Here is a 71,764-nt window from a genome sequence, read left to right as displayed (position 1 = left end):
ACCCCAAAGCAATTGCATGTTAAATCGTATCTCAGAGTGAGTTTTTTGTTTTAATGGAAGCAGTTATCCAACTAGCAGGCTTCAAATAGAAATAGCAGCTCTCTCTACATAATGGGTGAGGGGTACTTTAATTAATAGCACTCTTGGATATTAACGATGGTGGCTTTGGTTTCTGGCCATATGATGACTACTTGAGCTATTGTTTTGGGGATGCAGGGACATGCAAACCCGCTTCAGTCAGGTTGGACACAATGGGCATCTCAGAGGTGTTGTAATTCGTGGATTTGCTAAGCCTCGCGCCTGTGCCTCACTTCCATCTGAGGGCAAGTGCTCTACCCTGCGGGGTTGGGGGGAATAAAAACCTCTCCATTGTCTCTTTTATTATGGTGCAAGCTCAGGGTAGAATTTCCAGCTGCCGACGGAGCTGCAGCACAGCTTCTGTTTATGGACGGACGCTGCTTTGTGGCGACGTGGCCATGCCCGCAGCAGCTGGTGTGGTCTTCACTGGCCTCCCAGCCTCCGTGGCTGCCTATTGGCCTGGCTCAGACGGGCCCAGTAGCCATTTTTCTAAGACTGGGGGCTGATCCTGCAGCTGATGGGGAGAAAGCCCTCGCCTCCCACCCCAAAGCAGCAGTGATTGGAGGTGGCAGGGGACAGGGCTGCCACTTAAAAGATGACGTTCACGTTGCCCACCAGGTCCTGTGTTGAGGGCTAAGGGTGTGCGGTGAGGGAGACCCTCAAGGCGCTCGCTCTCTGGGGAGGGGGCAGGCATGGAAGCACACAGTGATGACATGGGCGTGGCATATGCGCTACAGGGAGGCCGGGTCTGGGTTCTCCTGCACGAGCCTCTGGCACCAGCCAGTGTCATCCGGGTCCAGAGGCCAGAGAAGGCAGCCTCTCCAGCAGCCAGGAGAGGCCCTGGTCCTCCCAGCAGGCCTCCCCGTGGAGCCTCTGCTCTTCCGCTGCTGTGACAGGGCCAGGGACAATGGTGCCCTCCCAGCAGGGTCTCCACAAGAGGAGTTCCAAACCTTCCCATGGCTGGGCTCCTGCCACCCCACCTGCCACGCCGCCAGCCGTAACGGGACGGGATGGGAGAAGGGCGTGCTGCTTCAAGTGCATCCTTCTTCCTAGCTGGGCCAGGGCCTCTGCCTTGGATTTGGACTTGGGTCCTGTCGAGACCTTGCAAATCCGACCGGGTTACTTGCCCATCCCACCTGACACACACTTGTGTAAACCCTCCAGTGCTTTTCTCATGGGGGCGGGGTAAATCCAGGAGTGGGTTCTCTCGGGGCCTCCCCAGCCTTTCTCCCCCCCCACCCCCTCCACTCCAGTGCTGGGTCTCCTTTCTCTTGTGAGTTCCCTCATGCTGTCCCCTCTGTTGGGAACGCCTTTGACTCCCCTAAGTGCTGGGCCCTGCCAGTCCTACGCTTCAGATCTCAGCTCCTCACTCCATCAGGGAGCCTCCGATTTCCCTGCCGGGGCCATTTCCCGCACAGCGAGGTCTGTGCATGTCCCCTTCTCAGAGACCATCCTTATTTCCCTACTGAGTCCTTCTCCAGGGAGAGGAGACACGAGATGCTCCCCCTTAGATGCACGTATTTGGGATTTGGGAAATGCGGAGAACTGGAATTTCCTGTCCTTTGCTCTCTGCTTCTGGGAAGCTGGATCAGGCCGTGACGACTTCATCTCTCCGTGATACTGGACAAACCGTGAGCCCTGTGAGGTTTTGATCCCTGTCGGACTGTCCAGGACGCACATTCATTGTTGAATGAGCAGATAAACGCAGAGTGCGTGTATGTGGGGTGGGGTTGGAGCGCCCAGGCTCAGGGGTAGGACCTCAGCCCTTCCTGTGCCCCACAGTGCTGCCTGGAGGACCAGTCCCTGTGGCACTGTGTTTTCTCTGCCACCTGCTCTCCCGGATGCACACGGGAGGCTGACTCCATCTCCTACCGAGAGCAGGTAATTAACACTCTCCGGTACTCTAGCTTCTCACCCGGGTATTTCAACCCCTGGACAGAGCTGTCTGTTTAAATAATTAATTATAATCTAACTACCTGAAGCAGAAGAGGAAGCTGTGGGCTCCCAGCGGGGCAAGTCCTTTAACCCTGGAACTTTGATCTCTGCTCCAAAGGTCAGCCATCAACCCCTCATCCTGCAGCCTGCCTGGTGCTTAATTACCCAATTAAAGCATCGTTTTATAGCCGGGTGGTTTAAGGGACTGTGCAAGCAGAGTGTGGGCTGCCAGGGCCTCAGCCTTTGGTCATGGCCCGGTGGTTCTAATGCACGAATTAAATATCTGTCTCTTCTAAAAGTCAGTGCGTGATTTATTGCAAAATTGGTGGAAACAGCCCTTGGGGGGTTGTGTTCAAAATCTGGTTTAAAAGAGTGGCTGCTGGCTGTGACTCTTTGATTTCCTCTATCCTATTGAATGTCATTAGGCCTCTTTCATGTAAAATAAATGTTTGAATCCAGCTCATAGGGGGCTTATTTATTCATTTTGCTCCCTTCACTGCACACTGTCGTTATTTCTCTGTTGATTCTCTTCTCTGGGAGAATAGAAGCTAAACCCTTCCCTTCGAGGCACATATTTGGAATTCAGACACTATGGAGGCCCCGCCTGTGTTTGCTCCCCTGTCCCCTCCCCCGCCCCATTCGGAAGCTGTTAGGTTGTGAATTTCAGTCCTGGTAAATCACGTGTAACCCCAGGATAGGAAGGACCGGGGTGTTACTTTGTTTGTGATTTGCTGTTATTTATATATTGGGAAGCAGCCTTTCCCCAAAAGGAGCAGAGTATCCAGAAAAACATGAAAGGGGCACTTGATCCATCTTATAGCCAACATGAAGGAAGCCCCTGCTACCATTTTCAAACGAGGAGGGAAGCACAGGTTTCATCGTAATTCATACCCTTATTAAAATATCCTGGTCTCCATCTGGGACATGTGGAGGACCTAGATTTTAACTTCTCCTCGGCTACCTGACCCTCCTCTGACCTTTAATTTTTAGTAAGAGGTACCAGAGAAGGCCATTCATCTAACAGGTTACTGTGGGTGTGGGGAATGGACCCACTTAAGACAGAGCATGAGAAAGAGAGCTTGCAAAAGGACGGCTAAGAAGGTGCTGCCTTGTAGGCAGTGAGGTTCCTAACACTGGGGGGTAATCAAGTTGATTTCGCTTGGAGGAAATGGGGTGGATCAGAGATTCAAGTTATGGAAGGAAATTTGGGTGGGCTGAAATGAGCCTTCCACCTACCTCTCCTCTGTGCATCTAAGCGCCTAAGACCCAAATATTTAACGTTTATAAACTGCAAAACTTTTGTCAGCTTTGTTTTCCCAAAGGACTAAAAAGCCAAACTGGATCCAGAGACTTCTCCCCCGGCGCCTCAACTATTCCAGTCATGTGCGCTTGGCAGAATGAAATCCACTCAACAATCCAGGATTCTACCGCTTACGTGCTGCTCTCACATTCAGTTCTTTTTTCTTCTTTTTGAAGTCCCCAGCACACCCCTTGCCATGTCTGTTTTAGAGTTAGAAAACCAAGGCTCAGAGAAGTTAAACAAGCAGCCCATGGTCACAACACATGCAAGGGGCAGAACAGGACTTGGATGGGACTCTAGCACCTGTGCTTTGGTCTGCAAGTAGGACTTCGTAAACAGTAGGTGCTTCGTGAATGTGGAACAGATAAATGAGCCGTCGCATGTTACCCAGTGAGGAACGCCGAGAAGGATCACTTTGTCTTGGGTCACGGCTCTTCTCTGACAGCTTCGCTTCTGTACCAGGCAACAGGTGGCCAGCTCTCCCAGGGTAGGACCCCGGGTGCCCAGTAGAGGGTTTGCAGGCAGTGAGATCTCAGCAGCTCTGCGTTTGTGGGCTGGGTTAGAATGTGTGTGGCCAGCAGCTCTGCACAGCAGACCGTGCCCCCTGGAGCCAGGCTGCCTGGATTCTGGTGCAGGCTCCTCTGCATACTGCCTGGATGACCTCACCGTCCCAAGCCCCGGCTGCCTCCTCTGTAACAGGGGCTGATACTGCTGTCTACCTCACGAGGCCCTTGTGGGGATTAAGTGAGTTACTGCACGCAGAGTGCTGGGAACAGGCACAGGGAGTGCCATGGGAGTGGATCTGCTTCTGTGAGCATCCACCTGGCTCACCTCCCTTCAGCACTGGAGTGAATTTTCTGGAGAAGATAAGCCACTGTGCTTGGAGCCGGCCCTTTGGAGCAGCGATGCGCAAACCCAGCCTTGGGGAACTGTCCAAGGTCAAGGAAGTGCTGCTCCCAGGCATCGGATGGCACCTCTGGAACGCTTCGGTCCTGCACGGAGTGGCCCCTTCCAATGACTTTAGTTCTCGGTCTGCTTTTCAGGTTTACGTGACTTCCTTAGTTTCTTCCAGCAAACTTACTTGGGGACTCACCCTGGAGTTCCCCTCCTGGTCCTTTTAAAATCACTTTTCTTGTGCTCTGGACAAGGAGCCAGGATGACCATGGTGTTAGAATAGAGTGTAACTTACCAGTAAGTCACCTTTGGGTGAAGGGTGGAAGGGTTCCTTTATGAATAAAGTATGGTGATTTTCCCTCCCACCTGGATTCTGTCCACGGCCTTCCATAACTTCCTCCTCCCTCTCCTTCAATTCTTTCCTGCTCAGAAGACATTGTGGTCATTTGGATTTATATATCAGAGCACATCCCTTTCCTGCTTTAAAACCTTCAGTGGCTCCCCACTACCCCCAAGGATAAAGCCCCAAACCCTGCCGGTAGCCTTCCCATGAGTTGACCCTCTGCCCATCTTCCCAACCTCCTGTCCGACTATTCTTTTCCTTTTGCTCAGACACCCTTTGACCACATCAGGCATCCTTCAGCTCCTCAAACATCATTGGTCTTTCCTGCCCCAGGGCCTTTGCACAGGCTACTTCCTGAGCCCAGAACACCCTTTGCCCTACCGTGAGTCTAGCTAGTTCCTTCACATCTTTTAGTTCTAAGCTTAAAAGCCACCTCCTCAAAGAGACCTTTCCTGACTCTCCTACTAAGGTGGCCCCTCCCATCCTCTCCTTTTTCTACTGCTGCCCTTGTTTTTATTCTTAGTACATATCCAATTTGGGGACTGCTCTTTCCTCATAAAATGTTAACTCCTCAAAGGCGAGGCCAATTTGCCTTGTTCCCCACTGCGCCTCTAGTGTGTAACACCTGGCACATGGTGTGCAGTCACAAACCTGTTGAGTGAACTTCAGCACATGAATTCTGTGACTCCTATATATTTTCACTTTTTAGGCTGCTTTCTAAAGTTTTCTTAACATTAAAGCTTCTGGGAAGATGCTCTCTGGGTAGACAAGGCATCCGCATAGTAATGAGAAGGTGTTGACTCTAAGGTTGTCATGTGTGCAGGAGTACTTGGTGCGGTAGACACCACTGGGGGCCGGGCCTGTGTCTCCTGGGGCTACTTCTGAGTTCTCTGCAGCAGCAAAGGACACCTGCCAGCTCACCGACAGCCTCCCACTTCCACGTCTGCTCCAGTCTCTCTGCTTCTCGGTTTGAAAGATTTCTCGGGTGCTGGGGGTGTGTTTGGCCCACATTTGGGCAGCCCTTCACGCCAGGAATGTAACCCCCTCAGGCAACACCTTCAACCGACGAAGGCTGGGATTTGGTGCGTAATTATCCAACTGGCCTGCCTCTTGGTAGGATAACTCAGGGGTGTACTGTCTACAATTCCTCAGCCTTGACCCAGCCTCACCGACGGATACAGGCAGGGGGCTTCTGTGCCCCACGCACCCCGCCCACAAACTTCCATCCTGCAAACTGGATCAATGACCTGCACATGAAGAAAAATGCCCACAGCCGAGCATAACAGCTACTTGGGAACCGTGATGGTCTATCAAAGCCCCCATCTCATTGCCAGGATTGCTCCCTGCACCTGCAGGTGACGCCAGAAACTCGGCCTCTGTGCACCGGTGCTGAAGCAAATCTCAGCGACAGAGTTGTGGGTGAAGTAGGAAAGAATAACTTTGTTGCTTTGCCAGGCAAAGGGGGACAGAGCGGGCTCCTGCCCTCGAAAACTGTGTCCCCCTTTGCTGGCAAAGCAACAAAGTTATTCTTTTCTACTTCACCCAAAACTCTGTCTCTGAGGTTTGCTTCAGCACCGGCGCACAGAGGCCAAGTTTTCGGTATCACCTGCAGGTGCAGCCAGACCCGCCTTGCGAGCCAGAGACATTCACCGGATGGATGGCAAACCCAGAGCCTGGGAAGGTGTCCCCAAGAAGAGTGTGATATTGCTGGCCAGGCCCTCTTGCACCCTTTCAGTCAGAGATGGCAGAGGCATCTGGGATCTGCCGGAACCCGCGCAGCTCTCTGTAATTGAGGTTGTACTTGACAAAACTTTTAAAGGTGGGGCATTTCCTTTAGCTTTTAGAGAAAAATGTACGGAAGATCTCAAGGCACAAAATAAAAATTACTCCAAGTGTGTGACAAGCAGATGAGAAGAGGAAAGGGACAGTGATGGGGGAGGCGTTCTGTTGAGACCTGAGGCATCGTGTGAGGTGCTTTAGCACAGCGAGCTGGCACTCAGTCAGTCAGCTAGTATGGGCATGAGTCAGGCAAGGGACACACTATGACAGGCAGGCCCCGGTCCCTACCCCGTGGAGCTCATGGTCCCACATGAGAGGCAGGTGAATAAAGCAACTGAGACCAGAATGAAAAATGCCAAGAAGAGCGCCAGCATGGGGCCTTTCAAACCCATTCTGGGCGCTGGGGGGCAGAGAGGTGTCCTAGGAGATGGGACATGGAAGGTAAGGTTCTGTAGGGAGAGTAGGAGTTAGCCAGACAAAGAAGGAGGTACAATGTACAGGCATGAGCATTCTGATTTAACCCTCACTACAATCTTGGGCAACAGATTCTACTACCATCCCCATTTTGAGACAATAGCATGGAAAAACCCAGTAACTTCTTGGCCTAAGATGCCAAGCTGGGAATTGATGAAACTGCAACTGGAACCCAGTTCATGTGAACTTAAAGCCCATGTTTTCTCCTCTCCTTAGTCCCTTATGCTCAGGTCTCTCAAAAGCCTTGTTGAATTTGGTAGGGGGCAGAATCAGTCTTTTCCTCTTGTTAGTAGAAGAGTCCCAGCTTCTTCCATTTGGAAATTGACAGAGCTGATTGAAGTTGAAAGACTAGTGTGACATCCACGCCCCAGAGCCCTTCTTCAGGCACCCCTAGCCCCGACCCATCGCTCAGAGATGGAGTTCATGGAGATGCTTGGAATCCTGGGTTTGAATCTTCCTGATTTTGAAGCTTTGGGCATGACGCATGTGGGAAACTTCTGGAATGACTGGAGACTTGTGAGAGAGATAGTAGGGCTGGCTGGCACTTGGCTCTGAAGACAACAGAAAGTTTTTGCAGTTATCAGACAAGGGAGTGACCCCGCGCAATCTTATCGCTGGAGTGGGCAGCCCCACTCACAGGGCTGCTTTCAAACGTTGTCTTTGAGTTGCATATTTCATTCAAAATAGTCCTGATTTACTATTTGAGAATCGCATTTTAAGCCCACTGTCTTGAGAAGCATTGATTGCAAGAGGTAAGAACTAGAGGCAGGAAAACCAGCTAGGAGGATTTACATCAGTACAGTCAGATTCAAGAGCCTGTACCAGGGCAGTGGCCATGGGGCTGGACTTGAAAATGTTGAGGAGCTGGAAATGGCAGGGCGCTTGCCAACCAACCAATGGAGCGCGTGATATTCGGGAAAAGGAGGTGTGGAGTCTGCCCCCAGGCTTTGGACTTGGCTGGCTGGGGAGATGGTGAGGCCATTCATCGAGGAGCAAACTGAGGGCGAGGGATGGAGGTTCAGAGATGAGAGTTGAATTGTGGATGGCTGAGTTTGAGGTGTCAGTGAAACACAAGGAGGGATGTGGTGGCCAGTGGACCATTAGGTACTGAGTTAGGAGCTCAGACAGAGATCGTTCCACAGGCAGCTGTTGAAGCCATGCTGCTGTGGCTTAAAAAAGAGCTGTAAATGAGGCTGACAACCTCCAGTGGGTGATGGGTACCAGATGGGCAGGTGAGTCAGCACAGAGCCCAGCCACTGACTCTACTCTTGGGGATGATGTCTTTTGTGCCTGGTCCAGATGGGAGAGAGTGTCAGCCCAGGGTCTTCTCACCGTCATCCTAGGACCCTTGGCCAGATGCCAGGCATCAAGGACGGTCCCTCCACCCCCCTTTGGATTTCCCGGGCTTTGTTGGGTCTGTGTCACTGTGTTAATGTTATTTAAAACTGGGGTTTGAATGGAACATTATTAAATGCCTCCTCAACCGCAATGCTTGTGATGGGCCATAGTGAATGGGGGATTAGGCAGATAAATTGCTATTGTGACTCTAGCACTATCACCAGGTTTGCTGAGGACAATAATTATGTAGCTTCCAGTGTTTGGAAATATTACCTAAATCTCCTCCCCACGTGTTGTTTGTGATGGAAAACAAGTAGACAAAAGGTCCTTTTGGTAAGCCGCCTGGGATTCAGATTGACTTGATCAATGGGCTTGCTCTTGGACCACGAGCATTTGTTAGAGGTAAATTATATGTCATTTCAAATCCAAAACCTCTGCCCCCCCATGTTTATCGGGATAAATTAAATCTTCTAAGGAGGGTAAACAGCAGGCCCTGATAATTATTTGCTTCTGTATAATTTGAGCTGAAAAGGATGCTGCCAAGAGGAGGGGGCGGGGGGAGTAACACCCTGCATTGTGCCCACCACAGAGAAGGTACAATGGGGAAATTTAATTTGATACTGATCTACACGCATGGCATCAAGTCGTGGTGGGCAGCCCCACCCACTCACCAGGGCTGTTTTCAAATGCTGCCTTTGAGTTGCAAATTTCAACCCATGTCATCTTGATTTGCTATTTGAGAATTAACCTTTGTAATTTTAAGGAGATTCCTGGCAGAGTGGGTGATGCTCCTCTGATCAGGCGGGCCTCCAGGCCTCATGAGACTAGAATAGGACCTTCTCCTGGTCTAGGCTCAGCCCAGACCTGAAGGCTCTGTCTGCCTTGGTAGAATTCCAGCAACTCATCCATCCTCCCATCCATCCATCTACCCATATATCCATCCTTTCATCCATCCCCCTACCTATTCATGTATCGTCCCCACATTTAACTATCAGTTTGTCCACCCATCCATAGTCATTCATTCACCCTTTCTTCCATCCTCTCACATTAAACCATCCACCCATCCATTCATCCATCCATCCATCCATCCATCCACCCATCTACCCATCTACTCACCATTCCAAAAATCCTTATTGAATGTTTCTGTTGAATGCTGGCTCCCAAAATACCACTAACACAACTTGTCGACAAGATAAAGCAGTGTCTGTTGATCACAGTGGTAAGGGAGAACCCCACCTCTATAGAGCTTTGTGAGGGAGGGCAAGGTCAGAATTTATTGACAATTGGGAATTTGGTTCAGTGCAGAGGTGTGGGAAGGCTGGTTTAGGGTTAGACGGGGACTGTGATCCAGCAGTGTAGGAATGGTGGAAACAGCAGGCGAGGATTGTTGAGGGAAGGGATTCAGAGATCTTAGGGTACAAACCTAGGGTGCATCTGTTGACGCTTCTCATTGAAGAATTGCTGTGTCTTTGGGGGAAGTTCCTCTAATGAGCAGTCAAGCCACTTTCCTGGAGGAGAGGCTTCCAGGTAAACAAAGTCGTGCTGACGAAGGAAGGGGATACATGGTGTTGGTCACGTAGACAAGTGTGGTTTGGGGTCTTGGTGTCCAGGCTCGGTTCGGGGAACACGGGCTTCATTCTTGCTTCTAGGAGGAAGTGACTGGAGGGAAGTGTGGCCAAGTGGCGGCTCTGGAGGCATTTCTGAGCCCAGCCAGGGTGCTCAGTGGGGTGGGAGCCTCCCTGTGGGGATTCAGTCCCTCTGCCTGGTCTCTGCGTTTCTGTCCCATGTACCTGCAAACACAAGACCAACGGTAGTCCCCGAGGGTCACCCGGCTGCCACCTGGCCACTTCTCCGGTTCACGTGCTGGAGGAGGAGTACCAACCGAGGGAGGAGAGCGCAGGGATGGGGAAGGAGAGAGAAGTGATCGGCGGCCCTCCGTTGGCGTCCCCTGCACCCGAGCCAGGAACAGCTCCTGGCCTTGATGGCAGCCCGGCGCCTGCCCCAGGATGTCATCTGCCGTGTGGGCGTCCAGGCTCAGGTTTCGCTGGTCGAGTCTGTGATAACATCTGGCTCTCGGGGTCCTAGGCCAGTGACCTCTTAGGCTCCCTGGTGCCTCGCAGTCTGCGGGGAAAGTTTCCTCCGCTCCTGGGCTGACAAGTCTCCTTTACTGATCTTCGGGGATGCGGAGTTAGTCCAGCTTCCCGGCCCCTCCCTGAGCTGACTGTCTCCTTCACACATGGTCCTGGAGTGTCCTGCCCTGGGGCTCTGCCTGGCTCGGCGGCGCTGAAGGAAAATTCCATCCAGCCATCACTGCTGCCCAAACACCTAACTACGCCCTTGGCCTGAATCTGCAAGAACAGACCTGTAAAATCCCAAATGTAAAAAAGCCCGTTTCAGCTTCAGCAACCTTAATCATGGCTGTGTAGAACTAATAGTCATTAACCAGTGCCTGTTAGTAAGTGCTGACATTAAAGGATGATGCCTCCCCACACAGAGCGGCTTTACCGCAGGAGCTGATTCACTTCTCAGACTCGGTGAGACTAGCCTCCATTTAACGGAGGATGCTGAAGAGGCTGGCGGCCAAGTCCTTTCCCCAAAGACAAACCCCTGGAAGCGGGGACTTCACGAGTCCCCCGGCCACCCCCCTGGCCCCCACCCAACTGAGAGGCAACTGGAGTGGGGACAGAGCTGCTGGTGACAGACCTGGGTCTGAATCCAGGCCCTGCCTCTGGCTCTCCATGTCTCCAAGAGCAGTGTCAGCCTTCCCTCAACTGTAGCATCGCTTGGATTATTCTGCAAGTCAGAGCCAGACAACTAACTGTCATACTTAGAACACACATGTCAGAAATGTGACGTTGAGCCAAACAGAACAGGTCTCTCTCAAACAGAACAGCCAAACAGGAAGAGTGATGGGCACATCGCCTTCACGGACCAAACCCCTCTCCCTCCTCGCCCCTGCATCCCAGCTCTGTCCCCCGAGCTTGCTGGCTGCTTCTCCCCTGGTTTTTGTTTTTTTTTTTTTTTTTTTTTGCGGCACGCGGGCCCCTCACTGTTGTGGCCTCTCCCATTGCGGAGCACAGGCTCCGGACGCGCAGGTTCAGCGGCCATGGCTCACAGGCCCAGCCGCTCCGCGGCATGTGGGATCTTCCCGGACCGGGGCACGAACCCGTGTCCCCTGCATCGGCAGGCGGACTCCCAACCACTGCGCCACCAGGGAAGCCCTCTCCCCTGGTTTTTACCTTCCTTTTGCTGCTGGGCTTGTCTGTGATCTGCGCACATCCTGCCTTCTGGGACACTGTCCACTCGAGGTTGGACACTACCGCCTCTTCCTGGACCATCCTGTCTGTTCCCTTGAAGGCCACCTTCCTGCCCCAACCCTGCAGGGATGTTCCTGTCCTTGGTGGGGCTCCTGTCCCGGGTGGGACCTCCTGTCCTCTTCATATTCTTATTCTGCCCCCTTATTCTCCTCTGCTGTTCCACACCAGAAGACCTCCAAGTGTGGTCCTCAGACTAGCGGCATCAGCCTCACCTGGGGACCTGTTAGAAACCAGACCCACCAGATCAGAACCTCTGGGGATGGGCTCCGCACTGTGTTTCAATCAGCCTTCCAGGTGCTTCTGGGAGCTCTGGTCTATACTCTGCTGGATCATCCCTGTAACTTTTCTAACCTTTCATGAGTGAAAGATCCCCACGTCTCTGTCTCCAGCCTGACCCTCTCCTTGGTGCCCGGTGGTTCTATGAAAGCTTGATGCTTTCTCAAGACAGTGAATGAGATTCACAGAAAGAGCTGGAAGAAGCCCCAGAGATAGGTCAATTGGAACAACACTTTCACTTTAACGATGAGAATCCTGGGCTTCGGAAAGGTGAAGGGGCCCATGAAGTCCAAAGAGGCCTTTCTTTTTCAGCAGGTGGACCCTTCCTCAAAATCATCTATAGGTTTGGGGGTGTGGACGCTCATTTCATGGGTACTGGCGCCCGAAGCACGGCCCCAGGAAGACTCGGGTCAAAAGCTCTTTCTCTGGAGCCTCTGCAAGTCTGGACCTTCCCTTCATTCTTGGGCTGAGAGCTGTTCCCTGGCTGAGGGCCACTCATTGATTTCCGTTAGAAGACACAGTGTTAACGACTGTGGATCACTATTCCTCCATACATTCCTGCACTAATAAGATTCTGATTAGATACTAATTAGTCTCATCGTTAGGAGCTGTTAAAAATCTCCAGGTTGTCCTGTGCTCTGTACACCTGGCCCAACAGCCCTCCTCAAAAGGCACAAGCTGTTGGGTGTCAAGGCTTTGCCTGGGCCTCCCTGGGAAAGCTGCTTTCCTGGAAGGTCTGTGCCGCTATCAGCATGACCATGGGATTAGGCACGGGTCAGAGCCGGGGTCGGAGGATGAAGATCGAATGTCAGCACTTGAGGGCACGGCTGGGTCCTCGCCACAAGTGAGGGTATCTTCCTAAGTGGCTCATCTTCCAGTCCAAGCCCAGATTCAGGGCAGGGCGGCAGGGCCAGGCGTTTGGTGGCTGGGATCTGGGCCGGCAAAGTGACCCCCCATCTCCGATTCTCCAGGATCTGCAGACACCTCTCTGGGAGGCCACTCCCATGAGCCAGAGGTGTTCCCCCAAGTTCAGAGCCCCCGGAAGGCGGGGTCCTCCAGGAAGCTCAGCATCCTTGTAGTAGCTGTTCACCGAGGTTTGCTCTGCCCCAGGGGCTGTGCCTCTCGCCTTATCAGCTTTCTTGTTTCCTCCTGACACCAAGGAGGGAAACGCTGTATTTTTTGATTGAGGTGAAATTCCCATGATAAAAAATTAATCATTTTAAAGTGTGCAGTTTAGTGGCATTTGGTACAATGTTCTGCAGCCACCGCCTCTATCTAGTTGCAAAACACCTTCAACACCCCAAAATAAAACCCTGTACCCATTTAAACAGCTTTCCCCAATGCACTCTTCCTCCAGCACGAGGTAAGCGCAAATCTACTTTCTATCCCTGTGGATTTAGTTATTCTGAACATTTCATATAAATGGAATCATGTAACATGTGGCCTTTTGTGACTCACCCCTTTTCCTTAGCACGTTTTCAAAGCTCATCCATGTTGTATCAGTATTTTGTTCTTTTTTATGGCTCAATAATATTCTATTGTACGGGTAAACCACAATTTGTTTACCCATTTATCCATTGATGGACATTTGGGTTGTTTCACCTTCAGAAGTGCTATTTTTAGCACCATTTCATAGAAAAGGAACAGAGTTTGATGGTTTTCGCTGGTCCTCCCAGTTGACTGGCTGAGGTGGGCATTAAATTCAGGTTTTAAAATCCCCACTCTTAAGTTCTGAGGCCACTGCCTCTCAGCCTGCCGGAGCAGCTGATCTTGGGCTAAAAAGATGGTGGATTAGTGTTCTCTGCCACTCCTCTCCTATGACTCTTTGAGGAGTGGGTTTCTTGGCTGGTCTGTGTTTTTTGGGTTTTTTTTTGCGGTACGCGGGCCTCTCACTGCTGTGGCCTCTCCCGTTGCGGAGCACAGGCTCCGGACGCGCAGGCTCAGCGGCCATGGCTCCGCGGCCAGCCGCTCTGCGGCATGTGGGATCTTCCCGGACCGGGGCACGAACCCGTGTCCCCTGCATCGGCAGGCGGACCCTCAACCACTGCACCACCAGGGAAGCCCCTTGGTCTGTGTTTTGAATACCATTTTTCAGGCAGAAAAATGAGACTCCTTAAAGAAGATTAATCTCTAATTCAACATAATTTATCATGATATTTCTTTTTTTTAAAAAAGTCATAAGTTACATGCAATAAAATTCACCAATGTCAAGTGAATAATCTGATAAACTCTGACACAGGTGCACAGTTGTACAACACCTCTGCAATCAAGGCATAAAACATTTCCGTCTCCTCACAGTCTCCCGAACCCTTTTACAGAAGCCTCCTCTGCCCTGGGTCCTGTCTTCTTCCATTCAGTACAATGCATTGAAATTCACCCATGTTGGCGCCCTTGGTAGTTTATCCCTCTATTGCTGAGTGGTATTATGTTATTTGGATATGCCCACAATTTGTTTATCCATTTCCCAGTGGATGGACACTTAGGACCTTTCCAGTTTGGGGCTATTATGAGCAGTTATGAACATTCGTGTACAAGTCCTTGCCTGGACCTAGAAGTGGAATTGCTGGGTCACGCAGTAAGTGTATTGTCATATTTATGCCTGGGAGGTGGCTCTCTGAGTCTGGCCTACTCCAGGATCCACGAGAGTCCAGCCCAAAAATGCTAAGATGATGTCCTGAGCCTGATCTTCCTGGGATGGGGAAGGCCCATGCTTCACCCACAGACGGTCCCTTCCCTGGGAGGTGTCATGGGGCTCAGAGGGCAGCCCTCAGGCCTTCCCAAGGCAGGTTGGAACTGGGCATAAAGCTTGTATTTTAAAAACTCTCAATACGCTGAGCTGATGTCTCAGAACCTGACAACCTCTTGGTTTGCAGTGATGCTTTTCGATAGCCTTCCTCAAAGTGCTTCCCCACAGGTGCCCTTTGGTCCCTGTTGGTGGCAAATGCATAAGATGGGGCTCCTGCTAGACTGAGGATTCCTGGGTGCTGAGGCTAGGCCCCTTCTCATGGCCTGGCTGGAAGACAGGTAAGCTCTCCCCAGTCAGTAGACCTATATCTACCTGCTGTTAGAATTTTATTAGGCAGGGCAGTTATGGTTATCTCTGCATTGTTTGGAGTGGAAAAGGAAAATGAGCTAGGGAAATGTCCAGGCAAATGTCTGTGTGTTTTGAAACAGAGCTATTCTCTTCCAGGTCTTTTCTCAGGGAGTCATTTGCATGTGCATCTGATAGCAGGGGCCTAAGCCGGCCCAGCAGATAAAACCCATCTGGGACCTTTGAATGAAAAAATAAACATTTGCTTCTTTTAGGCTCCTAGAAGGTCATTTGCATGAAAGCTTGCAGCGTTTCCAAGGCCTTGGAGGTGGGGTGGGGGGTGGGAGGTGGAGAGTTGAGAGGAGTTTGCATGATCCTGGGAAAGCAGAACTGAGGGGTTCAGCTTAACGCTTATTGCTTCCTTATTATTTGCAAAGATCTGGAATCAGAGAAGTCCAGGCTGGGTCCCTGATGCTCGCTCTGGCTTCACTTCCGGTTTCCTACCTGACCTCTAAGGACATCAGTTTCCTCTTCTATAAAATGAGTGATCAGGGCTTCCCTGGTGGCGCAGTGGTTGAGAGTCCACCTGCCGATGCAGGGGACACGGGTTCGTGCCCCAGTCCGGGAGGATCCCACATGCCACGGAGCGGCTGGGCCCATGAGCCATGGCCGCTGAGCCTGCGCGTCCGGAGCCTGTGCTCCGCAATGGGAGAGGCCACAGCAGTGAGAGGCCCGCGTACTGCAAAATAAATAAATAAATAAATAAATAAATAAATAAATAAAACAAATGAGTGAACGGGGCCAGACCTCTCGTTTCAGCCATCTGCATTTATTGAGAATGCATGATTTGCAGGGCACTCGCTAGGACATTAAGATACAACAGGGTAGATAAGGTCCTTGCTTTCAAAGATGTCCCTGCCCAGTGGGGCAGCAAGCAGGTCCGCAGACAACAGCTTGGCCTGTGCAATTTAGGAAGAGAGATAAACCTGGTGTTGGGAAGACAGGACAAACATAGGATGAGGTGGGATGGGAGGGAAGGGGCTTCCGGGGGAGGTAATACCATCTTCCAGTTCTGACCCTCAGATATGACTCTCTTGCCCGTCCTCATGGGGGCCCTTGGCTCGAGATGACCTGGGTTCGTCTCTGGATGACAGCCAGAATTTCTCCGATGTTGACAGAGTCCTCTTAGAGACGCAAATATCAAGTTCTGATGACGTCCACGTCCGGATTACGGCTGCCCTCTCCTCTCTGCCATCCCTGCGTCCTCTGGAGGCCCCAGTAAGTGTGTCCTAGAAGACACACCCGGCAGTGGAATTAATATCACACCAGCCTCAAGCTTGGGGTCTATGAGGCTGCATCTCTGCTCAGGTGCACAAAAGGAGAAAAATATGATGTAATTCTGGAAGAAAATACCTAAGTTCATTCACAATTTTGTTCCATGCAAGAGAGGAAGTCTAAAAGTAAAGAAAATAATTGGACATCGTGAAAGGAATACCAGCTGACACCTTCCCAGCCAAAAAGCAGCTCCAGGCAGCAGAAAGAGCCCTGAGCGGGGTCAGGAGACTGGACCCTTCCTGGCTTGTGGCTCACAGGCAAAGCCTGTGGGACTCAGTTTTCCCAGCTGTAAAATGAGGAGATTGGACTAGGCCGGCTATAGGTGTCTTGGACGCCTGACTCTGGGGTTGGGTCAACCAATAGGAGAACACGTTCCTCCGTGTAACTGATTAGGAAAGCCCGATTCAGAGAAGCCCAGGGATGTGCTCTGGGCCAGTCAGTGCCAATCAGATGACGGAGGGGGGCCGTGTGAAAACGGAGGCTATTTCTGGCTGCTGAATTGGTTTTTGTCCTTTTTGAAGGATCACATCACATGGAGACCCTCAAAGCCGAGCTGCTTTGGTGTATGCCACCGCACGTATGTTCTGGTGTACGCAACCGGCCACTTCTCAGAATGCCTGCTGTGGACGAGCCCCGTAAGAGAATTGACTTCAACCCAGACCCTCAGCGTCACTAGCTTTATCAAAGAAACCGAAGCTTTGCAGCCCCAAACCATTATCCCTCCTCTGGTCCCCTTTGCCTTTAAGCATCTTCACTGTGACTGAATATACTCTTCGGGCACAATTAATTAAATCAATGACCCTCTCGTAAATTTAAAAATACATCTCCCATGTCTTTAAATCTCTGAATACCAGCTGGGAAACTGGAAGGCGTGAAATACACATCATCATGTCACAGCCACAGAAGCGGGATTCTGGAGCTGTGGTTCTGTGATGAATGTCCCCAAGACACACACCCACAATTTGGTTAAGCCCCAGAGGCATCTGGAGAACCCAGGAAGGAGGGGGAGGGTCCGGGAAGGAGAGACTGGCTGCCCTGCGGAGTGCTGTGGAGATCATTGTAGACCAGAGGCTCAGACAACAATGTCGGGCAAGGCCAGGGCTTTCCAGAAGGTTCATAATGTAGTTGTCTCCAACCATGGATTTGGAGAGAAATCCCAGAAATTCCACTAAGACAGCTAGGAGGCCACATGGACTGTGCCCTGCCTGTTCCTCTGAGTGGGGAGAGGCCAAAAGTGACAGTCAGTGATTGCACGACATCTCCTGCCAGAAGGCGAGACTGCTCAGACCCGGCCTTGCAAACTGCTCTCTATAAACGCCTCTTTGTTGAGGACCTACTAAGTACCCGGCACTGACCTAGGCATTCGATTGCTGTGGGGTGGGCCGGGCCCTGCCCTTAGTGATGGGCGGCCTAGAGGGGACGCAGACACACAGAGCAGTGTGACAGCAGGACAGGTGCCACTGGAAGGCACCCGTGGGCAACCTGCCTGCGGGGATGCAGGTGTCTGGGGGAGGGGACTTCAAACTGACGAAGCAATGGAGGGTTACTCAGGGTCTCCCAGGTGAAAGGTAGGGATGGAGGGTGTGTTGGAAAAAGAAAGAGTGGTCCCTGCAAGAAAATGGAGGTGGGGGAGAGTGCAGCCCAGAGTTTGTGGAACTGGAGATCATTCAATGTGACCCAGACTCAGGGAGTGCTAGGGGTGGGGGGCATGAGGGGAGGGGGGACGAAACAGCTGAGATCTGGGCATGGTGCTAGGTTCCTGGCAACCTAGAAGGGTGCCGTCTCGGTGACCTTGGAACATGGCGGGAGTGACTCAGGGAGGCGGGGGAGGGGGCTGATGGGAAGTGAGTTCTGGGCAGCCAGCAAGTACCCTTTGGTGCGTTTTGGGAATTCACTTTATTACTCAACTTGACACAATATTGAGGTTGAGACTTTTCTGTCCCCTCTGGTTTCAGTAGATTCTATTCATTTTTCTTTTTGTTTTGTTTTGGTTTTGGTTCGTGTTGTTCCCAATTCACTGAGCATTATATTTCAGAAAATACTGTTTCCTGAACTCCTTGACTTTTCATCACAGCAATTATTTTATTTAGGACAAATAAGGGAAAGCCCTATTTCACATGTGCTAATAAGCCTGCAAGGCCTCTCACTCCTGATCTCCCTTCCAGGAAGGGGAGGCTGAGTCCGCAGCTTCGAGATGGGCCACGGGGTTGGGTGGGACTTTGCAAGCTCTGTCATTTCTCTCAATACCAACCGCATCACATATCCTGGGTTCCTGAGAGGATTTCAGGGTCTGACCAAAGCATCTCACTGAATTCTGCAAAGTGGGTATTGTTTTCTTGATACTGATCTCACGGATGAGGAAACGGGGACTCTGAGAGACCCCATGGCCACCCAAGTGAGAGAGCACGGCCACGGCACCTACACAATGGGGAGAGAGTTACTGTGTAACTCCAGCAAGGATCACCCCAAACCCCTCCTTCTGATGGAGCTGGTGAGACTCCGGCTCCCACAGAGAAACGAACATGGACTCTGCATGTTCGTGGGTCTGAAAGAGCACCCCTTGTTCATGCCAGCTGGAGGCTCCGAGCAGGAAAGCGAGACCTTTCTTTCTGTTTGTCTATCCAAGTACCCCAGCATTCCTGGATCCACCTGGTAAAAATGATTGACCAAAACTGTTTATTTAAAACTTATTTTTTTCAGTACTGTAATTTGAAGGCAATTTTGGGTGAAAGGCATACATATTGCTCGGGGCCTGTGAGAGGCAGGAAGGAGGCCCTGCTGCCCCCCACTCCCCAGCCTCCCCGCGATGCTGCTGTGTCCTTACCCCTTCCCCATCCCTCTCCACCCAGCCCCGGGTCTGCATGGGCGCCATTTGAAAACCACAGCTTGAAAATTGTCTTGAATGGACATCTATTTTCAGCTTACTCTTGGTTGTTAGCATCAAAATAAACCCTAGCACCTCATTACACACTGTATGAAGCAGAACCTTCTTTCATTTTTAAAACTGTCTCCTTCAAGCTCCAAAAGGTGCTTTCTAGTTTGTGCAGGAAGCCCCATGATTTCTTGGGAACAGTGTAGGTCTGGAACCCAGGCGTCCTGGGTTTAACCCCAGCTGGGTTGTGCTGGAATACCTAATGACTATTTCCTCTCTGAGTGTCAATCCTTTCATGGGTTAATATCCACCTTGCCAGGATTCATGATAGTTAAATCAGACGTCGCGTGAGGTGTTTTTCTTCTCCTGGCGTCCTGGGTTTACATCCTGGGTCACATGTCCGCATCCCTCATGACGGTTGACCATTGACCGTGTCCTCCCTGCTGCACCTCCCTGCTAATCTTTCCTCTTTACAACCTGGATTTTGGTAAACACAGGAGGAATGAATGCACTTTGCTTATTCTGGACTGTGCGGATCTCATAAAGCTGGTCCTTTTCTTTCCTTTCCTTTTCTTTTTTTTTTATCTCTTAAGGCTAATCCCAGCACGGATCTTTCATCCAAGTAAGCAGAGACTCATTCAGCTCGAACGCAGGCCCTTCAGACCCCGCTCGATGGGTCTCGGGTGGGCGGATCCAGGAGCTTTTATCTGAGAGGAGCTGCCTGGGGCTCGGAGGCCCCTCCCCATGGGTTTCTGCTCAGCGCAGTGCCCTGTAACGTCATCCATCAACACCCGCGGCCAGCACTTCTCTCTGTCGGTTACCCATCCCCCATCTCGGTCCCCGCCCGAAAGACGCGCAGTGCCTGATGGGTCTTGGACCACTGACTTGGGGCCCTTCTGCTTCCTTTGATTTGGTCTTTGGCACAGTTCCAGGAACAGGAATCCTTGATGACACCTGGCCCTTTCTAGTCACCGACAAGGGAAACCTGAGAAACCATTCTCAGAAATGGAACTAAATTGTCAGTGAATCTGTCCCCATCTGGAGAAGAGAGGAAGGTTTGGAGTGGCAACAAAGGCTCCTTTGATTTCTGTTAATTAACTACTTTGGACTCGGGGGGTCTGGAGAGGCCTTCGTTTGACACACAAAGAATCCGGGGCAAGGATGATACCCACGCACGGGGTGTCTGCGCTGGAAAGGGCTCCGTGTATTTACCTGTAGGGCAACTCAATTAAAAATAAAGAAAGGGGTAAATCTATGAGATTAGCTCCGGGAACAATGCTACCAATTGTGGGCAGGCCTGACAATCCTGACTAAAGCAGATGTTAAACAAATATTCTGATGGCTCCAATCAACCCCAGTGTGAATTTCCTATTTTTCTTCTTCATTATCTCCAGGCAGGGAAATTCTAAATTCTTCAACGGTCAGACACTTTGGTGGTTTACTGAAACAATCATATAGAGGGAGCTTGGTTGCAAATACCCATAGGAAGGGGCACCATTTATTAATATGGGGACAGTCTGGTGTTGTCTACTTACCTTTCTGTCCTCTCCTGTCCTTCTTGGAAGGTCCTTCCATTACTACAGAGGTTTCTTGGGCTTTTGTGATAGACTCAGGAGGAGGAGGAAGGGGAGAGGGGCTCGGGACAGGGGCAGCGTTGATGGGAGGGCCATAGTGGAGGCTACTGGAGTTTTCTAGATATTTGGAAGAGAAGAGTAGCTGAGAAGCTGCAGCGTGTGAGCAAAAATGATGTGAGGGAAAAGGCAGAATTTAAGAAGTGCTGCCTGGACCATGTGCCCCGTGATGAGTGTACTTATGCCTATGTGAGTAAATGAACCCATGTGGAGATGCCTTCATGTTGAAATGACTTTGGTTGCCAGATCATGTTCATTTGACCACAGTGCCACTCCGAGACTGGACCACTTGGGGCAGGGCTTCACCAGGGTGATAGACACTTGCCGGTCGGTTGACTCAAGTGATTTTTGTTAGATCGTTATTTGGTTTTAATGAAGCAAGTTTAACCCCTGGAACACTTTTAACATACGGAAGCAGAAATATTAAAAAATGAATAAAACTTTGGTATTTGAACAGCTTTCCAACCGTCTGTTAAATGGAATAGTCACCTCTCCTCTTCCTGCTTTTCCTTTCTGTCGGCTCCATGAGGACACACCCATCTTGTTCATGGGGTGTGTGAGGAGCTCCAGGGCCATTGCTTGGCCCCCAGTAGACCTTCAATATGTATTTGTTGAATGAAGGTAGGAATCAGTGAAAAGTCAGGTTCTCAATGGCCAAGATTCCATGACAATTTACGGTAGAACAAAGCCCATCCTGTTTCCACCCCAGGGTCTCTGAACACACGTTTTAAGAGTAGCTCAGATCTGAAATCTGGTCTTGTGGGCCAGATGCTCTGGAGACTTCCTCCCCTCTCCAGTGCTTGCCACGGCTCTTGACTCTGTCTTTACAAAGCAATAAGACCGCATTTATTATAATGTTGGTCACACTGAGGCAAGTAATAAAATTTGAGAGGTAGATATGGAATCATTTCATTTGAACATTTTTAGCTTCACATTTTTCAAATGGCCATTTGGCATTGTATAGACACAATGAAAGAATTACGACCTTTGGCCAACTTTACTGAACAAGGCAATAAAATACAGTTGAAGTATATAGTGCCTTTTGATTCTTTTTTTGAGGGTGGGGGTGTCATTACAGCTTGAATTATTCTATTTCATCGACATGGACAGGAGCATTCTACAGAGATGGAAGAGTCCTTTGTATCAGCCTATGAGCCTTCTGGAGGGGAAAGATAAGCTGTCTCGGGAATGTTCATCTACTTAAATATTTCTGAGAAAAGGAATTTCACATCTGCTTAGCTGAGTCCCTTAGCTTCTCTGAGACTCAATCTTCCCTGTAAAACATGGACAAGACATTACCTGTTCTGCCTTCTTTATGTCATAATCGTGTGAACCAGTTAGGAAAATATATCTTAAAGTACTTTCCAGACTTTGAAGTGGCATATAAATCTATCTCATGTTCTATTAGCTTAAAGTGGCCCTACCTTGGATGCCTGGAATATATATCATGGGTGGCCATATGAAAAGATAAATCTTAATATTTGTTTTAAGAGTCAATAATGCAACGTTTGTCAGCCACATAATCATTATTTACCTACAATTGCAGATTACTTTATGAGGATAATGCTTTGTCATAGCAGGATATCCACACACTCATAGACCACCGTGTAAATGATAGCTTTTTAATCTCACAATTACAGAGCAGTGTGAAGGCCACCGAAGAGGTTGAGATATAATCGCTAATTGCCAAACAGTGCACTGGGACTTTATTTATTTCCTATCATGACAGTTTAACGGCAGGATGCAAAGCAAGTAGTGTAATTTGGGAATGGTTTGCATATGTCTGAGGCGAAGACTTAGCCCCAGACTTTTCAGAGTTGCATTGTTTTGGTTCGTGTTTTAATATGCCACTCCCCAACTTGAGAAGCAAACATAGAAATCGGAAGGCTTGCCTTCAACTCTTTCAAGTAATGACCTAAGATGGCAGGTAGCGTGGCCTGGATGTTACCTCCTGAATCAGTGCCAGCTTCAGCGAAGGTCCTCAGGGAGGGGTCAGCCTAGAGGTCACACCCCCAATGAAGATTGTTTAGATCAATACAGGAAAGGGGTCACTGACTCACATTCAGTCCAATAGGTATCGATTCAGCTCTTTGTAAGAGGAGGACAGCACTGGACTGGGGTTCTTAGAGTTGAGATCCTGGCTCCACTATTTCTGAGCCATGTGACCAGGACCAGTTACTTCTCCTCTCTGAGCTTTAGTTTCCTCATCTGTAAAATGGGAATGATAATAAGAGAATATTTATGGGGGTTGTTGGGAACAGATTAAGTGACATGGTAAGTACTTAGAGTAGCACCTGGCACACCGGCAGGAGGCTGGCCACATTGGCACTGGTGTACATCCGGGGTGACCCCATGCCCATGCCTTCCAACACTAATTCCTTATGACTTTGTTTCATGGAACGTCGCCCATCTCACAGGGAGTCCTTACATGTCCGACTTGTTGACAAGTTATATTAAACTACCCTATCAGCTTAAAGCATCCTGCCTCAGGGACTGGAACTTGACCCCAAGGATCAGTCACCTGCGTTATGTGGGGAGACTTTGCATCCGGGCTTCCCTGATGCTCAAGTGACGCTCCCAGAAATACTTTACTTTTAAGACTAATGAATCCGATTTAGCTGTTAGGGTCTTTGTGTGAACTCTGTCTTCCAGTTCTGTCTGCATGGGCACCAACCAGCTCTTACTCAGAAAACCTCTGCCCATGAGCACTTACCCTTCCACCTGAAGTCCCGCCTTCTTCCTTCATGGACATGCCCCTCTGTTTGCCAGGGTTCAAGTGAATCCAGCCTTGCCTGAGGCTGTTTCTGTCCACCCAACCTTCAGGTTCACGACTCATCCCCAAACCCACACAGGTTATGTTCACCAGTGACTTCACCAGCCACTCAGGCAGATTTGCACAAATAACACCTCCACCTCGACGCTCAGATCTTGACCTCGGCCCCGTCTGCATTGCAGAGTCCCAGCCCAAGATGACAGCTTTCCTTGGAGAAGGCCAACATGCCCAAATGTGCCTACCCCAAAGCCTTCCGATGTGTCTTTCTTGTGGCCAGACAGTTCTGACCTTCTAAGAACCACAAGTCTCCCATAGGAGTAGCGAAGGCAGGAGATTTCAGAATTCTTCCCTTAGGAACAGTCCTGGGAAACTCTCAAAGGAAATTGTGCTGCAGAGTTGACATTTACATTCAAATTCAGATTTCTATTTCTCCCAAAGCCCTAGTCTCAAGAGGTTTGGATCCATAGAAAAGAGAGACTTGGACAGAGGAAAACATAAGTGCTTCTGATTGAAAAGACGAATGACCTGGTTGCAGGTGAAAGCCTTTCCCAGGTAGCAGCTCTGTGTCAATGTCTCTTTTTTTTTTTTTACATCTTTATTGGAGTATAATTGCTTTACAATGGTGTGTTAGTTTCTGCTTTATAACAAAGTGAATCAGTTATACATATACATATGTTCCCATATCTCCTCCCTCTTGCGTCTCCCTCCCTCCCACCCTCTCTGTCCCACCCCTCCAGGTGGTCACAAAGCACCGAGCTGATTTCCCTGTGCTATGCGGCTGCTTCCCACTAGCTATCTGTTTTACGTTTGGTAGCGTATATATGTCCATGCCACTCTCTCGCTTTGTCCCAGCTTACCCTTCCCCCTCCCCATATCCTCAAGTCCATTCTCTAGTAGGTCTGTGTCTTTATTCCCGTCTTACCCCTAGGTTATTCATGACACTTTTTTTTTTCTTAGATTCCATATATATGTGTTAGCATACGGTATTTGTCTTTCTCTTTCTGACTTACTTCACTCTGTATGACAGACTCTAGGTCCATCCACCTCACTACAAATAACTCAATTTCATTTCTTTTTATGGCTGAGTAATACTCCATTGTATATATGTGCCACATCTTCTTTATCCATTCATCTGTCGGTGGACACTTAGGCTGCTTCCATGTCCTGCCTATTGTAAATAGAGCTGCAATGAACATTTTGGTACATGACTCTTTTTGAATTATGGTTTTCTCAGGGTATATGCCCAGGAATGTGAAGTATTTTCTGACCCATTTTCATGACTGTGAATAGAAGCTTCCCCACGACTCTGCCCTTTCACAGGTCTGGAGAACACGACATCTGGCTCTATGCAAACGGAAGTGGTGTGTTCTAAACACTCATCTTTTCAGCATAAATCCACGGGAGTGACTGCACTAGGCGCATCTTTTTAGTAACATCGAAGCCAAGCGCAGAGAAAACGTACTAATAAAGCAGAAAAGGTCAAGGGTATAGTGCACAATTTTAATATTGGGAGAATGAGCAATTTTCCTTTTTTTTTGATATGAAAAAATGAAAGACCTTGTATTCTAGGTAGGAGTCCTGAACTCACTTTGCTAAGAGATGATCACTTTTTAACCAAGCTTATTTGCATTTACTCCAGAAGTTCCATGCATTGGGGCCTGACCATCCTCTGGTCTATTGTTCCGTGTGTCTGGTAGGGAGGAGGGTCTGTTGGCAGCACCTCCAGATGCAGACCCAGGCCCCGGGTCTGAATTCCTGGTCCTCCACTTTCACGTGGCCTTGGGCAAAGTTGCCGATATTCTTAGTCTCAGTCTCCACATCTATGAAATGGGCAGAGTAATAGCCGCTTTGCCGTGACATTGTGGAATGTGTGTAAAGGCACAGGATAGAAGCTGAGGAAATGGTGATGTCTCTCTCATCTTCCTCTTTTCTTTTCTCCCCCACCCTTTCCTTCTTTTCTTCATTTTTTGAAGAGCTTTCTCTAGAGGGTGTGCGGGGAGACAGGGTGGGGGCAGTGGGATTATTTGAAGACCTGGGGTAACAGGAAAGCTGGAGTGTGTTTTCAGATCTCACTGAACAATGTTTCTCAGAGTGCGGTCTGGGGACGCCCCCATCAGAGGCATCTGAGGGGCTCGTGTCAAATGCAGCGTTCTGAAACCCATGACAAACTTGCCCAATCAGAAGCTCGGGGCCAGGCCCTGGGAATCTGTGTGCTAACGAGCACCAGCGGTACCAGACACTGCTCAGTGACTGCAAATGGCCATCGCCCTTCTTTCTTCTGACCTAATCCTGTTTTGTTCAGGGGTCCACCCCTCCCTGACGAAACTCAGGGGCAAATCCTGATTGGCCTGAACAGATCAAGAAGCCCCTCATCTCCCTGCCAGGGACAGGTTGAGCAGAGGGCAGGAGCAGTATTGACCAAGGAGATGTGCCAGGATAGGTGCTGATGGAAGAGTTTCTTTGTCCTTTGAAACGCTCCTCTCTCCTTCCACTAAATGCTGTTGTGTCTGTGTGATGTCTGGAACTGGGGTGGCTGTCTTGTAACCCAGGGACTAGCCAAGGGCAAAGCTCAAAGTGTTCTCACTGATGTATCAAACGGGAGGGAGTCTTGGGGGGAGGCAATTTTAAAAATTGAGATATAATTCATATAACATAAAATTCGCTATTTGAAAGTATACCATTTAGTGATCTTTCTTAGTATGTTCCCAGTGTTGGGCAACCATCACCACTAATGCCAGAACATTCCTCTCCCTCTGCAAAGCAACCCGTACCTATTACAGTCACTCTCAAGTCCCCCTTTCCCCAGAAATGGGAAACAACTAAGCTACTTTTGTGGATTTGCCTATTCCAGACATTTCTCATGAATGGAATCGTTCAGTACGTGGTCTCTTGGTCTGACTTCTTTCCCATAGCATAACGTTTTCAAGGTTCATCTGCGTTGTGGCATTGAAGGGTCAACACTTCATTCCTTTTCATGGGTGAATAATATTCCCTCGCATGGATATACCACATTTTATCCATTTATAAGTAGGTAGACATCTGGTTTGCTTCCACTTTTTGGCTACCATGAATAATGCTGCTGTGAACCTTCATGTACAAGTTTTTGTGAGGACAAACATTTTCACATCTCTTGGGATATACATCAGGTGGTTCTTACACTTCCTAAAATCTGAGCAGTATGGCAGAGGGTCAGAAATAGACTCTGGAATTTGACCTCCTGGGCTCAATTCCTGGCTCTAGCAACCTAGTTTGGGGACGCTGGGCAGGTCCATCCTGCCTCGACCCTCCTGTCAGATGGTGATGGTAACTATATTGTCTCCACAGGATCGTGGCAGGGATTAAATGAGTTAATCCATTAATATGCCCTTGAACTCTACATAATTAGTGCCCCCAGAATGTTAGCTGTTAATATCATACCCCCATCCCAGAAGGAGCACACTCTCCTGCTAAATTTATTCTTACCTGTCTCTGGGGAGCTGAGGTGGGAGTTAGAAATCCCTCTTTGGAAACACCAGCATCCCCTCCTCCAGCCCTTCAATGATACACTGGCCAAACTGGTCGGGAAGAAAAACTGGTCAAATAAGAGTGGGCAGTAGCACCGCCTTCTCAATTCCTTACTTCCTTCACTTTGGGCTAATTATTGGAAACACAAGCTTTTTCTTTCTATACAAAACACAAGCCCAGTCTACTTCACAGTTTTGTGGCTAAAATTTTTGCCCAGTTTTGTCTCTTCTTCGGGTCATCACCTCCCATCAGAAGGCACATTTCCCTGGACTCCTTGCTGCGTCTATACCTCGATACGTTTTAGCTTCTCTTGTTCAAAGGTCAGTGTTTTCAAGTCAGGCTAATGATGGCGTGGTTCTCTCAGCCCATCCGGGTGCCAACCAGCACGAGGACTGATCTGCCCTTAATGCCATGCCTTAGTCACGGCTTCAAGTGAGAAACAGAAGATAAGATATGGCCTTGGGAGAGGGCTGCCGTCCTCCATTTTGAGCTCTCCTCAAATGTCATAATTAATGTGTTATAATTAATAACTAGCGCTGCCCCAGCCTGAGCTGAAATGCACATCCTGGTCCCGCGGGGCACATGTATCTTGGCAGAGCTACAGTTCCTGGGCCCGTAGTTCACGACTCTTTAGCGTTCCGGGCACCTCCTTGCCGGGCCTGGAACTCCGAGGCAGGTAGGGGATTTGATGTAGCCGCATTGGGGTCTGGACCTGAGATACCTCCTCTCCCTCGTTCACCTTTGTGAACACCCTGCTCTTGGAGTCTTGAAGGCATCCCAGCAAGAGGACCCCGGACCTCATTTCCCAGCTCTGGGTGCACGTCTGTACGTTTCTACAGGTAATGTAGGGTCGTAGCTAAGAAGCCAGGCCCTGGAGTCAGACGATGTAGCTGCAGAGCCTGCCTCCATTGCTTTTAGCTGTGTGATCTAGGGCAAATGCCTTCACCTCTCTGAGCCTTAGTGGCCTCCGTAAAAGAGAAGGGAAAACAGCATCCTCCTTACCTTGTTGTTTTGTGGGTCAAACAATACAAAACAAAGTGCTTTGCGGAGTCTCTCGGCCAATTCTCAACAAAGATGAGCTGCTGACACCATCACCCTGGCGCCGCTGGTCTGCCCTCCCTGAACTCGCCATCTCCATCCTTCGGATCTGCTCCTTCTCCTGTTTTCTCTCGATAAGCAGCAGCGCAGATCCTCTGCCCCAGCAGAGAGCTGACTCCTGTCCCCTATTCCTCCGTGTCCCTCACACACTGGGGACCAGGCCCTCTCTCCCTTTCAGGCCCCGGCCCCGCCCCGCATCTGTTCTTCCCGCCTCCTCTGGCTTTCAGCCCCCTCGTCCCTCCTCGCGAGGAGTCCTCGCTGGGCTCCGGCCTGAATGCTCAACGCCTCACACTTTGTCCCATCGCTGCCAGGCCTGTCTTTCTAAACCACAGCTCTCAGTGCTTCCCACTTGCTCAGAGAACTTCGTGGTGATCTCTGAAAACAGGTCCGAGCCTTCCCAACCTGACCCAGACTACGGTCCGGTCTCCTGGCAACCTCTCTCCCACACGCCAAAGGAGACCTGCGCTGCTCTGGGCGTGCTCAGGCCTCCCGTGTGTGTTCACGCTGCCCGCAGCCCTGAACGCCCCTCCTGCCCAGCCTGGGCTCAGGGCAGCTCTGCCCAGACCTTTGCCGGACCCTTTTGACCCTCTTGTCCGGCAGAAGCGAGTGCCACCCAGCCCCTCGTGGTGCCGTTGCTCTCCTCTGGCTACAGCACCTCTGTCTCTCTCTGCTGCCCAAGCATCTCCACTGAGGTCCACGGCGATGTCTCAGCATCCCCGAGGGCTGGGCCTGCACTGATGGGACCAAGTCCAGGCCCCCGCCCATGCCCCAGGCTGAGCAGCTTGGCCAGATTCTATTTGGTTTACTGGGGTCCCGCTTATGATTCATTAAAAAAAAAAAAAGATGCTCTGCTGCTGACAAAGCAGTTCTAGAATCCACAGTGATGGTCACTAGAGAACCAGGAACGAGCCTCCCACTAGGAGATATTCAACAGGTAGGAAAGGAAGTGAAATTTAATTTCTCAAACCTGGAGACCACATGTGAGCATGTTTTCTATGGCTGGGAGGGGGCTCCTTGGTCCCCAGGACGGAGAAGGAGAGAACTGGAAAGGCTTTGGGGGATGGAGTGGCAGCCTCGGCCTGAAGGTGGACAAGACAGTAGGAGGCAAGAAGGGCGTTGAAGGGCACAGCCAATTCTGGACAAATCTTGATGAGGGTCTGAACTCGGACGGGGTTGGCAGCCCTGAGCTTGTGCTCAAACCATCGGGGCCTCATGTTACCAGCACTGATCAACCCGCGTCTGTAGTTCGTAAAAAACAATGATAGGTCTGCTTGACTCTTGCCCAGGCTGTGGAATCCAATGCTCATTACACTTTTCCGCTTCCAGGCCTGGAATGAAACGTCGAGCTGCTGACGGCTTCTTGCAAATTCCACGGTGTGTTTTGTTTGAAGGGGGAGAAATGCATCCAGCTCCTCCTATGGGCTTTCCTTGCTCTGTCAGCCGCACAATAAATTAGACGGGTCAAACGTTGTAGATTTAATCTCACTGTGAACTGAAAACATAGTAGCTCTCGCGGCCATCGGAGAATCCGCGAGCACTCCGTGACCCCCCAGTGAACCAGAGGGGCCCAGGGGGCCAGCAGGTGCAGCTGGAGGGACTCAATGTGACATTCACCGTGATTCTTTGTGCCCTTCTGAGAACTGCGGGGGAGCGTTTGGAACTGAATCCTCCAGGGCATTCCCTCACCGTCTCACAATTACCTGTGCCAGGCAGAAAAAAGGAGAAATTGAGAGAGAGGAGAGCTGCGGGAGGAGGGAGAAAGGGGCCGATTCTCTGTGGTGCAGAGGAGGCCACGGCGGTTCCGGTGAAAGACCGGCTTTAGCACAGGAGCCAGCGGGGTAGGAAAGGGGCAACAGAAACCGTGTTTGGTAGAAACAAATTGTTCTCCACTTCCCGGTGACACGGAGAGCCCCGCGTGGTCCTCGGGGTCGGAGATCGGAGAGAGACTGCGGGTCTGGGCAGGGGGGTGGCACTGGCTGGGCGCAGAGGCCGGGCGAGTCTGGCGGCTTCGGGACCTGCTGCAGGGCACTTGCCCACTGGCTGCTCCCAGGATAGATTCCCTGTGGCGATTTGGAGCGCCTGGCGGGAGAGCCGGCACCCTGAGACGGCTGCTGGGTGGGATAAGGCTCAGGGGTGGGGAGAGTCAGGGTGCTGGGGGATCCCCTCCCCGCTGTGCACAGCCTCTCGCAGGTGACCCTTGCACAAGCCCGCTTGTGCTTGCGGGCACAAGCACCCGCAGGGGCTGGCATTTGGAAAGGTCGCGGGGGAACTCAGAGCACGGTAACGAATTGACCTCCGCTGGGTTTTGATTCTGCTCAGACAAGTCTCCTTCTCCACGGGAAGAGGAGGCAGTGGCAGGTGAAGTCCGTTTGCATCACAGCAAAGGCCAGGGTGCTAGCGGCCCCAGGGCCAAGCCTGCGAGGACTCTTGGCGGTGCGGTGGGGGGCTTAGGGTCTGCAGGAGTCAAGATCGAGAGAGAGAGGACTGACTACCTTGCAGATACCCTTTAGGGAGGCCCGACCCCCTCTTCCACTCCTGCCTGTGATTCACCCTCCGCGCGGCGGCACGAGTGCTGATGCCCAGGTATCCACCACGCCGGAGATTCCGCAGGTGGTGGGAGATTGGACAAGCATACAGAGAAGGGCACGGGGCGGCCGGTCTCACCTGCCTGGCCTCTCCAACCAGGTGGTACTTAGAAAGTCAGACCCCAGGCCTAACCCTAATTTGTGGTCACTGGAGAGACAAAGAATCATATTTTTAAAGGATTTCCCAGATGGATGGGGGAAACCATCTTCTGTCATCCAGTGGAGGGCAGCCCCATTGCCATTCGTGTGAGCCCAGAGGGAACGAGAGGAAGAGGGTCCATGTCTAGGGCAAGAGGAGCCCTCTTGGGGGGCAGGGGGTGGGAGCCAGGACAGAGGCTCATTCCCCCAGGGCTTGGAGCGCTCACAGAGGGTCAGGCATTGTGCCAGGGTCTGGGGATCCTGAGGCGAATGGGACCTGCTTTGGCCTTAGATGGGCTCATGGGCAGCTAGTGGCATCCACAGCCTTGGAGCGTTTGTGGCAAAAAAGCCCCTGAGGCTCTCCTCCCCCATGAACCTCCCCCCCAGCCAGAGGCCAGCAGGGGAGCCCAGGGGGGTGAGTCACCCAGTACAGAGGCTGATCCATCTGCCCCCCAACCAGAGGCCCTAGAGCAGTCATTGGGTGCAGGGAGCAGTGTCCTGGGAGCCAGGGGCTGGGCTGAGCCCCCCACGAGCCATCTGGGCAAATCCCTTATCGAGGCTGAGCCCAGTTTCCTCCTCTGGGCCGTGGTGCAGAGCCCTTAGGGGCACTGACCCTGACACCTGAGTTAGTCTGAACTCTGTGGCCACTGGGCCACCTCCTCAGGCCTCCCCCAAACCCCGAGGCAGCCCTGAGGACGATTAAGCTGTTCTACCCCCTGGGGCCAGGTTGAAACCCAGAAAGCGTGGGGAGACCCGAGGTTCCCACCTTCGCCTCTTCTCTGTGGCATCATAAGAGCACTAGGGGGATGTGTTTCCCAACGGCCTCTCCCCTCCCAGATTCCAATGGCACCCTCTGAAAACTCCTCCGAAGCAGAGGAAAGATGCCCTCGAGGCAGGCGGGGAGGCCCATTCAGATGAGGCGATAAGTCACCTTTGTCCGTCTCAGGCCCCGGACAGTCCGTGGCAGCTGCTGGGCGGCACATCCCGGAGCCTCTCTGGGTGGAGAGGGAAGGCTCTGGGGCTGCTGCTCGCCTGGAGCACCCCCGGGATCCCGTGTTTTCCAGGGCTGGGTCGGGGTCAGAGTGTAGGCGCTGTGAAGGCAGCGCTTGCTCCCCACCTCCCCCGGCGCCTGGCGAACAACAGGTGCGCAGTCAATGTTTGCTGACTTAGAAGGTGACCTGACACTCCGCTCCCTCCTCGACGTGAGGGAGGGATGATAAGGTGCTGCTGCGGAGTGGTCCTCTCCCCCCGCCCATGCAGATGGTAAGGAAGAGGACTTCCCTCCCTGCCTAGTGGCTGGTCATTCATGAGGCAGAGCTTCACCCAGGCCTGGAGACCCCACAAAGCCTCCACCTTCTTTGTCGGGCTTTCCCTCCTGGCTCAGACCCCTGCAGGTCCACACTCCTTTTTCCGGGCACAGCCCTAGCCATAGAGACAGAGTCGCTGTCTAAGGACCCACCAACTTTCCCTGCGGGCACTTAATTTGAAAGGGGTCCCGGGGTCGTAGCTAGAGTTTCCGCAGTGCGTTACCTTCATCCTCTCCATGCCCACCCCTGCACCTTAGTATTACTCAGGTATAGTGGAGACCATTAATCCGTGAATGCCTTGGTTCCCTGGCTACAGGTAATGCCAAGGTCAGGTAGCATTTGATCAGTCGCACCCTAGATGTTTGGGAGAATTGCTTTGAAGGCCCAGGGAGTGAGAAGAGCCATCTGCCTGGAGGCATGAAGGAAGATTTCATGGATACACGGGAGAAGAGCCCTGCAGGACAGGTGTGGTCAGCAGGCGCCCATGGAGGAAAGGACAGTTGTGTGGAGGGTACAGCATGAGAACGGCTTGTGTTCATGGAATATCTAGTTGTTCCACTTGGGTGCAGAGACAAAGGTGCAGAGAGATGTTGGCCTGACCGTCTTGATGTTGAACTTCTTGCATGTGACAGGCCTGAAGCAGGTTCAGAATGAGTAATAACCGCACAGTACCGTGACGGTATGGCAGGTAGGGATGGAAGGGGGTCTGGGCGCGTGTCGTGGTGGCTTCAATGTCAAAGTCAGAAGCTGGCCCCTCCTGACTCCCCTCGGCCGTGGGAAGCCACCTGAGACTTCTGATCCTGGTCTGCATTCGCTTTAGGAAATTCATCAGAAGTGGGTATTCTGTCTCTTTTGGTCAATTTGAAATTCTTTGTGGAGAGAACGCAGGTGAGATGACTCCACCTGCGATTCTTAGCTATTGGGCTTCAGTAAGGTTTTCTCTTCAATAATTACTCCTGGGCTTCCCTGGTGGCGCAGTGGTTGGGAGTCTGCCTGCCGATGCAGGGGATGCGGGTTCGTGCCCCGGTCCGGGAAGATCCCACATGCCGCAGAGCGGCTGGACCCATGAGCCATGGACGCTGGGCCTGCGCGTCCAGAGACTGTGCTCCGCAACGGGAGAGGCCACAGCAGTGAGAGGCCCGCGTACCGCAAAAAAAAAAAAAAAAGAAAAAAAAATTACTCCTTCAGCATCTTGGAATTTATTCAATAGAATGTGTCAAGGCATGACCTCCACCCCCTTCACCCCAGCACAGATCTGAGGTGAAGCGAGGCTGTGAGATCTCTTCCAAGGAATGGCGTAGACCAGAGCTCAGCCAGTTTTTTCTGTGAAGGCTGGTGGGTAATAAATATTTTAAGCGTTGTGAGCCGTACAGTAACTACCCAAATCTGCCATCGTAATATGAAACCACGTCTTGTAAATGATGAGTGTAGCTGTTCTTCCAACAAGACTTTATAAAAATAGCTGGCAGTCTGGATTTGGCCCACATATCATAGTTTGCTGACTGCTGGTGTCAACTGTAGAATGGCTTGGGACCCAGCCGTCTTTCCAGGCCACCGTGCTTTGCGGCTTTCACGTGGGGCTCTCACTGGGGAGGAAAACCTGCTTCGGTCTGGCCGCCCAGATTCAGAGCGGGGACTTCTGCTGGCTTCCTCTGTCACCAGAGACGGCGTCAGACCCGCCACGTCTGTCTTGACAGCCGTGCCGTCTTGGCCAAGTGCACACACCGATGGAGGCGAAACATGCCTGAAGACGTTGGCTGTAAGAGTGCACGTAAGCGGGCCCCGAGATTCCATCACACACCCAGCACCTCCTTGGCCACACCCCTCATCATTTCACAAAAGGCCACCTGTCAGAAATTCCTCTAATGGCCACTGCTGACATTGCTGTCACTCTCTGTTGGTGAGTTTCCATCGCGGATATGATGGGCAGTTTAAAACGTGCTTAGAAATGCTGTCAGCCATCCTTTGGAGAAAAGCCTGCTGGGACCCGATTAAGCAGGGCTTGTAGCCGAAGCAGCTCTTTCCTTGATGACACATAGTAAGTGGCAGGTAATCCGCGTCTTAATCTCCTTACTGCCCCTAGAGGCTTACGGTAACCGATACCCCTGTGAATGCCACAGAGTCTGATTGAGTTACCTTGAAAGGCCAGTGCTTCTTCCTGCTCCTTTCCTAATGGAATGTATTCAGATAAAGGCACCTTGAAGTTGGCCACTGTCTCCTGAGATGTTGCTCTGAAGGGAAAATTTGATTTCCCCTAAGCTGTGCCTGATATGACTTTGTGATTTTCCCTGAAGCTTTTCTCCAAATGCAGCCACGCCGGTCACAGTACACCTGGGGGAGGGGCGGGGAGAATCCTGGGGGCCAACCTGCTATCTGTTGTGGCTTTGGTCTTTGCGTCCGCGGTCAGAGCAATTCTGACTCCTGGGGAAATTTCATTATCAAAATTCTTACTTTTCCCACCACAATTAAGAACTGCTCTGTTGCCACACTGCTGCTGACCCAGAGGGATAATTAACCCGTTGGGATTGGAAGGCATCTGGAAGACACTGAGCCTGGATGGCTGGACTCGGTCATCTGCAAGCTTGTCCCTGCATCCTGGTCCCTCTAGCTGGGGACGTGGAAGGCGGTTGGCCCATCTGTAAAATGGGGGCAGCTCCGTGAAAAGATCACTCAGGTTTAGAGTCGCCAGATGTAGCAAATAAAAACAGCAGACACCAAGTTAAACCCGAATTTCAGATAAACAACGAAGAATTTTTTAGCATCTGTTTGCCCCATGCAACATCTGGGACACACTTATATTAAAAAGCTTTCTGCTGTTTATCTGCAATTCAGATTTAACTGGGTATCCTGTATTTCACCCCTCACCCCTCCTCATGTCCCTCCCACCTCAAGTAGTTTCTGAATCTTTACTGTGAGATACATGATTTTGCTTTTGATATCCATGGCTTTAGGTAGCCATAAGCAAAGGGTAAAGCTAAGCCCTTTCCAGACTAATCTAGACATTTGTACTCGTGCTTTTTTTTTGAATTTTTGAATTTTATCTATTTTGTTATACAGGTTCTTATTAGTCATCCATTTGATACACATCAGTGTATACATGTTAATCCCAATCTCCCAATTCATCACACCACCACCCCCCGCCACTTCCCCCCCTTGGTGTCCATACGTTTGTTCTCGTGCTGTTTTTGAAACACTGGTCTGTGACTGTGTCTCCCAGTGCCTATTGGAGTCCCCGGTGCCAAGTAGATGTGCAGTGGGCGCTGGTTTGATGAAGGAATGGTCACCAACTCAATGTACATCGCACCTTTCAACCTCTGTTTGACCTTCACGTAGCACATGCTGCCATCTAACAGGATGGCCAGGTCTTCCCACCCCCACCCCCCCTTCCCTTCCAGATCATTCTGCCTTTGCTCGAATGGTCCACTTCCCTCAGACAGAGGCAGCCTCGCGCGGTGGGCAAAATCACGAGCACTGGAGCCAGACTGCCTGGGGTTGAGTCTCGCTTCTACCACTGTGTGTCTTTGGGTAATTTACTTTAGCTCTCTGTGCCTCAGTTTTCTCATCTATGAAATGGAGGTAACAATAAAACCTAGTAAGACTGTTCTGAGGAACAGAAGTGCTAATACATGTATGGCATTTAGAAGACAGAGCATGACATGTAATAAGAGTTCTTTTTAAAAAATCTTTTTAAATTAATTTTTTATTTTTATACAATTTGTAAAGGTTACTTTCCATTTACAGTTATTACAAAATATTGGCTCTGTTCCCCGTGTTGTACAATACATCCTTGAACCTGTCTTACATCCAGTAGTTTGTGCCTCCGAATCCCCCAGCTGTATCTTGCCCCTCCCCCTCTCCCTACTGGAAACTACTAGTTTGTTCTCTATATCTGTGAGTCTGCTTCTTTTATGTTATATTCACTAGTTCGTTGTATTTTTTAGATTCCACATGTAAGCCATATCATATAGTATTTATCTTTCTCTGTCTGACATAGTTCACTTAGCATAATGCTCTCCAAGTCCATCTACGTTACTGCAGATGGCAAAAGTAATAAGGGTTCTTATTCTATTCCATCTACAAATCTTAATCCCAACCCTCCTACAAGGGCCACTTCCTCCATGAAGTACTCCTGATTGCCCTCTTCCCTACCCCTCAGGTAGAAGCAGGCTCTCCCCTTAGCTACATTTCTTGTATCCACCTGCCCAGTCCTTTGGGATAAAATGAACCGTGGTCTTTCCCCCCCTCGCCTACATTCGTTGTGGGAAGGACCAACTCTACCGCCCTGGTGTGTCTGAGAAGTTAGAGTATGGTATTGTTATTCTAGGAGGTGTTTGTATCTGGTGTTCTCACAAAATAGCTGGGAGATCTGTGAAGGTGAAAAGGAGGATCCCATTTAGAATAAGACAGAAGGGTGTCCATTTGATTTGTCACCAAGGGACACAGCTTGGTGTGGTAGAAAGAGCAGGGGATTCGGGGCCCAACAGATGCAGCTGGAAATCCGCTCTATCTTTTCATAGGTTAAGACCTTCAGAACCTTCCACTTCCTCATATGTGAAAGGGGTGTAAGGGTGCTTCCTCTTGGGGATGGGGTGGGGGAAGGCTTGGGTGGGGGGAAAAACACCTACGAACGGTTTAGCACAAAGAGGTGCTGCACTGAATTGCGTTGTCGGGCTCTGCAGTGCTGTGTGAAGCACTGTTGCAAGTTCAGCTGGTACCGGGTCTGGGGGCTTCCCCGAACGCCCTGCTTGTGTCCGGGCATAGACAAGAAGCTGGGCCGGCAGGCCAGAGTCCTGATTGCATTATCCAACGGGCAAGGGAATGTGTAAAACCCCATCCAACACCCAGCAAAAGAGGAAGAAAATCTGCTCAGGTGGAGCAGTGGAGAGCAGTTAACATCTGCAAGTCGCTGTCTGCTTTGCCCACGCAGACACCGACGAGGGGCCTGGGAGCACTGCATCTGGCAAATTCTCTCTCCCACGATGCTTCTCCCATGGCTCGGGGCCTGATACACGGTGCACACGTTCCCTGCACCACCGGCTACTCAACCCAAGGATCAAGGTCATTCTGAGCTGCAGTGGTTTGAGCTAGTAAAGATTTTTATAAAAACTCACTGTCTTGATTTCTGTTCAAGTACTTTAAAGTTCACATATTTCTTATTTGAACTTTGCTGGCTGTAGTCATTTCATCCACAATCAGCCTGGATTGGTTCTGCTTATTCAGAGCCCATCAATTACAGGGGACCGGACCGGAGCACACACCGCCCATGCTTCTTTGCCCCAGGCTAGCCAATTTATCTGACATTTAATAAGGAGTTTCAGATTTTGCAGCTTATCAGAAGAGCGCAGTGCAAGTGCGGGTGAGCCAGTGAATCCCAAATCAGTGGGCTGCACAGGAATCGCTTCCTTTCAACACAGGCTTTGCCATGCAACACGGCTCTGGGTGTCAAGACATTCTACCGTCCTGCCTTTGCTCTTGTTGTGCCGTCTTCCTTTTCCTAAAATGGTCTAAAGGTTGGTTTAAGATCATTTCAATGTGAAGAGATCGTGGAGAGAATTCCAAACCCACCTTTGCCATAAACAGAAACTCTGCAACTACAAACAAGGATCAGGAAGCTCTGTTGCTCGATGAAAGCTCAAGTTAGCAAAGAAGGACTGAACGCCGTTCTGTGCCAGCCAGGGTGCCAGGCATGGTGTAATGAAGACGAGGTCCCTGCCCTGAAGGGGTGCACGGTGTGGTGGGCAAGCAGACGAGGACATAAATAACTTATATCCCAGGCTGGCTGAGCTGTGCGCTCTAACAGAGGTAAAAACAAAGCATCATGGGCGTGTTGGGGGCAGGTGAGAGATTAATATTCTCCCTGATCTGAGCCTTTGGGGTGAGGCTCAGGCAATGAGGGCATATTGGCACGTTTGACTACATAAGGAACTCTGATGTTTTCTTAAGCTTCCTCTGAATATCAAGACAAATGTATTTAATCTATTTCTCCCCTGTTAGGGTCGGTTCGATTCTCTTGGGCGTATTGTGTATGTTTAAACTGCCTAGCTTGGGTTTCCATCATAAATGATTTTTAGGACAAAAGTTTCACTAAATATTAGAATACCGGTTGGGAGGGCATTTTGGTAGGAAGACATGAATTTGCAGCCAGTCCCCGCTAGTGTCTGAGTTTTTCTTCCCTAGTATTTTCATGATCATTTCAGGTCTTTAGATTCACAAGTCCAATACCTGTCTCGACAGCCATATATGAAAGCCACTCTCACTAATGTTGGTTATTTATTTTTCTAAGAAATAGACTTTTATAGTTTCCTCTGATGTTCTCATTATTACCTTCTGCCTCCGTAGCACCAGGAGGGTTCCTGCAACTTTGGTCCCAGGGTATTGCCATCGGTCTCCTAGGGAGCTGGTTAGACACTCAGATTCTCAGCAACCGCCGCTTAGATTCTAGTTCGCGCGGCTGAGATGGAGCCCGTGAACGCTCAACGTGATGGAAGCCCACGTGATTCCCATGCCTGTTAAAAGCGGGGGGACCGAGCCCCGAGCGTTACCTTTCAACAGCCTCGTCCAGCCCCAGGCTTGGAGCTGACTCCTGCTGAGACCACCCCACTGAGCACCAGGTCACAGGATGCAGCTGCTGCCTCCCAAGCCCCCTCAGAGGACCCACCCCACCGTGTCCGCGTCTCATGGCGAACTCAGCATCTCCTCCCTAAACCTCTGCTCCCCCTGTGCTCTCATAGGAGTGGGCACCACCCGTGACAGATTCCTCTTTCTCTGTACTCGTGCATATCCATTAGCTACGAAATCCTGAGACTCCATCTCAGAGTCTCCGTTCCGTCTGTTTAGCTGTCAGCAGCACTTCCCCAGACCAGCCCCACCCCGTTCCGTCTGTTTAGCTATCAGCGGCGCTTCCCCAGCGCCCCCCCCCCACCTCACCTCAGCTGGTGAGACCTTGCCCCAGTACTTGCTCTACTTAATTCATTCTCTACATTAAAGGCAGAGGGATTTTTTTTCCCCAAATGGCCAATCTGATCTTGCTGTTTGTCAGCTTCAGAGCCTCGAGCGGCTCCCCATTGCCCTTGGGATGGGGCACGGCCTCTCCGTCGCGGCTTGGAAGGCCCTTCCCTCCCTGCCCAGCGTCTGCTTTCTGTCTCCTCCCGCCCTGGGCTTCTGCCCACCTTCCTGATCCAGGCACACTGGGCTTCTTCCAGGATGTCAGACCGCTGAGCTCACACCTCCAGGTCTGCTGTCCCCTCTGCCTAGAACACTGCCCCCTGCTTCACCTGCACAGGAGACACCCCTCCTCACTTATGTCCCGACTTGGCCATCATGTCCTCTGAGAAGTTGTTCCCCACCTCCCTAGGTCAGCTCCTCTGACCCTACTGTTACCCCACTGGACCCTACAAAGGCAGGGCCCCATCAGTCTGGATCTCTGTTATGCAACCAGCGCTTGGCACCAATGCTGGCACAGAGGTGGAACCATAAAAATTTAAAAAAAAATTTTATTGGAGTATAGTTGATTTACAATGTTGTATTAGTTTCAGGTGTACAGCAAAGTGAATCAGTTATAAACATATATCCACTCTTTTTTAGATTCTTTTCCCATATAGGCCATTACAGAGTATTTAGAGTTCCCTGTGCTATACAGTAGGTCCTTGTTAGTTATCTATTTTATATATAATAGTGTGTATATGTCAATCCCTATCTCCCAATTCATCCCTCCCAGAATCATATAAAATTGCTGATTTTTGACCAACCATTTCATAATGACTCAACCTAATACTTGTCATTCACACATTTTTGTATGATGTAAACACGGAGTCTCTGTTTTATTTTATTTTTTTAACATCTTTATTGGAGTATAATTGCTTTACAATGGTGTGTTAGTTTCTGCTTTATAACAAAGTGAATCAGCTATACATATACATATATCCCCATATCTCCTCCCTCTTGCATCTCCCTCCACCCTCCCTATCCCACCCCTCTAGGTGGTCACAAAGCACCGAGCTGATTTCCCTGTGCTATGCGGCTGCTTCCCACTAGCTATCTATTTTACATTTGGTAGTGTATATATGTCCATGCCACTCTCTCACTTCGTCCCAGCTTACCCTTCCCCCTCCCAGTGTCCTCAAGTCCATTCTCTACGTCTGTGCCTTTATTCCTGTCCTGCCCCTAGGTTCTTCAGAACCCTTTTTTTTTTTTTTTAAGATTACATATATATGTGTTAGCACACAGTATTTGTTTTTCTCTTTCTGACTTACTTCACTCTGTATGACAGACTCTAGGTCCATCCACCTCACTACAAATAACTCAACTTCATTTCTTTTTATGGCTGAGTAATTTTCCATTGTATATATGTGCCACATCTTCTTTACCCATTCGTCTGTCGATGGACACTTAGGTTGCTTCCTGTCTCTTTGTTTTAATTAGAAAGTCTTTGATTGTCAGTGAAGGTAAGCTCCTTAAATGGCATAGACTTTTGTGCATAAATTTCAGCTGCTTGCGTGAAGCTCACAAAATGGGAATTAAAGAAAGACCTAAACTGGATTATTCAAAGAATGACGTGAAACATCACAAAGGAAAAGACCCCATTCCTCGGACAGGAAGTTTCACCCCTGAGCGGCGTCCAAGAGGTCGCTGCGGGGAGAGGTAGGCGGGATGGTGGGGGAGATTTGTTTGAAGAGGATCTCAAAGAAGATTTGCCTCCTTTCACGGAGTCTATGCCACAAGATTAAACACTTAGGTGATAAGATTTCACCAGCTACATCCTTGTTTGCAGAATATGTTTCCCCTAGTGAAAATACAATTTGTGAATAACTATTATACTTTAGAAACATACCTTTTATTTTTAAGATTAAACATTCTCAATGGCCCTGTTGGTCTATGGGAGACTTATGTGGCTTCTGAAGATAATAACTATTTGGTTTCTGTTTCCTTTCTGGCCCTATTACATTTGCTGAGAAAGTATAGATCAACGGAAGCATTTTTTCCTTAGATCTTAGCAAGAGGCTGCCATCTATAGATCCTTGACCCAATTACACACTGTTTTAAGAGCTGAAACTGCAGGAGGACTGTAGGTTTCGTATAAGTTTTATACCTCTCAACTCTGAGGATTAAGATGGTAGGTTTTTAATAGGCTTTTACTGTTTAATTTAATTTAATTGACTTTATTTTGCAAAAGAGCTTGAAGTCCTTAGTATAAGGATCATCCAGGCTCCCGTTTTGCAGATTAAAAAACTGAGGTCCACCGAGGTTGAAACGACTTGCTGCCCAACGTCACCCAGATGTCAGGGAGGAGCTGGGACTTGCACCCATTCCCAGGCATCACTGTGTTTTTGCTTTTGTTTTGTGTTTTTGGCTGCGCCGCGCAGATCGTGGGGTCTTAGTTCCCTGACCAGCGCTTGAACCCGGGCACCGGCGGTGAAAGCGCTGAGTCCTAACCAATGGACCGCAGGGAATTCCCGGCATCTCTGTTTTCTTAATACAGGAAAAGCAAGGCTCTCGGCAGAGGGAGGCACACCTGGCAAATCGAGTCCAGCCCGAGGTTGGTGCCTTGGAAGCCGGGTCCCCCCACTGACCCTGAGGAAAGGTTTTCCATTTCAGAGTTTGTCCTCTTCATAGCAGTGACTCAAACCCCCCTTAATCCTTTAGATAAAATAACAACAACAACATAATAATAATTGCATAAGCAGGGTTGTGGTGGGGAGCAGGATTTGTAAGTAGGATTGTTTTCACAAAACACCTCTGTGTGTAGCCATAATATTATGAAAACAGCAATAGTTATCTGCTTCTAATTAAGGAAAAGTGGGTGGACAACACAACTCTAGAAGAGTGTATTATACAGAAACAAAAGGGTTTGGGGGCCCTGGGCTGCCCTCTAGTTTAAATCTACTGTGTTCCGGCCAAGGATGAAATGCCTGTTCCCTGCTCATTCCAGATGCCAGGCCCGCTAACAAAGGCGCACTTGTTCCTTGGGACACGTGTCTAGCTGCGTTTTCAGAGAGAGGTTTCAAGGGCACCAGTCACCTGCAGTCCCCTGAAGATGACACATGTCATGTAGCTGTGTCCCCCTTCCCCCATGCGTGTGATCTACCTGGTGAATTTTCTTTTTTTCCTGCCTGAAAGTTGGCCTGAGATGAAACTTGCAAAGGCAGGCAGGACGCAGAGCACCCAGGCTGGAAGCTCCCCGATGTGTGCAAGTGTGGCCCCCCCACTATGGGCAGCCCACCCCCGCTGCTCCTGCCGTCTGAGCCTGGGAGCACCAGGGACCTGGGTTGGGTGCACTGTAGTGCAGATAGAAAACCAGATCCTCATAGAAACCTCCGTGTCTCAGTGAAGGTAGGCACAGCCCGTGGGATCTGTGCATACCCTCTCCCCTTCTAAGTGACTTTGTACGTGTCAGGGTCCTTTGTGGGGGCGGAGCTGTAGCTCCTGGCATCTGCCATCTCTGCCTTGCCCTCGGGTCCTGCCTGCCCTCCATAACCTGCCGTCTTAACCTTCCTGCCACTGCCTCTCACACCTTCGCTTCCCTTCTAGATGCCCCGCCCCTCTCTCCGTCTGCCTCTGCGCATACCGTCCCCTCTGTGCAGTTGCCCTCCATCCTCACCTGTCCCTGTAGCCCACTCATCCTTCAGGATCCACTGACACCATCCTTCCTTGGAAGCCTGCCCTGGCCTCCCCTCCCCAGCAGGATTGGTTGCCTCCGTCTAGGCTGCCAGAATTCCGCAGCACGGCCTTCCTCTGCTCCTTACCGTTCGGCACCGTAATCCTCTGAGCATGCGGCCGTCCCTTGCACAGCCCTGTGATCGCTTAGCGGGCAAGGACTGCATCTATTCGTTTTTCTGTTCCCAAGGTGGGAGCCTGCCATGCACGAGGTGCTCACGGGCATTGAACGACTGAGTGAAATAGGATGGCGTGCGTGGATCCCAGAGGGTCTTTCTGAGCAGAGACCACGCCAGGGCAGGGCATCTTGTATCAGGATTTCACTCTTGATAGCTTAGGGCAGGGGTCGGCAACCTTTTTCTAGAAAGGTCAGCTAGTAACTATCTCAGGCTTTGTGGGCCAGATGGTGTCTGTCGTAACCACCCAGCCCAGCTGTTGAGTGCTGCTTGTAGACCATAGGCAGACAAAGGACCTTGGTCGTGGTCCAATAAAACTTTATTTACAAACACACGCAGACAGCTGGGTTTAGCCCGCTGGCTGGAGTTTGCCCATCCTGGCTAAGGGCTTGGAACAGAACCATCTGCTGTTACCATAGGTGGATTTTCCCTTGTTGGTTGAACCTCTCTGTGGCCTGCGGGGGCTCTGGGACAGGGGCGCTTGCACTTGGCTTACCCTCTCCTTTCCTTCGGGCAGGCATGGGAAGGGTCTTGGAACTTATTTCCAGCTCTCTAGCTAGCTTTCTCGGTATTTTCTGTGTCCTGTTGCCCTAGGTAATTCTAAGATGGGCCTATGCCCACTAGAGCTGGGAAAAATAGGCCAGGGTAGGCTCTGATTATCTGGGGTCTCTCCCACATACCTGCTAGGTGGGCTCCCTCCCGCCCTCCTCCAACCCTGAGTCCCTCCCTGCGTTTCCCATGCAGAGCAGTGACAACCCCCATGGCAGCCTCTTCCAGCTGTTTCAGGCTGCATCACAAAACCATCACAATCTGAAAAACAACAACAGCCCTGCTTCTTCTCAAGGGCAGAGCTCTCCTCTGCTGTACTTGGCAAAAGCAGGGGCGGCTGGAAGCTTGGGGGCTGGATTCACCTCACCCACCAGCTGGTGCCCAGGCCAGGAGGACCCATTTGGCAGGAGGACGGAGCAGCTGGAGCTCCCTGGACAGCTCTCTCTCTCTGTGGTTTCTCCACACCACCTCTCCAGCATGGTGGCTTCGGGGTCACCAGATTTCGTAATATCAGCTCAGAGATACAATGTGCATGTTCCAGGAGAGCCAGAAAGAAGACATATCACCGTTTATGACCCAGCCTGGGAAGCCATGCAGGGTTACTTCTAGCACATTCTATTCATTGAGGCGGTCACGAAGTTCCACCCAGGTTGAAAAGAGAGGTGAAGGGGACTCCATGTCATCATGGGAAAGGGTAATGTTCTGTAAGAGCTGTGAGGTCATAAAGGAAATAGAATCCCCACACTTTCACTCCCTGGGCCCTGCTACATGCCAAACATTGCACGTGTCACTTTGCTATTTACATGATCTATACAGGAGTATTATCAATACTTACATATCTGTAATACCTTACGAAGTTCTTCCTTCACCCACTTTGAGTCCTTATTTGACTGCATGCAAACCTTGTTTCTGGTGTTTCCAGTTCTTTGGGCAGTTCTTTGACAGGGGTATCCAGCACATGCATCCTTGTAGAGTCTGAAGGACGTGCACTTTTTTTTGCAGGGGTGGGGGATCCCTTCTCTGACGGGCTGAGCTGTCGCTCAAGGTAGAGGCAACAACTGTGGTGCTGGGATGTGACACGTCTATCAATTAATTCACTTGACAGTGACGAGCTGGTAACTACGCCTGGTGTCCGCACAATCCCGGAGCCCCGTGCGATTCCTGGCGCTGAGTCTTACTCTCCGGAAGTCATTGCCCACAAAGAAATCCGAGAACCAGCTGAATGAACATCAGTGGAGGAGCAGCCTTGCCATTCGCTCTGCTCTTGTCTCCAATCAAACTGGTTAAATCACGACACAAAATCCTACAGTCATGAGAAGGATTCGACCTGCATGGGGTTCTCCACACGGGGCGGGCTGCAGGGCTGTGGGTACCGGAGTTTATCTCAGCTCCTATTCAGGGCTCCAGATGGAGGCCAGGCTTTCATTTTAATCTTATTTTTAGCATTTTGTTACCTCCTAAGACTTTTTATTCCTCTTCATTTTCTTAAATATTATGGCTTTAATGACCAGAAGCCCTTAAGGCCGGCAAAGTTCAGTGGGATATTGTTTCTAAATAAGAATAATTGTATAGGCTTCAGAGATCCGAGGACCCTTGAAGACATCTTGCCATTAAGAACGCCCTTATTTTACAAACCAGGAACCTGAAGCTCAGAGGACAGTGACCTGCCCCAGGTCACTCACACGCGTGTTAGAGGCCGTTGCTCTTAGACCAGGGTTTTGCCCACAGTTGTTTGACCTCTGTCTGGAGGGCTCATTGCTGTCAACTGAGTCAATGCTTTTTGGCCCATCTACAGCTGAGTCCAGAACAATTTCCACACTATTCCAGCCCTTTCTGGCCCACCGAGGACTCTGGTGGCAATTCTACACGCTGGCCTGTGGTTCCCTTTGTTTTCCCGTCACATCCATCTCTGTTTTTGTGCTGTCACCAGGCGATGCGTCGAGTGTGTGACTGAAGAAGCAGTTTGATCCTTGAACACAGGGACCACGGGTCAGGCTCCTTGATTCTGCTCTAGCCGTGTCTCAGCACCTGGAATCCGGTAGCTGTGAGCCCAGTGTTTCCCTGACCCATCAGTTGAAGTAGACCTTCTCCCAGGCTGCCTCATCTCCTTCTCGTCTCTTCCTGGACAGCCATTTTGTCTTGGCTGTCAGAATCCCCTCCCCTCCCCCTGCCCCCTACACATGCTACATGTGGCAGCAAGTCTGCACACCACCTCCTGCCCTGAGAGGGGTCTTGGACTCCCTGAGTGTTGGTGGAAAGCTCAGGATGTGATCCACCTGGAGCTGGTCCTTGACAAAACAATCTTTTTTTTTTTTTTTTTTTTGCGGTACGCGGGCCTCTCACTGTTGTGGCCTCTCCCGTTGCGGAGCACAGGCTCCGGACGCACAGGCTCAGCGGCCATGGCTCACGGGCCCAGCCGCTCCGCGGCATGTGGGATCTTCCCGGACCGGGGCACGAACCCGTGTCCCCTGCATCGGCAGGCGGACTCCCGACCACTGCGCCACCAGGGAAGCCTGACAGCACAATCTTTTGTTCCCAGTTCACGCAACTGGATGAGGAGGGGGATGGCTACATGAACACACAGGCCCTGTGCTCTGCCCCTTCCATACAGTAGCTCTTTGAATTCTAGGACGCTGACGTCTCTGGGAAATTCCTGGCATCCTTTCCTTGAGTTATTACCTTTTCATATTTCCCACCAGGCCAGCGTCTCTCAAAGCCTGGTCTTCATATCGTCTTGGTTGGCATTAGAATCACCTGGGGGTATTTTTTAAAAGGCAGGTTCCTGGGGAACATCCAGGACTTACCATATAACACTCTCTGGGGATGGAGCCCAGAAATACACACGTTCACAAGCTCCTTGGGTGATTCTGAAGCACCTATGTGCTCGAGGCAACTTAGGAAATTTATTTTGTCTACAGCCGTATGCCTTGCCCAGAGCTGGGCACAGAACAGGTGATAATAAACTATTTGCTGAATGAATGAATAGATGCATGAATGATGCCATATCCCTGACCTTGATCACAAGAGATTCTATTTGTTTTGGAACTGCCCCTCCATCCCGTCCTCCAAGCTGCACGCCTGCTACTTGCACACCTAGAGCAGACAGGACAGGTGTCATTCCTTCTTGCTCTCAGATGCCATCATGTTAATTCAGCAGAGCTTGGAGATTTGGTGTGTTCAGTTCCAGGCCACAACAATAAAGCGAATATCACAATAAAGTGAGTCCCACACATGTTTTGGTTTCCTAGTGCATATAAAAGTTCTGCTTATGCTATACTGTAGTCTGTTAAGTGTGCAAGAGCATTATGTCTAAAAAAGCAATGTACGTATCTTCATTAAAAAGTACTTTATTGCTGAATAATGCAAACCATCATCTGAGCCTTCAGCGAGTCGTAAACTTTCTGCTGGTGGAGGGTCTTACCTCGATGCTGACGGCTGCTGACTGACCAGCGTGGTGGCCGCTGAAGGCTGGGGGGGCTGTGACAGTTTCTTAAACTAAGACAACAGTGAGGTTTGCTGCATCTCTTGACGCGTCCTTTCACGAACGATTTCTCCGTAGCCTGCAATGCCGTTTGATAGCATTTTACCCATGGTAGAATTTCTTTCAAAATTGGAGTCAGTCCTCTCAAACCTGGCTGTTACTTTATCATCTAAATCTACGTAATATTCTAAATCCTTTGCTGTCATTGCAACAATTTTCACAGCATCTTCTCCAGGAGTAGATTTTATCTCATGAAACCATTTTCTTTGCTCACCCATGAGAAGCAACTCCTCTTCCGTTAAAGTTTAATCATGAGGTTGCAGCATTCAGTCACATCTTCAGGCTCCACTTCTAACTCTGGTTCTCTTGCCGTTTCCACCACATCTGCAGTTCCTTCCTCCACTGAAGTCCTGACCCCCTCAGAGTCAGCCATGAGGGTTGGAATTAACTTCTTCCAAACTCCTGTTAATGTTGCTATTTGACCTCTTCCCATGAATCATGAATGTTCCTAATGGCATCTAGAATGGTGAAAACTTTCCAGAAGGCTTTCAGTTTACTTTACCCAGGTCCATCAGAAGAATCACTATCTATGGCAGCTATAGCCTTATGAAATGTATTTCTTAAATAATAAGTCTTGAGGGACTTCCCTGGTGGTGCAGTGGTTAAGACTCTGCGCTCCCAATGTAGGGGACCTGGATTCGATCCCTGGTCAGGGAACTAGATCTCATATGCCACAACTAAGAGTTCACATGCCACAACTAAGGAGCCCGTGAGCCACAACTAAGACCCAGCACAACCCAATTAAAAAAAAAGTCTCGAAAGTCAAAATTACTCCTTGATCCTTGGGCTGCAGAATGGATGTTGTGTTAGCAGGCACGAAAACACCATGAATCTCTTTGTACATCTCCATCAGAGCTCTTGAGGTGCATGCACCAGGTGCATTGTCAATATGCAGTAACATTTTGAAAGGAATCTTTTTTTCTGAGCAGTAGGTCTCAATAATGGGCTTAAAATATTCAGTAAACCAGGTTGTAAATAGATGTGCAATCATCCAGGCTTTGTTGTTCCATTTGTAGAGCACAGGCAGAGTAGATTTAGCATAATTCTGAAGGGCCTTAGGACTTTTGGAATGGTAAATTAGCGTTAGCTTCAACTTCAAGTCACCAGCTGCATTAGCCCCTAACAAGAGAGTCAGCCTGTCCTTTGAAGCTTTGAAACCAGACGTTGACTTCTCCTCTCCAGCTATGAGAGTCCCAGATGGCATCTTCTTCCAATAGAAGGTTATTTCTTCTACACTGAAAATATGCTGCTTAGTGCAGCCACCTTCATTAATTATCTCAGCTGGATCTTCTGGATAATTGCTGCAGCTTCTACATCAGCACTCGCTACTTCATCTTGCACTTTGATGTTATGGAGACTGTTTCTTTCCTTAAACCTCATGAATCAACCTCTGCTAGCTTCAAATTTTTCCTCTGCAGCTTCCTCACCTCTCTCAGCCTTCACAGAATTGAAGAGAATTAGGACTTTGCTCTGGATTAGGCTTTGACTTAAGGGAATGTTTGTGGCTGGTTTAATCTTCTATCCAGACCACTCAGACTTTCTCCATATCAGCAACAAAGCTGTTTTGCTTTCCTCTCATTCGTGTGTTCGCCGGAGCAGCACTTTTAATTTCCTTCAAGAACTTGCCCTTTGCATCCACAACTTGGCTAACTGTTTGGCACGAGAAGCCTCACTTTGGGCTTATCTTGGTTTTTGATTTGCCATCTTCACCAAGCTTAAACATTTCTAGCTTTTGATTTAAAGTGAGAGACGTGCAACTCTCCCTTTCACTTGAACACCTAGAACCCATTGTAGGGTTATTAATGCACCTACTTTCAATACTGCTGTGTCTCAGGGAACAGGGAGGCTCGAGGAGAGGGAGAGATGGGGGAAAGGCCGGTCGGTGGAGCAGTCAGAACATACACATTTATCGGTTAAGTTCATCGTCTTATATGGGCAAGGTTGGTGGTGCCCCAAAACAACAACAGTAGTAGCATCAAACATCACTGATCACAGATCACCATAGAAATATAATAACAATGAAAAAGTTTGAAATATTGTGAGAAGTACCAAAATGTGACACAGAGACGCCAAGTGAGTCAATGCTGCTGGGAAATGGCACCGATAGACTTGCTCGACCCAGAGCTGCCTCAAACCCTCAATTTGTGAAAAATGTGATACCTGCAAAGAGCACTAAAACGAGGTTTGCCTGTACTGCTGCAGGTGGGGTCAAGTTCAAGGACGTGCTAATACATAGCATCATGTTAAAGAGGTCAATCATCTTTAAGATTATTTTTTTGCGTGTGTTTTCCCTGTTTTAAGTTTTTGAAGGGTTCAAAAGAAGGATGTCATATTAAATTTGAAATTGTAAATTGCTGAAGGATTTAGTTGTCTCTAATCAATGTATAATGCATGAATGCTTTATTTTCATGGTGTCATTTATTAGACATATAACGCACATAAATTGACAGGAAATTTTGTTTTGAAAGAGCTCGCAGGACTGGGTGAAGCACAGGCTGGGGCAGGGGAGGGTGCCCTCCCCGTCCCGCCATCAGGCACAAGTCAGTGGTCAGGGAAGGAGCAGGTCTGCAGGGTGGGCAGGGGATGTGCAGCAGCGCGTTCTCAGAAGGCCTTTAGTAGGAATGACGTGGATAATTTATATTATGGTTAACTATCTTTTAAACAGCCAGTTTTTCTTGTACAGTGACTGGGCTCCCATAAAACAGAGACAAGGCCTGCCCATTTAGCTCGGTTTTAGAGGGGATGGCACTGTAAAGTTAATGCAGTGAGAAATCTATGGTGCTTTGACATTAAACCCAACACGGGACATAAAGAATTGGGGCTGCTCTAAACCATGGCAGCAGGTAAAGAGATTAAGCAAGCTTTGCAGGTGAAAACCATCCCGAGGTGGGGAGAAAGGGCCTCCCTGCATTGGACCGCGAAGCCAGGAGCCCGGGCAGAGATGGCTGGGCTCTGCCCCTTAACTGTCAGTATGGGGGGCACTCGGAAAAGCCAGTCCCCACCAGCCTGAGTAATTAACCACTGCTGGGCCCCAAGGTCAGAGGAGTACTGAGAGGCAGAAGGGAAGTATTAATGTGACAGTTTAATTCGCTGATTATCGTTCGGGCCCTTGTCTCCTTCCCCTACTTGGGTTACAGGAGAACATGTGTAGCTACCTCCCCAGAACACAGGAAGAGAGATCATCTCAGGCCAGCGGGAACCGCAGCTCGGGGGTCCCAACTGGCCCAGGCTGGCTGGGGCAACCGTGGTCCCTGGGACTCCAGACCCGGCCATGGGTGGAGTCCTTTCTTTTTTTCAGACTGCTTTTCACATGGGGCCTTACACAGATAAGCTTTATTTGACGAAGACATCTTCTCTTCCCAAAATGTGTGACTCAGCCAGTCACCTCCAGACCCACAAGCATCGCCTTCCCAGGCAGCTGTCACCGAAAGTGTCAGGCCAACACGTGCCTGGGGACACGGTGGCTCCGTGTTGAGACGGAAGCTCTCGAGGTTTCAGGGCAGGTTCTGGACCAGAGGCTGGTCAGCAGCTGAACAGGGCCGAGGCGTTGATCCTGAAGGGCAGTGACAGGCCAAGCTGCTGGGGAAGGGAGCTGGGGCTTTCTGGAAGCCTTGGGATTTGAGGAGAGGCACGGGCGTGGCAGCACCAGGGCACCACCCCTCACCCTGGCCTCTGACCAAATCATGGGATTGTTTTTTCTGCTCTTCAGGACCATTGGGATTTCCTCCAGGGGTGAGAAGCCCCATGGAAAGGGGAGGTTGGGGGAATGTGTGAGGGGAGGCGTAGGGCGGGGCCCCCTGAGAGGGAAGGCAACGCACAGAGTGGACAAAGACAGCTGAGGAGGAAGCGGCAGGATAGACTGGCGTTTGGAGGCCTGTGGAGCAGAGGGTAGGAAGAGCTCAAGGCCGGTCACATTGAATTGTGTCAGAGGCCTTGAGCCCCCGTAAGGCCTGACCTTCACGAGGTGCAGCAGGAAGGCTGGGATATAAAGGGGCCTCAAAGGCCTGAGGGCAATGCATTTTTCAGACTACTTTTCCCATGGGGGCTTGCACAATAAGGAGGTTTATTGGACTAAGGCACCTTCTCTTCCCAAAATGAGTCCCCGGCCTCCCCACACTGGGACCTGGGTCTCTGTCCGAACCGGCTGCCTCACCTGGGAGACAAGAGATGGACGATTGGAAGCGTGTCCTCAGGGCTGTGTTTCTCTAAGCGCACCCTCCCTCTGTTACCTTGCTCCTGAGATGCTACCTCTTCCAAGAAGCCCTCTGGTGGGACCACTGTGCTGCTCGTGGTGGGTCTCCAAGGTGCCTCTGAGCCTGGCCTCGGTTCTGGAGGCATGAAGGCGGCTGCCCCAGGATCGCCGTCCCTTCTGGCCAAGCTGTGGGCTTCCTACAGCTCCCCGCTCTCAGCGTGGCCTGGGCCTATCTGCCTCCTCTCACCTGGGCAGCTGGGCTCCTGCAAAACAGGCAAGGTCTCCCCAGCCAGCTTTGCCCAGTGATAGTGCGGGCCCAGGTGCTGGAGCTGCAGAACACGGCCCAGAGAGCAAAGACAGGGGCTGGATTCGGGTCCAGCAAGGGGTCCTCAGAATCCCACAGGGCTCGGGATCCTGCTGGAAAACACCTGAACTCAGAAACCTTCTCAGGGCCTGACCCTTCACCCTGGGAAGGGAAGAAAACTATCATTCTGCACGGAGAGCAAACGGTCCAGGGACTCATCTCACTGGGAACCCTTGGGACATGGATTATTCTTCCTCACCAGAAAACCGTCCCCCGAGAACCTTCTACTTTTAAATCCCTGACTCTAAACTTCAACCTGTAGATTCCGGCCAGGCTGGGCGTTAACTCAGGACTCAGAAACTGCTCCACTGGGGCCGGTCTGATGAAGGGATCAGTCAGGAATTCATAAAGCATTTATTTATCTACCCAAAGCACCCCCACCCTCCCTTTCTTGTATGGGGGAATTGATGCAAAGTTTCCGAGACAAGTCTGCGATTGCGGCTGTCACCAAACAATGCCATATTTCTTTTCTTCTCTTAAATTCTAAGGATCATTCCCTGTAAGAGGGCAATTTGTCTGTCAGGCAGGCGAAACAGGGGCCGCTCCCTGCCCTCATTAAACTGACAGCATGGTTATTAGCAGAAAACGAAGCCCGCCCGCCATGAAGCCAGCCACTGTTTTATGGCGAGCGCCAGGGAGATATTTTCAGTAATTAATTTGATAAATATATTAATTATGAATTGAGTTGACAGTACAATCAGATTGTCAGCCTTCCAGACAGCCTCTTGTGATAAAGCTCTATGATGAAGTGGTTGGATTTCAGGCCTGTCATCCTACGGGGCAGTCCCTTATCGCCCGTCTGCCCATTCACTCTGTAATTTCCTGCGCATTGTAATTAAATGGTAGCTTTCTGATTGGAAAGTGACTCCTCAAACTTAATCTCTTTCTCTCCGAGCAAGGTGGGGGAGGTGTACAAAAAAGCCCTTTGTTTCGGGGGAGTCTTGATGTGAAGAAGCAGTTCTGCTTCCCCACTCCTTTAAATGCACCCCTCTGGTCCCAGAGGGCACCTTGGAGGAGGGAGTGGTCTGGAAACTTCAAGCTGGAGAGAGGGGTGGGCGGTGTGCCCAGCTCTGCTGTTCTCTGGCTCTGCCACCTCGGGCAGGTCACTGCTCCTCTCTGGGCCGATTTCTTCCGCCAGAAAAAGAAGGGATTGGCCCAAATCATCACGTGCCCCCTACCCCAACCCCCAAGCCCTGAAATTCTGGGATCCTGAGAACAGAGCGGCTCCGCAGGGCCTGCCTGCCCTCCGGAGTCCCGGGAAGGGGAGGGGAGGAGAAGTGAGCCGAGTGTCAGCTGTATTTCTGCAGGACAGGTCATTCGGGGAGTCCCTTGCCAGCACTTTTTTTTCTCTTTTGATGAAATTAATTATGAACACTGCCTGGGGTCATTTGACTCCGGAGATGCATGTCAAGATAAAATATTTCTGAAACACTTATATTTAATAATTTAACATGGTGGTTCGCATTTGGGTGCAACAAAGGGAATTATTGGTAATTGCGAATTTTAAAGAGGCAGAAGGAAGCCCAGCAAATCGGGGGGCCACAGGGCAAAGTCAGGAAGGTCAGGAGGCTTTTGTTCGGTAAGCCCCGGGGCCTGAGTTTAGGATGAGAACCGATGTCATTTAGAACGCCTTGTAAAGAAGTCGGCTCCAGGAACCTTTCGAGGGGCTGTAGTGCTGGGGCCTCCGGGTGCCTTGGGTGTCCTAGGTGCCCCAGGTACCCTGGCCAGACAGAGAGAGAGAGCATGTTGGTCCTCAGGGAAGTTGTCCCCGGCCTCGGAGTTACAGAAAGTCTGTGATCTGAGACTCAGAGATGCCCAAGGCTGCTGTCCCAGGCCACGCAGCTAAGGAACAAGATTCCAGGGAAGCTCGGCCTCCCGGGCTGGTGCCCCTAGGACGTGAGGCTCCATGGAAAGAACAGCAGCTTTGCATTGGGAAGGTCCAAGTTCCAAATCCAACTGCTACTTGCCTGCCATGTCTCAGTTTCTTTGTCTGTAAAATGGGCTAGTAAAGTACCTACCTCAGGTTTGATGTGAAGATTAAATGAAATAATGCATGTAAGGTGCTTTTCAGAGCAGCTGAAACACAGTGGAAGCTGAGTTGCTATCAGCTGGTGCACACCAAGGGCTCAGTTAATATTTAGTGCAGGTGTGAATGAATAAATGAATGAACGAATGAAATACTGGCCCTAGGGTCCTGGCTGCTCTGCTCTCTGGGCCCTGCCTGTCTTCCTTGTTGCCCCGTTACGCTATTCTCCATTCATGGCCCAGCAGGCGGATAGGGCCCCCCTTCGGGAGCACGACACAGCGGGCTCACTCCCAACAAGGACTCAGACAGACTCGAACTCTGATGCTCAACCTACTCGTCTAGTGGCTTTGGGCAAATCCGTCTCTAAAATGTAAGAAAGAAGCTGCTCGGGTGGGTGCTCCTCCAGCACCGGTGGTCTTCAGTGGTCCGGGGGGAGAACCCCTCTCCAGTGAGGTGAGCTGGGCAGTCCCTTCCCTGCGCTGAGCCTTTGCTTCCTCATCTTTAAAGTGAGGGGGCTGCATTCAGCAGTCGGCAGCGTCACTGGAAAACCCACTGTGGCCCAAAGTCTACAGCTGGACCATATTTAAACTCAGCTTTCTTCAGAAACGCGAGCATCTTAACTGGAAAACTCAGTTTTTGTTTATCACCTGGAAATCGTGGATCCCACCATGAGCAGAGAATAGGGGCCATGGCAGGGAGGATCGATACTCAGATCACAGGTTGAGGAGGCCCTGTGATGGTTCCCACCGGCTAGGTTGCACGCACTGGAGTCCCCACTGCAAGAAAAAACCCCAAGTTACACAAGCTTCCTTTGCATGTCACCAGAGGCAAAACCAACACATGCATGCAAATCCCTACAACCAAGACATAAAGTTTTAACACGAAGTAAGAAAGTTATCACTCACCCTAGAGGTTGATTTCTATTCATGTTTCTTTCATGAGCAAATGCACACTTATTTTTTCACCCAAAGTTCAAGATTACTGTCTTTTTCTTAACTTTTCAAAGAAAGCTTAAGTACTTCGAGCACAACCAGAGTTGAATATTGTCCTTTGTCAGGTCATACTTGAATCTATATTTTAACGTGTTGCCATTATATTTCAAAGAGGAGACATGATTGCTTTTGAAAATAAAAAAGTAAGACCAAAGACAGAGTATTGTCTATTATCCCATCCACCACCCCAGAAACGTTCTCATGAGAGCCAGCCGGGTGCCGTTTATTAAGTCCCGAGTGATGAACCATAAGCTTCTTTATTTTATACCAGAAGCGAGTGGTAAGTGGACGCAAATTGGTTTTGGAGAGGATGCTAAGTGATAATCCTTCCCAGGTTCCCAGTCAAGAAAATATACTTATTTGAGGGAATTTTTAACTTGGGTTTGAACTCGCTGATGCCTTTTTTAGAGTCCAAGTGGAAACCATAGAGCTTTTGTGTGCCTGTCAGATGTCTTTACCTAATGCCGAGGGAAGAATGATAAATATGCAGAAGGCTTTGATGTTAGTACCAAACGGGCCTCCGAAGGGGCTGAGTAGAAGGCAGTTGACACTGTGGTTTTCATCCCTCAGCAGGGATGGAAGAGATGCTTGAAAATTAATGGCCCCTGTGGAGATAGTGCGCCGCTCCTGCTTATGCCCTCGGAGCCCGTGTTCCCCACCGCCCGCTCGAGGACCCGGGCTCCGAGCTCTGCCTGGCAGGAGAACGTGAACCTGGATAGGGGATAAAAGGCAGGGACTTTGTTTGCCAAGGAGCCTTTCTGATGAGCCCAGGCAACGGTCACTAAAGGATAGATGTGAAATGTAGCTAATCTTCTTCAGGCAGGGATACGAAAGGGAAAGTCCCCCAGAGATGAATGGATAACTCCGCTCGGCTCAGCCCCCTGCCCCACAGGGCCTCATCTGTAGAATGAGGGGCTCAAGCTAGAGGTTGCTGAAGATACAGTTCTTTGTTTCAGATGAAGTCGCCGTCCTGGCCCTGTGTTGGGATGGGCAGCCTATATGGGACCAGGACTGGCCTCCTGGGAGGCATCTGTCTCAGGCCCTCCCTCCCAGGGTCAACCTCACTTCCTGGCGTGGTTGGAGAGGGGAAAGCCAGGGCTTTCCGTGGAGACCCACTGTTGGAACGGTACGTGCACAGGGACCACAGGATCCAGATCGTCCGCGAAGTCCCAACGTCTAGTTGTTCCTCTGGTCCCCTAAGTGCATTCGCGTTTGGCAGACCACATGGTCCAATTCTTGCCTCAGAAATTATGGGCCCAGTAACTGCCCAGCTGGGGTTGTCACCAAAGATAAGACAAGGGCTATGTTTGCTTTTCTTTCTTCAATAAGAGATTTTCCAGGCAAATCAACTGGAAATGGTTATGTGGGGAATCAAAGCTCTGGGGGTACTTGTGGAATTCTTTCTTAGCTCACCAGAAACAAACTTCGTAGAAGTTGGCCAATCTTAGCCCTTAAGACATATGCACAACTCGGCCTTGAATCAAACTAACGAGGGTCCTGAAGGGTCCTGTACTTTCGTGTCAAAACAGTGTCTTAAATTAATATTTTCTTTAGTTCAAAAGGCTGTCTGTGCCTTTGACTGAGTGTTCCGGCTGCCGGGAACCAGGGAGTGGCCCCTGGCCAGAGGGGCCACTACATGGGGACAAAGGCCCCGCGCACACATAAATAACGAGGAAACATCTCCCCCGGCGGCACTGGTCCACCAAAAATGGTTTACACCAGTTGAACAGAAAAATCAATTCTGAAGCGCAGTATATCACAGCCCATAAATTACATGTGTCCAATCAAAAAAGTGAGGGGAAGAGAACAGAGGCGAGGATGAAGAAAGTTTTCACCGAAAGACGCAGCTACAGACCAAAGCCCCCGCTGTCCCCCCGGGAGGTAGAGGCCAGAAGCCCGGGAGGCTGGCAGCATGTTCCTGGTGGGACCTGGCTGTGACCAACTCCTGCAGGCCCCGCGGCTCCCGAGATAGGGCGAGGAAGGCGGAATGGGACGGCCCAGGCAGGGCCGAGCAGGGGCTCTGGTTTCACGAACGTTGCAGAATAACTGCAGAGAACCCTGTGCTCACAGAGACCCTCAGGCCTGCTCTGCCCGGCCTCTCTTCTCTTCTGTCTTGACTCGAGATTAACACGAGGGAAAGGCATCACCCTGCACTGGCCACTATCCCTCCGCACCAAACTTTCTGATTAAGGGGCCCAGGGTTTAATTGGGATACACTGGAGGAAGCGCAGATGTTGTTGAGAGGACACACAGGTGGCTTTCCAATAGGAAGACACTCTCCTCCTTTCCGGAGGAAGCGGGCTTGGGAAGTCCTTCGCACGCACCTCAAAGTGGACTTGCTTTCCCCAGAACCAATGGGGACCCCACGTGATGCTTTCCAAGGACCGGCTACCACCCCCCAGCCCTTCACTGTCCCAAGTCAGAGGTGTTGCTGCTGCGGGCTCCCGAGGCTCCGGTCTCAGGCACCCGGCCACCCGGCCGCTGCTCCCCCTGCCCCCAGCTCCAGCAGACGCCACCTGAGTCCCGCCATGTTCTCAGCATCACCTCCACCTCACGGCCACTGGTGCCCCAGCCGGTGCCACATCCACTCCCGGGGAAAACGCGGGGCAGCCTGGCTGAGAAGCAGAGCACGCAGCTCTGGACACAAATCCCTCTCTGGAGCCTGAGTGATGGCTCCAAAGAGCCATTCCACGTGAAAGCCAGGATGAACCTCGGAGGCTGCCTCGTCTGACCCGTTCATTGTAGGGATGGGGAAACCGAGGCTCCAAACGGGCAGTGACCTCTCAGGGTCACAGATCGAGGGAGGACTAGGATAGGAGCGGGGTAGCCAGAGTCTCCCCAGGTGGTCTTCCCCGCCCTAGCATGAGGTTGGGGGCACTGGGACCAGTGTTAGCTCTCCCCCTGCTGGGGGGGGGGCTCGCACTCCTAATCACCCAGCACCCCATCCCCTCCCTTTTCCTGTCAGGGGTCTCCCCCCGGGGGTGGAGATGTGCCTCGGTGCTCCCCCCGCTTAAGTGAACAGCCCCTCTGTTCTGTACCAACCAGGATATTAACTGGAGCCCAGGGAGCAACAGGGTGTCTCCAGGGTTTGGGAAAACACCGCCTGAGGCTAAGCTTCGAACCCGAGTGCTGACAAAATCCTGGCTGGGTAGCGTCTCTGCCCCAGTTGGGAGGGAAGGAAATCAGGGGGCAGGGGACCCACCACCTTCTCTGTGTACAGTGATCCCTTCGAGGGAACCGTGGCTGAACCAAACACTGCCCGCTTCTCCCCTCTGAACGGGATCACCCGCTTCTCCACGGGTCTCCCAAAGCCCCCCGGCTTGCCCAGGGGTGGCCTTGCTTGGACTGGTGCAGAGAGGTCCCTCCCACCCCCCAAGTCTTCTGTGTCAGGGCCCAGGTGGTCAGGCCCGTGCTGGACCCTGAGGCTCTGCAGAGAGCTAGACTCAGCTTTGTCCTCAAGGGACTGGAATTCCACAGAGGGGGCCCAGCACGCGGACAAGACGGGGGCTTAAAGCTCAAAACTCTTCTGTGCGGCAGAGATTTTCTCTCCGTCTAAGTTCTTCGTTTACTGATTCAACCAACACTTACTAGGCACCAATATATGAGGAAGGCCGGGCTGGATCCCAGGAATGGAAGAGCGAATACGATGTCAGCTCTACTGCCTTCATGGAGTCCCAGTCTCCCTCGTCCTCGCCACATCCCCTGGGCTCAGACCACGCGGAATGAACCTGGGAGCCCCCTGACCCCCAGGCGTTGGCCTGGGCTGACTCTCTTGCCTGGACCACCTTCATCCTCCCCCACCAACCTTCTTCACCTGTCAAACTCCACACCATCTGCTTGAACCCAGATCAAAAGTCCCTTCCTGTGTGCCATCCTGGATGCCCTGGCAGAAGCACGCCCTTGGGCTGTGCACGGGATCGAGCCAGCATCCGGAGGTTTTGTGATTTTTCACTTAGAAGCCTGCCTCTCCGCCAGCAAACCTGTGATGGTTGCAGCTGGACCAGGGTTGAGGTGTGCGTGTTGGGGGGTGTCTACATCTTGAGCCATCTTGTGTTCCCAGTACTCCACACAGAACCTTGCACACAGTAGCCCTTTTATCACATCGTTGAGTTGAATACTCTGCAGCACCCGCAGCATTCTTAACTTCTACCTCCTCTGCTCTGGTAAGAAACTGTATTCAAGTTCAATGTGTCAGTGACACAGTGATCCATTTTTTAAGATGTGTGTGTGCACTGGGGGCGAGGGGGCAGTGAAGAGTGGGAAGTTCAGAAAGAAAGAGAATCCGAAGCCTGGATCCACACATACTTCACTTCCTCCAAGCCCTGTGCACAGTGAGGACCTCAGTTCTGCAGAAGTGAAAGGAGGTCTGGTCCCGCTGTGTCCACACCCCCTGCAGAGCCAAAGCCGCCAGGGGCATGGCAGCTCTCTCCAGCTGTTAGAAATGCAGAACCTCACTGTGATGAGCACCGTCTCCGTTCCATGTGGTCCTGAATCTGCCAGAAACCCGTCCAACTGGCTCACTGATGGTGCTCAGAACCAGAAATTTGAAAACTCTTAATTGATTAAATGAATGAGTGACTGATTAAGGAATCAAATCTAAGCTGAAACGGTTGACAAAATGAAATTGTGCCTCTGTCATGCAGCCCTACAGGAAGATTAATGCTTTAACATCTGTGGAGCCCCCAGCATTTCAGAAATGGGTCAAGCAGGGAAGCCACCAAGCTCTCCTTTCAAGGCTGTGGAATCTAAAGTCCAGGGACGTCCAGACACTCCCCCAAACACCGAAATCCAAGTTTATACATTCACTTATTCAGCTAATATTTATTGAGAGTCTACTATGACCAGGCACTCTTCTATGTACAGATGTGGGGTACATCTGTGAACAAAATAGACAAAAATCCATGCAACTTGGAGAGATAGACCATAAGCAAAAACATAATGAATTAGTAAATTATATAGAATGTTATAAGGTAAAAAATGTAATGTGGAAAAATAGACCAAGTTAAGGGGACTGAGAATATGTGTGCGAAGAGGATGTGGAGTGAGATTAGAGACTGTAATTCAAGCAGGGTGGATGACCACGCTGAGCAAGTGAGATTGGAATAAGGATTTCGGAAGGAGGTGAGGGAGTTTGCATCCAGCCACCTTGTAGGTTTGCTGTGAATGTCAAAGAAGGCAGTGTGTGTGCCTGGCCGGCAGCAGGTGCTCAGCACGCGGCAGCAGCTCTGGAAACTGTTGTCACCATCGTCCTCCTCCTCTTTGTCACCATCGTCATCACCTTCATCTACATGACTTTTAACTTTTATGCTTCCGTGCTCCTCTTATTTTGTGTCTCCCTCAGGATGACTAGCGGTGGAGAAAGTGTTGGAAGCGATGAGCTCATAGCTGCCATTTCCAAGGGTCCCACCTCCCAGGAGGACCTTCCCGGGACTCCCAGTCCAGAGGGGTTGCTGCTGCTCCAGGGTGAAGAAAACTGCCAAGAACTGTGGAGGGTTTGAGACTTTTATCCTACTTGTAAGTTAACAAGAGAGTCTCCTGCAGTTTCATGGATGCTGGAAGGAGACACGAGACTGCTGGGTCAGAGACCAAGGACGGTTTATTACCCAGAGCAACAGCAGAAGCCAGCGTATCAGTACTGGCAGCAGTTCCCTAAGACCCAGTTCCTACAGGGCAATGTGATGTGGGCCGGGTGATGCCCTGCACAGGCAACGAGCTGCAGTACAAGAGAGGAGCCGCCAGCTTAGGCAACGTGGAGCTCCTAGAGTGGGCAACACGCCTTCAGAACTGGGCCCAAATGCAGACATGATCTTATTACGCTGGTCAGTTAACCAACCTGTCCTTTGCCTTGGAAGGAGACCATATCTCTGCTTCCCGGGGCTGTGTTCAATTCAAATATCCGTGAAAAGATAGTCGGGGACAAAGGTAGTCACGCACGACACGCAGAAGCACAAGGAACCCGTGTAGAATTGTCTCGCAACCGACTTAAGGAATTAGAGAGCAAAATGCTTGTTTATCTGCCTCTTGGCAAGTCTGGGGTGAGGGAGATCCGGGCTCGTGCTTCAGGGACTTCCGTGCTTCTGCCATGTCAGGCAGGCAGCTAGTTCTTGGCTCTGGTCATAGCCCTGGCTTTGAATCCCAGCTCTGTCACTTCTCTAGTGGTATAACTTTGGGCAATTTGCTTACACCGTCTCTATCCTTAAAATGGGAATAACAATGGTACCTACTTTAGAACGCTCTTGGGAGGACCAAGTGATGTAACGTTCCAACACGGCTTCGCTCGATGCCTGGCATGTGGCGAGGGCTCGGTCAATGATACAGGTGGCAGGGAGGATGGCTTTCCAGAAGGAGGAACACGGGTCATAGGAAACCTGCTGTAGCTTGGTGGCCCAGCCAGGTGATAAACTGTGACATGGCCCTCTGATGCCAGAGGGAAGGGAGAGAGAGGTTTTTCATCCTTCTATGCAGTGATTGCTTTTCTTTTGGCCTTTGGGATTGGGCTCTGTTTCAGAGTTTAATGTCCTAGAATTTGTTTACACGTGTCTTTAGAAGTTGTGTCACACTCAAAACCTGAGCAAGGGCTCTTGCTTCCAGAAGTCCGTTTTATAATCTCAAAATTGAATCCAGGGCTTTCGATTGTCCTTAAAGAGCGCATTGCTATGTGTGCCGCTGACGATTAAATATATCCTGCAGATCTCCGAGCAGGCATTTCTTTTCATAAACCACATGGCCAGGAACCCTGAGGAGACGGGGATTTTGTTTTCGTGAAGAGTCGATCAACTCAATTTACTAACTGGCTCCTGTGTGTCTGTTATGTGACAGGCAGCGTGACGGGCACTATAGTTGACTCAACAGTACGTATGGCACAGGGTCTGCCTCACGGAGCTTGTAAGAACCTTGGACCCGTAAGTCATAGGAAATGCCGGACTTAAATGCCATAAAGAGGTATAAACAAGGAGACATGCAGAGAGAGATGGGGGGAGGGGGTGTACGGAGAGGAACAGAGAGTGAGAGAGGATGAGAATGTCGTCAAGGAAACCATGGATGGCATCCTGAAGGTCTGTGGGCAGGTCTCTGGAGAGCACGATGTGTTAGAGGAGCCAAGTCTTGGAGTTGCCCTGGGTTCAAGTTCTGATGGCCTCTGTGACCTTGGTCACATGATTTAACCTCCAACTTCTCTGGAGTTTTCTTCCCCCTTGTAAAGAGAGGACGTTAACACCTACCTTGTAGGACCTTGTAAGGGTCAGTGATTGAAATGGTTTACAGGCATGACAAGCAGTGGGTTCAATAAATGGCATTAAAAAAAATTGTGGGCAAGACTCTTAGGTCTGTTCCTGGGAAAGAGACTCAGGTGAAAATTCACAGGTGGTGCCCTTGGGAACAGTGCCTGTGAGGTGTGGAAGGATGCAGGGGGGACAGAGCGAGACGTTGACATGAGGAGTGGCAGCTGAGAGCTCAGCTGGTGGTGGACGCTCTGGAGCTGGACGGCCCTCAGAGTGGTCCTGAACTGAGACAGGGCGATGGGTCTTGTGTCACTGGTCAGCCTCTCCCCAGCTGGGGGGCCTGTCCCTGGGGAGGGGCAGAACCCTGGGCCAGGCAGCTTCCTCGGCAGAGGGCAGATCCAGGAGAGGGCCTCGGCTGGGAGCCATCAGGAGCTGGCACTCTCGACGGCTGGGGGAACGAGTGCCTTGTTCCCGCTGGAGCAGAGATCAAATAGCCAAGTGCTGCTCCTCCAAGAGAACTAGAGAATCCATAGAAAGCCCTAGAAATCGCATTAGCTCGATCAGAGGCCCCATTTGCAGGGCCAGGATTGGTGGGCGTTATTGGTCTCATCTAGGTGGTCAAAGCAAAGGGCGGTACGGTGAGCTGCAGAATGAAGGTGGAGTTCAAAGCCAGCCTGGGCGCCTCCAGCCCCGAATTCCACTTCACCTACGACTTCTGGACAATTCCTTGCCCCCTTTCAGCACTCGGCCTTCCCCACTCCTCTCTCTGCCACTGACATTTAGAAACTTGAATTCTTTTCCTTCTATCAAAGTGCTCAGGGACTCGGGAATTCCAGGCTTCAGGCACGTATGTCTGCCCGTGTGATACCACCCTTCCGGGACCTTTATTTTCATGGAGTGTAAAGTGAAGTCCAGTCCGCGAACTACTTACTATTAATAATCAAACAAAGACTCCAAATTCTTCAGGAGATACACCACCCAAGGCAAAGAAACCAGTGAGGACTTTTTAAAAATGAAAATGAATCCACTGTTAGCTCTGATTTTATGGGCGCCAAAGTCTAGGGTATTTGAGGTTCTCGCTCAGCCTGAACTAGGCTGTTCTGCCGTTTCTCCTTCCCAGCCCGTTGTGTTAATATTCAGCAATTTTTATGGAGGTGGAAACTGCCAGTTAAGGGGGGTTCTCTAACAGGGAAATAATACTGGCATTTACCCAAGGAAACCTAAACTCCCCGCAGGACAACATTTTCTTGTTTACTGGAATTCTCGAGTTAAAAATAGCTCCAAAGAAACTCATCTATTTGAACCTCTCCCCAAAACCCCAATACACACCCCCAGTTGTGGTTGGAAATGCAGACAGGCATCCCTCCCTGTTCTTTTCCCATTCCAGCACCCAGTTAATCACTGATTAATGAAACTGGCAGCTAAACTGTTAGGTTCTGCAAAAAGTGCTCGGAGTACACATGAATATTTAGCTTCAGGGCTACTTCTTATAGAGTTTTTTTTTTTTTTTCGGTACGCGGGCCTCTCACTGTTGCAGTCTCTCCCATTGCGGAGCACAGGCTCCAGACACGCAGGCTCAGCGGCCATGGCTCACGGGCCCAGCCGCTCCGCGGCATGTGGGATCTTCCCGGACCGGGGCACAAACCCGCGTCCCCTGCGTCGGCAGGCGGACTCCCAACCACGGCGCCACCAGGGAAGCCCTAGAGTTCTTTTAATAGGAAATACTGGAAACAACTGAGATGCCCCATAACCGGTAATCAGTTGAATAAATTGTGGCAGGGATCTTTATTAGAAGAGTATGCAGCCCATGAAAATGCTATTGCAGAAGGATATTCCATGGCATGAAAAATGTGTACAGGGCACGCTCCTAATAGCATGTGGAGCATGATGCATTTCTGCAAACACAGATATGCACGTGGCTGAACGTCACAGGTGTTTCCCCTGATGGTGAAATTACCAGACATTCTACTTGCTTCTTTCTTGCTCATCTCTTTCGCATTTTTCTGTAATTCACATATGTATATTTCTTATGTAATTAAGAAATGAAACGTTATAAAAGGGGTGCAGAAGAGAGGGTTCTCCACATAAGGAACAACCAGTTTTTCATGTCCCAAAGCCCCAAGTCCTGGCCATCGCAGCCCTGCTTCCTGTTAGGTCGACAACCTGCAACACAGGAAGGCCAAGTTTGTTTGTGATAAACAAGAGAGGCAGCATGACAAAGGGCAAGGAAAGTTGTAGTTTGATCTGTCTCTACCTCTGGAATAAAATCTAAAGGTGGTGTCGTGCCCTCTCTGAAACTCCACCTGCTCTGATGCCCAACCCTGGGGCCCTTCTGGAGAACTCTGTGAGTGAACAGTCAGGATATCTCCCCAGTGGTTTTGCCCCAGGAAACGCTGCCATACCCTCTGCTGAAGTCCTGGGGGATCTGAGTGCTGGGGACAGGACCCGAGAGGCCTGCTGGGGTCCCTGGCTCTCTGACATTCACCTGGACCAGGCGCTGAGCCCTGAGCAGGCGTGCGTCCTCCTGCTTCAGGGCACAGGGCGGGGTGGGCGCCAGTGAGGGCGGCGGAGGCGATGACAGTGCTCACTATCTGCAGATCTTGCTGCGGCTAAGGTTGCGTGGTTTGCAATTAGACGGGAGGTCCGGGGGCCTGGGAGATCATTTCCTTCAGCAGGTTATCATTTGGGCAAAATCAGGGGCTGTCAGGCTCAGCTCGCTGGCTCTGCCTGCTGCCTCTGCCCCCACCTGCACCTGCCCGGACAGCCCTGGCACCTTTGTGCCACAGAAACACGGTTGCCTGCTCCCGTGGTGGACCTTGAACCGTTGGTGTTCTCTGAGCAAACTCTGCTGCCCAGTGGTCCTTTCTTGGGAGTTTTCCCCTACCACAGTTTCCCCAGCCCCAGCCCAGGACCCCGTACCGCTCCCTCGGTACATTTCACAGTCTGTGATGATTATGTATTTGTATGATGGTGAGTCACTATTCTCCCCGTTCGACTACAGGACTAGGTTTTGTTCAGTCTCCCCCTGCACCAAGCTCAGAGCCTGGCACAGAACAGGCTCTCAACAGTGAGATGAATGAATGAATGTATGCATGCATACATGGTTAGCATATGACAGCCATCAGTAACATTCTAACCTTAAGACACTGTTTGCTTGGAACCAGCCCTCCTGAGCCTGAGTCCAGGTTCAGCAAGTCATGAGCTGTGTAACCGTGGGCAGGTTGCAGGACTGTTTGCGATTGTTCCCCTCTTTGTCAAACATGGACGCAAACGGTCCTTTTATCATACAGTTGTAGTGAAGGTTCAAGAGATGATTCCTGTGAGGCCCTGACGCAGGAAACAAGCGCTGAGTGAGACTGCTAGGATTATTTCTGTTCTGATTCTTTCTTGATTTTATTATTCTGCCCTTTGAGTCTCTTCCAGCCAGAGCTAGAGGTCACCCTCGGTTATAAAATGTCTTCATGTCCACGTGGATCTGGGCCTCTCCACCTGCCTGTGTGTCCCTTTGTCCTCTCGGGTTTAGGGCGGCAGAGAAAAGGAAATCGGCACTCCTTTGTGCTAAGAGGCTTGGCAAATGCAGGGGGAAAATCCAGTTCATTGGCTACCACCTGGACCCCAGTCTGATTCTGCTGTGGAGTTACCGGCATGGTACCTGGGATGTCAAAGCAGGAGAGCGGCCCGTCAGGAAGGGGACCCCGGGTCTTGCAGGAAATGTGACAGTGGACTGCCCCCTTCCTGCTCCCAGATCAGGCTCCACGGAGGGCTGACGTCTGCAGTTCAAGAAGGATCCAGACGTGTCTGTTTCAATCTGGACATTACCAAGGGGCCTTTAGGAGGGAAATCAGACTGGAGAAATTGGATTCAGACATAGGACACAGGGACACAGCGATTGGCTTTTCTGGCCCATCAACAATCAGGAACATTTAAGAGTCTGCTTCCAGCTCCTCAATTCCAGTGGGGTTCAGAGAGGTACAGCACCTTTCACACAGCCACACAGCTGCTGAGTGGCAGGGGCAGGGTTTCCAGCAGGTCTGTCATTTCAAAGCTTTTCTGTCAGCCACACTACCTCTGCACTCAGTATTTTCACTTCACGTTTACCTGGACACAGTTTTAACGACCTACAATTGTACGATGGGAGCATTTGCACATACAACATTCAATCACCAAGTTTTAATCTCAGGTCTTGGCCGAGTCCGGAGAAAACAAAGATGAATAAGACTGGCTCCTGACCAATAGGCTCTTGGTTTACTAATGAAGCCGGCAAAGTAGTGTCTCACACAGAGCTTCCTACAGTGCCATGTGGGAGGTATTTATCTCAATTTTATTCTTTTTGTTTTTCTAGCAAGTATTTATTGAGCACCTACTTTGTACCACCCAATGTGCTAGAGGCTGGGAATACCACAGTGGGAAAAAAATAAAAAGACATGATGACTGTCCTCATGGGACTTAAATGGCGAGACATTAAATAAGCATTCAAACCAGTGGGTTAACTATCTCAGAGGAGAGGGGAATTGGTCCCATTCAGGAGACTGGAGGAGGCTTCCCTGTGGAGCAGACATTAAACTGAAGTCTGGAGGCTGTGTGGGATATTACTAGGCAAAGGGGGAGGGAAGAGCATTCCAGGTAGGGGAGATGGGCTGTGCAAAGGTCCTGGGGCAGAGATATGTATGTGCGGGACTGCGAGAAGTCCGGGGAGAGAGGAGTGGAGAGGAGGAGATGGTGCAAGATGAGGCGGGATAGACAGGTGCTGGAGTTTTGCCTTTATCCTCAGAAAAATGAGAAGCCATTGCAAAGTTTGAAGCCAAACAATGACATGGTTAGATTTCCATTTTTGAAAGATCGCTTTCACAGTAGAATGGACTCCAGATTGGAGAGAGGCAGGACAGGGGGTGGCGGACAAGTGAGAGACTATTGCCAAGATCCTGATGAGCAGATATGGTCACCTAGAGTAAGGTGAGGGAGGGACAGGTGAGAGGAACGGCAGATTGGAGAGATATTTAGGAAGAGCTGTAGACAGGACTTATTTAGAGATTGGATATGGCTGGTTCAGGGGTGGGGGCGAGTCAAGGATGGTTCAGACGTTTCTGGTCTCGGGCTCAATGAGTGTCGGTTTCAGTGGATGAGGTGTGGAAGGTGGCCGGGTTAGAAAGGGGAGACCATGGATCCTGTTTTGCAGGTGTTCCGTTTGAGGTATCTTTGGGACGTCCAGGTGGAGATGCAGAAGGGAATACATGGTGTGGACCACAGAGGGGAGGTCTGCGGAGGTGTGTCTTGGAGCCACAACTTAGGTGTGCTCATCACAGCCCCGGATGCGTGAGGTCTCCTGGAAGTGAACCATATGAAAAGAGGTAAGGATTGAGGAGGGGGCCCTGAAAGACCCCAACATTTAGGAGAGGACAGTTTGCAAAAGATATGGAACAAAAGAGACCAGAGGAGAGAGCAAATGAGCATTCCACCACAGGGGGCAAGGCAAGAGTGGTCCAGGAGGAAGTGATGGCCAGTGGTGAACGTGGCAGGAGGGAAAATGATGGAGGGATGCCCACTGGCCTGAGTGACCTGGAGGTCACTGGTGTCCTTAGAACTGTTTTAGGTGACAAAGCCCGGGGCTCAAGGAGGTAAGGTGGCTGAGGAAAGCTATCAGCTAAGGCAGGGCTGAACCAAGACTTGAACCCAAGTTTTCTGACTGGGTTCTTTCAGTGCTCTTTCTAACACCCACAAACACAGATGTGGGCAGGGAGGTGGGCACCTGCGGTCTGCCAGGTGCCATAGGGTCAGTCTTAGCTTTCCCACACTAGTCCATACCCCAAATCTCCACAACAACCGAGGTTCACTCTTTGCTGACATCACACATAGACTGAGGGTCAGCTGGACTCTGACCCCGTGTCTGCTCTTTTAGGGCTCAGGCCGAGGGGTGGCCTTGTGTGGGCCATGCCTTCTGGGGGGCAGGGGAAGAGCACAGTGTGACACAGTCCGGTGTCAGAAGACACTGGCTCTGGGGTATGAATCGAGGGTGTATCCATCTCAGGTCACAGCTGCAGGGCCAAGTGGCTCTTCTCACTTGAACCAGGACATTCGGGTAAATGGGCAGGCTTAGCATTGCACCTCATACGAAAACCTTGTTTCACTTTTAGGTGGGTTTGTAGGGAATCATTCTACTGTCCTTGATCACAATCCTTGAGTGACACGTATTCCTTGCGCCACCCTTGCTGGTGCTTGAAGTTGTTTGTGATTTCATATGGTTTTCTTTTTTGTTTTGAAATGCAAGCCTGGTATTAATGTGGAGTTGGGTTGACTCCTGCATCCTAGAAGTTGGGCTGGAAGCATCCTTGAATTCACGTAGGTCATCCAGGTGCCTCCGAACTCTGGGTCTCTTCCCACCACATAATTGCTTTACAAATGAAGCTTTGCTGTTCCCTAGAGGGTATGGGTAGGGGCTTTTGCTGGGGGAGAGACAGAGGCATGGGGGAGCCTTCACGGCCCATCCTCATGTTTCCATAGGAAGGGACTTCTGAACCTGTCTGTCATGGCGGCTCAGGGTGGAGGACGGGTATGGGGATCTCTGCTTTCCCCCTCCTCTCCCTCCTTCTGCGAGCAGCGTGGCCAGTGGTTTTGGTGGCACTCTGACAGCTGTGGGCCATTCCTAGGCAGGCTCCCTACACTGAGGCATTGTGGGCAGCCTCTAGCTTTTTCTGTCTCCTATTTTTTTATTCCCTCTTATCTCCTTGGGCATTTTGGGCACTTGTCCAGAGACTAGTCAGGGCCAGCTAAAAGGGACCTCTCCCCTCCAGCTTCTCCCCCTCAGCCTGGTTGAGGTTGGGCTGAGCAGCCTTGCTGTCCAAACTGTCTAAAACGTGGGGTGGAAGGTAGGTGAGCCAGTCGCATCCCTGAGTCCAGCCTGGGGAGTGCTTGGAGCGCTACTGGCATGGTTGAAAACAAGGGCACTTGGGTGCCAGCTGGCCACTTGGGTCACCCTTCTACTAGACAGAGGAGGATTGAAGAGTTTGCACCCCAAACCTCCAGCAGCTGGGGCAGGGCACAGCTACACTCTTCTCCTCTTTCTTTTATAGTTTGTTTGAAGAAGGATCTCCCAGAGAAAAATTTGAAAGCCAAGGCACACCGAACATTTGGTGCACGAATTTGTCAAATGTTGGAGTGGAGACCTTGATGGACAGACGGATGGAGGGAACATATGGTTTTTTGAAACCTAAGTATTTGTTTTCCTTCCAGGATCTGAGTTTGGGAAAAAATAAGCCACCCTTCCAGAACCTCAGAAGCAGGATTTACTTCAACATCTGTAGGAGGATTTTAATTTTTTCCTTCAGTAGGTTCAGCTTGGCCAATTGAAACAGTGGTTAGACTCTATTTTAATCATGTTAGTAGGAAAAGTCAGCCTACCCGGGAGAACAGGAGAGAGGTGCCTTTCTCTATCCTGCTACCTTTGCCTCCCCTCTTGTTATGTGTGAGGTGATTCACGTGCCTTATTTGACTCAGTCCTCCAAGCAACTAGACAGGCAGGTATAATTCTTACTTTATATCTGAGGAGACTAAGGCTCTGAGATATTAGCAAGAGAACTGGGGGGCAGGAGGAGGGTTGGGAGTGGGGGAGGGAAATACTAACATCTTGGAATGTGCAACCTGCTCTCTAAGAACCTACCACGGGATAAAGGAATCCTTGGAGATTGGTTGATGTAACCTGCTCGTTTTATAACTATGAAAGGTGAGGCCCTGGGGGAGGGAACAATTTGCCCGAGGTTGAAAGTGTGGCAGCAACTGTTGGGAGCACCCCAATATCCACCGGGAAGAATGTTCCAGCATCCCTTGCCTGTGAGGACATGCAATGAAATCTGGCCATAAGACCTAAGACTTCCAGGAAGTCTCCTTAAAGGGAGGGGGCGGGTCCATTTGCTTTTTCAATCTTCCTCCCTCCTCCTCCCTGAAACACTGAGTCCACAAGCCAGAAATACTCGCTGTCTCCTGGGAGTGCAGGAGAGGGAGCCCGGAGGAAACATGGGCTCTGCTGGCTTTCCTGAGCTGCCCTTGGCCGGGCCCTGGACTCCCACCTCTGGATTTACTTTATATGAGGCAAATAAACTTGTTCTGGGCTTTATTGTTTTACGCTGTTGAACTTGCAGAGTTTACAGGGGACCTTGAACTCTTGCTGGTTCCTTGACTGAGTGGTGAGGTCTTGTGGAGAAACCCACCATTCTTGTGCCAGTGAACCTGATGCCCTGTCAAACCAACCACCTTCAGGAACGTCCATTTCTTCCTTACGCTGCATTTTTATCACTTCCTTTTTCCGAATATCCCTAGGGTTTTTTTGTTCTACAATACATGTCAAATGAAAAGGCCTAGTAACAACATTTAAGATGCTCAAGCAAGTAGCTTCATCCTCTCTACCTTCTCCTCTGGGGGTAGGTGATGGAGAGTCACACAGTTTTCTGCAGCTCGGCTTGTACCTGTCACAGCCCAACATGCCCTACTCTACCTCCCCTGCCCCCAGACATCACCCAAGCTTCCCTTTCTTTAGGAATTATGCACAAACAGTGCTTGGGCAGCTGGTTTACTATTTGAGGGGAAAAATAGAGATGTGAACGCTATATACATTATATGCCTGCATAAATTCTGCAAGGATTAACGAGTTCAATTTCTTTTTATTGTAACAAATAACATCAAAAAAGGAAACTAGAATTTCAGCAAACATTGATGAAAATTTTAAAGTAGGGAGATATTTCCAAGTTTCAAATTTATGAAGGATGGAAGGGGGAAAAGATAGAGAGATTTGACCACAAAAAAGGGTAAAATTTCTATATGGTGAAAAACAAATAAAACAGATCCAAAAACATACGCAACCCAAGCTATGTAAGAAAAGTATTCCCAATATATGACAAAAGGTTAACAGATTTAATATATTGTAAATTCATTGGTAAGGAATCACCATGATCTTGACAGACCATCGGCAAAAGAAAAGAAAATTTTCCCACCCCAAAACACAAATGAATAGTATATACTTGAAAAAGATATTTTAATTTACTTAAAAAAATCAAATATTTTAACGTATCAAATTAACATTTTAAAATGAGAATTCTGAGCTTGACACTAGCACAGGGACATGGAAACTCATAACTGGTATAAACTGGCCTAACTTTCTCTTTTGGAAAGCAATTTAGCAATGTATAAAATGTTCATATCTATTAAATCAGTAGTTTCGCTTCTGGGAATATATCCCAAGAAAGTGGTATGGAATGAAGAAGGAAAGCTTTATAGTCAGAGGTGTGTACTGCAGTGTTATTTATCAGAGGAAACCAAAAGGAAGCTACAAAAATATCCAATTCTTGGGGGACGTCTTAAAATTCTTTGTGGAACAAGGTAGACTATAACCATAAAAAAATAAAAAATTATTGATATCCAGACCACAAACTATTTTATGCTCTTTCTTGTAAATATTTTACAGACTTTTTCTTAAAACAGTTTTTTCTGGGTGTAATTGACATACAGAGACCTGCACATATTTAAATGTACAATATGATAAGGTGTGATGTGTGTATACACTTGTGAAACTATGACCACAATGAAGATATTGTGTACATTTAACCACCCCCAAAGTTTACCTTGGGACCCTTTCTAATCTCTTCCTCCAGTCCCTTCCCAGCACCCCTCACTTTCAGGCAACGACTCATCTGCTTTTTGTTACTATAGATCAGATTTCAGTTTCGAGCATTTTATTTGGAATCATACAGTATGAACACTTATTTGCCTGGTTTATGGCTTTTTTGTCTAGCATCGTTATTTTGAGAGCCATCCACGTTATTGTGTGTTTCAGTAGTTGAATCCTATTAATTGCTGAGTAGTATTCCATTATATAGGTAAACCACAATTGGCTTATCTTTCATATATTGATGGACATTTGGGTTGTTTCCAGTTTTGAGCCATTACAAATAAAGTTATCATTAATAATCAAGTGCAAGCCTTTGCAAGGACGTATGCTTACATTTCGTTGGAGTGAATACCTAGGAACAGAGTGAGTGGGTCGTAATGGTAGATGC

The sequence above is a fragment of the Pseudorca crassidens genome, chromosome 16 (assembly GCF_039906515.1).
Source record: "Pseudorca crassidens isolate mPseCra1 chromosome 16, mPseCra1.hap1, whole genome shotgun sequence".
Lineage (NCBI taxonomy): Eukaryota > Metazoa > Chordata > Mammalia > Artiodactyla > Delphinidae > Pseudorca > Pseudorca crassidens.
Note: the sequence above shows the minus strand (reverse complement) of the source record.